Below are 72089 nucleotides of genomic sequence, written 5' to 3'. Positions count from 1 at the left end.
TAAACAAATCATCAGCTAGTAAGTGACAGTACCAGGATTTAAACCAGCTTCTCTCTTACCACAAAATCTGTGCTTATACCTTAAGCTACACTGCCATCACTAACTAGGGGTCACCAAATCTCTCTTCTGTGTAAATCAGTTAAAATTATAAAATAAGAATTTAAAAAAACCAAAGAGACATGGTGGATGACATAATTATTGATGCATTAGAGTGAAAAAGAATACAGAAAATTACAAAGGCTAATTAAAAAGTGATGGTATTTAAATACCCTATGAAATAAGCAGCAATGATAAACAGAAGCAAGTGGAAAGTAACTATAAAAATATCCAAATGCTATGAAGAAAGCATCTGCTGTCACCAATCCACCATCGAAGTATTTAAAGCTTTCTATCACGTCACCCACCATTGCCCCGTCATTTCAGTGCACGCATGTGCAACCCTGATTTATACAGTTTGAAATCTGAGTCATTGAAGGTGAAAGTAAACAGTGTGCTCTAGAGCATAAAAAGCCACGTTAAAAGCAGATGTTGGTTTCAACCCACCAATGAGCTAAAACAATACCAGATTTTTTTTTTAAACTAATGAGAAAATATTCTTTTTCCATCTTTGGATTTTAAGGGTTACAACTCCATGAATACTGAAACAGAATTAGATCTTTCATATGAAAAGGAACTATCATACTGTTCATGTTTTTATGAGTTTTTTAAAAAACTGGGGTGCAGGGCTTCCCTGGTGGTGCAGTGGTTGAGAGTCCGCCTGCCGATGCAGGGGACACGGGTTCATGCCCCGGTCCGGGAAGATCCCACATCCCGCGGAGCAGCTGGGCCCGTCAGCCATGGCTGCTGGGACTGCGCGTCCGGAGCCTGTGCTCCGCAACGGGAGAGGCCACAACAGTGGGAGGCCTGCGTACCGCTAAAAACAAACAAACAAACAAACAAAAAAACAAAACTGGGGTGCAGTGGTAATGCGGGTATGATTTTTCTTCCCTAGTTAGCTCAAGGAATAAAATATACACTTATCATTCTCCTGAGGCACTCAATTCAGTAGGAGAGAGAACAAAACAATTTCAGTAGAGTGTGATCTATGAGGTATTAAGAATAAGATGCTATAATAGAGCACTTCAGATGGATCAACCAATCATGGTAAGGGCACAGACCAAGGAGATGGTAATTAGAATAGAGATGAGGGGACTAGTTGAGAAGCTGAATTATGTTATCTATTTGCTTATATGTGTTGGGCGGGTAGGAGTAAAGTAAAGGCAGATGTCAAGGGTTTCTAGACAGGCAGCAGGGAATCCATGGAAACTACCAATGAACACAGGAAAGTAAAAGCAAGAGCCATTTACAGAAAACAAGATGAATTCCACGTTGAATATCTTCAGTCGGAAGGACTGATAAGTTATCAAATTGGAGACAGACTACATAGCCCAACTGGCTGTCCAAGTTTACAGTTTAAAAACAAGGTTTGGACAGAAATGAGGAGGATAGAAACCCTCCCCCTTTCCCAAGCCAGTGTGTAAAGTAAAAAGAAAACAAGATTAGGGACAGAACCATAGGGATCACATACTTTTAATGGCAACACAGAGAAAAGACAACTTATAATAAAAACTGAGCACTCTCCAGAGAGGCCCAGGAGAGCTAGGGAGGAAAAGGGAGCAATCAAGGAAGCTGAGACAGGAAAGGGTTTCAAAGAGGGAGAGACCAACCATTTCAAATATTTCAGAGAAGTCGGCTGAAGAAAGCTAAAGTGCATCCATTGTTTTTGGCTATTGGGAGGGCAGTAGAGCCCTCGGGAACACAGAAGCCAGAATGCAGAGCACTGAGAAGGCAGGAAAGCAAGATAGGACAAGAGACACCCTCTCAAGAAGCTTTGCTGTGAAGAGGAGAGAAATTCTCCGTAGTCTTATGCCAGTGACAATGTAATAAATAGTATTATCTGATTAAAATAGGTTAAATTTTCAAAATCAAACTCATAAATTAAGACTAAGTGAAAGTTGTAAATATATAAAGTTCAGATTTTAATCGTAGACTCCTCAAAAATCTCACCATTTCCTTTTCCCCTCAACATTAAAGTTTTCATGTTGTATTTTGATGGTAGGCAACCCTACCTAGTCTGAAGAGACCCTGGATTACACTTACATCCTTAGGTCACAGGTTAAAAACTTCAGAATTAGAAAAGATTTCAGCCATTTTACTTTCAGAGACAAGAAAACTATAAACCAGAGACATGAATGAAAAAATCGTGATTTATTTTTCTCCTCCCTGTGGCTCCCAGTGCAGCCATCAGCGCTTGGCAGAGGTCTAATTCACATCTGTTAAATGGAACTGAAGGTCAGATGGCTAATTAGGATAGAGACTTGGCTAAAATCCACATCTTTTGCCTCTCTGGATAATTCTTTTTTCAATGACAATTCAAAAGGTCGTGTTTTGCACCTATAGTAAACTTTTAAAACATCCTTAATCATTAGGGAAACGCAAATCAAAATTACAATGAAATATCACCTCACACCCATTAGGATGGCCACTATTAAAAAAATAACAGAAAATAACCAGTGTTGGTGAGGATCTAGGGGAATCGGAATCCTTTGGGCACTGTTGGTAGGAATGTAAAATGGTGCAGCCACTATAGAAACCAGTACAATGGTTCCTCAAAAAATTAAACACAGAATTACCATCTGTTCCAGAAATTCCACTTTTGAATATATATCCAAAAGAAGTGAAAGCAGGTACTCGAAGAGGTATATGTACAACCATGGGTCATAGCAGCATCATTCACAATAGCCAAAAGATGGAAGCAACCCAACTGTCCATCAACTGATGAATACAAAAGCAAATTGTGGAAAATTATTCAGCCTTAAAAAGCAAGGAAATTTTGATAGATGCTACAACATGGATGAACCTTGAGGACATTATGCTAAGTGAAATAAGCCAGTCACAAAAGAACAAATACAAAATGATTCCACATATATAAGGCAACCAGAGTAGTCAAATTCATAGAGACAGAAAGTATAATAGCATGGTGGTGGCTTCCAGAGTCTGTGGAGAGGAAAAGATGGGAAGTGGTTGTTGAATGGGTAGGAGTTTCCGTTTTGCAAGATGAAAAGAATTCTGGAGACAGATGGTGGTAATGGTTACATAAAAATGTGAATGTACTTAATGCCACTGAATAGTACACTTAGAAATGGGTAGGGTAGGGCTTCCCTGGTGGCGCAGTGGTTGAGAGTCCGCCTGCCGATGCAGGGGACATGGGTTCGTGCCCCGGTCTGGGAAGATCCCACATGCCGCGGAGCCGCTGGGCCCGTGAGCCATGGCTGCTGAGCCTGCGCGTCCAGAGCCTGTGCTCCACAACGGGAGAGGCCACAATAGTGAGAGGCCCGCGTACCGCAAAAAAAAAAAAAAAAAGAAATGGGCAGGGTGGTAAATTTTATGTTACGTTTATTTTCTGACAATTCAAAATTTTTAAATAAGTTATAAAATTGATTTTTAAGCCTAGTTGGAGCAAATATATGGATCTATAAAGTGATACCATTTAAGAGGATGTATTAGGTAAAATAATAAGACAAGTGTGTCTGTAGCAGGGTCCAAATCTCAGGTGATCATGGGTGCCACAGAAGAAAAACTGGAACACAGGCAGATGAGTTGTGGTGGAGGATGAGGCAAGCCAGAGAGCATACAGGACTCCCTGGAGCAAAGGTCCTCCTCACTGTGGCCAAGGGCTGTCCCAACACTCTGATTTTTCAGGAGATGCTCCCAGCCCAAATATCTGTGTGAAATTTTCACATTTCCATACACTGTCAATCAAACAAAAGTCACCCAAGAGCCACAATTTTCAAATCAATTTCTATAGTCGTGTTTCTTCTGTCAGTATATAAATATCCATGTATTGCTTCTAATTTGGATAGGATACTTGCTAAAACTTGACTAGGTGGACATTTTCTATGGCTTCTCACTCTATAAATACTCAGCACTGATTCACATTTAATAACACAATGAAAATAGCTTTTTTCCCCAGAAAGGATCATTTTTGTACTAAAATTGTTGGGCTATGCTGTCAATTTTGCTCTCTTAGTCCCTTTGTGCTGGATTCTATAAATAAGCATAAAAATCAAATGTATAGTTTCAGGCCACATTTCTTCATTTTATGATTGTTCTCTGAGTGATCTCACCTTGCAGAGCTCATGGCATTTAATACAGCTGAGATACAAAGACCCTCCCTGAGCTAATAAAAGGAAAAACACACAACTCTCAGTCCCCATCATGAGGTATAAATTCACTTAGATAAATTTGTTTTCAAGGTTATTCCACTGTGTTAGTTCTTTAGAGAGCCCAGTGATTTGCCTTAGCGTGTTTTTATATTTAGAGTATATTAAAGCAAATCCATACAAAAACACATGGTTCATAGCCTTCTCTATTAACTCCCTATACATTCTCACCACATGAAATTTTAAATTATCCCTTGATCACAGGTGAAGAACAGAATGCATCACACAGTTTGCACAAGGTGACAATCAGGTTAATATAAAATATAAATGTACTATAAGCCTAGGTAACTTAGCACAGAATGCATATTATTTCAGTGATGTGTTTGTAGAGATACACACACTCATGAACAGAAATATGAACCACTAATCTTCATTAATGCCGCCATTAAAAATTAGTTCTCTGACGCTATGTAGCCACCTGGAAAATGATTTATGATATAATTTTAAATGGAAAACACACAAACTGAAATTGTACCTAATCTATGTTTGCAGCTCTAGAAAATGTAAGTATGGACTAGGCTAGAAGAAAACACAAAAGAACTGTTAATGGCTAGTTTTTTCAACACAGAGAATACCTGCTTTCTTTCTGAATTTTTAGTTTGTATGCTCTTTAGTATTGACATCATGCTGTTTGCATAATAAATACACATAAAAATAAAAGCAATGTGTACAATGGTATTTTGTGGGTGTGTGTGTCCCAACATAAAGGAAAAGTTCAATCCCAAATTATCTTGGATGACAACTAGGTTTCTGATGACCAGCTCAGATCAACTGATGGCAGCTGCCTGAAGAGCTGTTATTGCAAAGGATTCTGAGGCTCAGTGGGAAACATGATGTCATCAACATGAATATCTGCCATGGGCTTCAGAAGGGGAACAAATGCTCTATGCCAGCTATTTGCCATCTCTGTCTCAGCACTAATGTCAGAAACATGGATCCTGTGGAAGGACCAAGGGTATTCTACGGCTTTCCTTAGAACAATCAACTCAAGAGGCCTTAGCAACTCAAAACATGACATAGCTAATTAGTTCTTATCTAAAGCCAATGTAGAAAAGTCCATGTATACAGTTTTCGAATTTAATATTCTAAAAATAAATTCTTAAAAATGAATGCAGTCACTTCATTGACATGGTACAGACACGTGCTAGGGAATCAGGACAAACATCTACTTAATCTTATTATTAGGTTGCTGTAATTCCTACTTATTTGCAATAAAATGTTTTCATGACATTGCCTCTGTGCAGAACAGAAGTCTCCAAAGAGAGAAGAGCCGGAATAAGCATTTATCTACGAAACCCAGGGTGTGAGTAGCATCTAAGTTTGGGGTTAATATTTTATTTAATAAATGTCTGCTTCCCTATAAGGTTGTAATTCTGATAACCAATCTCTTCTATGGTAATGGAGAAAACGGCACTGTTCTGTACTTAGAGTTAATCAACGAGAAATACAGAGTACCAGCTCAAGCCACCGTAGCAGCGTTGACTCCGCTGGGCGAGTTCCCTGACCATAAAGCGTTCTCGATTCAGACACTTGAACCTTTGCAAAGCCACATCGGCTGCTTTCATTCGTTTTCTATAAATACACAAAACAATTCAAACTTCAGAAAAGATAGAAAAAGCCTAAAAATAATCCATAGTTGAAAAGAGTCAGAATGAAAAAAGAGGAAGCTCTAATTTCCAGCAGGTGTATTGACACCAGTGGGCAGAATCTTGACCATGTGAGAATACGGCAGGCTGGTGTGTCATTTACAGAAAGCTAAAGGCATCAAGTGAAATCACACGTGTATTAGACATGATCGGAAAGTTAAAGTAAGCTCTGGGCTCACCTAACCAGCCAGGATAATTGGAAAGTAAACACAGAAGAGCTCTTGTTTGGGGTAAAGTTCAGTTGACATGGGTTGTATGCCAGGAGGAAGGCTCACCAACCCATAGTGAATACCTGGCCTGGGAGAAGCCATCATTTCCAGAATGTTCAGTTTTACCAGGTCTAATGTTCATGCCCGAATGCAGGAGATGGCTGCAGCCCCAGAGCAAGGAGAAAAATGGGTGTAGCAAATATTTAGGATGAAGGTCTAAGGAGTTTTGGTTCGAGGCTGTTATATAATCTGTTCTCCCCACAGATCAAACACTGGCTCTTTCAGATCTCAGATCAAGCATCGCTTCCTTAGCAAGCCTGACCCTAACCCTAACCCAGACCCTGACCCTCTAGTATGAAGCTGCATTTCTGCACCATAATCTCTTGTCACACCTGACATTCAGCGTGGCCTTGATGATCAAAATGATCTCATCAGTTTGTTTACTTGGTCTCCCCAATCCACCTCCCACCCCCCACAATAATTAAGTCCTCTGAGGAGATGGGGCTGTATTTGCCTAGTCCACATCTGCAACTTCAGCACAATACCTGGCCTTAGCAGCAGAAGGAAGGAAGGAAGAAAGGGAGGGAGGGAGGGACGAACGAACTCAGATAACAATTCCTCTACTACTATCATGACTGAATATTTCCCAGAACTCCAAGCCTGCCTAGAGACCAGTATATTCCATCAACCTAAAAAGTCTCCCAATGAGTAAGCTCTTTAATACATGTTTAATGATTAATTAAATAACACTGGGCAATATATTTATTGCTCTGTGATAGGATGTGTGAGCAGTTTCATGTATCGTATACAGAGCATTAAATCAGTCCTGACACAGCCTCATTAGAGACCTGGGTGTCACCATGCTGAGGGTGGAGCATGTTTTACCTGCCTGCCCTTCCCCTCTGGTTTTCCCCATTCATTTCAGAATGGAATGATCCACACCTCTTACCAACTTTATAAAATCACAGTCTGCAGGTTGACGATGAAACCCACCTAATTCATCTCTGAAATCCTCAACCAAGGACTGAAAGATCCTAGAACTGGGCATGACTGCAGAATCCTACAAACCCAGGCCCTTTCCTCTCTTCCCATCAATGTTTGGATTTCAGTCATCTAAGATACTCCTCAATCCTGAGGCTCCTGGAGACAGCCAGTGTCCCCTAGCAGGTCAGGACCAAGTAAAGACAACAGGTGAGGCTTCTAAGATGCATTCATGAGGAACTAATTTATGTGCACCTGATCACCTCTGAACTGATCCAAATGTCTGAATCAAATGAGGAAAACTGCTATAAATGAATTAAAATTCATCAGTCACATACACACACATACACACACACACACATGCATACACCAAGCACCAAGCCTTTCCTTGCCTGAGAAAGGTTTTTAAAGAGGGATAAATTAGGAGTTTGGGATTAACATTTACACACTACTATATATAAAACAAATAACCAACAAGGACCTACTCTATAACACAGAGAACTGTACTCAATATTTTGTAATAACCTATTAAGGAAAAGAATTGATACATGTATATGTATAATTGAATCACTTTTCTGTACATCTGAAACTAACACAACATTGTAAATCAACTATATTTCAATTTATGAAATAAAATTTAGTTCAAAACAGAACTGTTAAAAAAACTTTTAAAGTTTAAAGAGAGGTTTTTAAAATATAGATTATTGGCTATTTCCTACACTCATGTGAAATATGCTTTATTTGAAGAATACATTTCTAAAACTCTCAGTGGTGCATTAAAGTGACATTTGCCCAGATCACAGAACTTTTTGTCTCAAAATACCCAAAGGGATTACTCACACTCAGAATGTAGGCAGCACACATTAGTGTTTATAAAGCATTCCATTATAGCAGCATCTCTCAAATGAAAAGGTAGAGAACACTATTATCAATACTAAACCCATCTATCTCTTAAAAAGGTTACATCGATTTTTCCCCCACCACTCTGATTCCATCAATGCCAGTGTCAGATCCATGAAGTGGCTGCTATCATGTAACAGCTTAAATTCTTAATTCTCAAATGAACTTTCCTAATTTTCTATGCTCTCTCAACCCATGCACTTTGCAACTCATTTACTAGAACATCAGCTAGGAAAAGGCTTGGAGCGATCAGACATATCCAGACAAATCTTCCCACTGAGCTAAAATACTGCAAATGAGTTTTTAAATATGAAGCAATAGTGAGGTTCTATTAAGATGGGCAAAGAGGACAACTTCTAGGTCATTTCAGCTAAAATAAGCCTCCCCACCATCAATGTTATACCAACAACAGCAACAGCAGCAGCTACTGTAGCTACTCCATATATGAGGCATTAGGTGTAACAGATATCACGCACCAACCACTTTAAGTGCATCTGTCGTTTAATCCTCCTAACCCTATAAGGTAGGTACCATTAGAAGCCTCATTAACTGATGGGTAAACTATGGCACAGAAAGTTTAAGTAACTTGCCCAGCAGCACACAGTCAATATGTAGCAGAGCCAAGATTCAGGCCCAACAGCCCAACTCCACGTTCTTGATCTTTATGCAACCTCATCCCCCAGTCTCTGTCACTTCAACTCCTGCTTCACGGTATCTAGTCCTAAAACACGCAGCATTGCAAAGGGTCCTTCAGCAAAGTTCCAGGAGGCCACACGCTATGAAAGGAACAGAGATATACAGTGCAGATCTCTCCTGGCGACCTCCACAAGCTTTTGAGGGTCACTTCCTCTCCATCCTTCCAGACTCAGATCGCATTTTCCCTCGCATCAGCCTAAAACAGACCTCACCTGCCTTTAAAAAAAAAAAAAAAAAAAAAAAATCCGCTCTGTTTCCAAGAGGGTACCACTAATAATCTTTTCACAAAGATGGATCTTGACTCTCCAAGGAGATAAGCTTTTAGAAAGTAGGAGCCACTCCTATTTTCTCTATTGCCCCGTATAAACAGGAAATCATAGCTAATCGTTCCTTTTTTCTTTCTCTCTTTCTTTTTTTTGCTATCAGAAATGTAGGCATGTGAACCCAATAAAGACACTGATTAGTTGTCACCTTCCAAAGACAGCCTTCCAAGGTATTCTTTCATCCATATATATTTAGGCAACATTGTCAGGTTTCCCCCAGGAGTGGCTGGGCTTTCATCAAATTATACTGTAATCACCAAGAAAGTGCTAAATCCAGCACAATCAATAGAATGTGTACATGACCAATATCCACTTTCTGCTCTCAAGACTTACTTAAAAATGCAAAAGGGAAAAACACCTTAAAAGTGAAAGTAAAAATCTAAAATTAAAAAAAAAAGGAAGGATGATGTCTCATCTCTAAAAAGAACAGCCTCAAGGTGGGTAAAAAGGACTGAATTTGATCAATTTTATTGCTCCGTAAAATGTGTCTCCAGTTAGTTTTTGAAATACTGTCATTTAGTACCAGCTCCTACTCATGCTTCCTGTCCTACGCCTTCTTACTCTTATTCTGATTGGAAGAAAATATAGAACAAAACATCAGCAGTGCAGAGGGGCCTGATCTCTGGGGAAAAGCTCCCCTAACACTGTGGGCACTCACTTCCCCAAACCTCTGCAGGCTTACTCATTACCAAGTAGCCAGACTCCCTCTTTTCCTTGAATAACAGGAATGTATAAAGTACTTATTACATACAAGGCACTCCGCAGGGATTATTATTAATAGTCACAGCACCCCAAGGTAAGGATTTTCATCTCCATTTTACAAATAATGAACCCAAGCTTAGCTCTGAAGATGATGAAGTCATCATCTGCCCCTCAGTGTTAGGGAGGTACCAACAAACTCTGATGCTCTGGCAACACCCCGGGCTCTGCCTGCCCCCTGGGTTCTCATCCGCACGTGCCATGTGTGCTGGATTCCCAGGGCCCCAGGCGGGGCTGGGGGTAGTGTTGCCACCCACCTGTTGACCAAAAAAGGCCTATGTGCTCAGTTGTGGAACTCCTGACTCCGGCCTGTGACTCCCCAGCTGGCTGCTGCCCAGGTGACAGAATCCAGGCAGAGCTCGAACGGGGTCTGTCCCGGCAGGCCCTGGGCGAGGCCACCAACCTTTGTCCTCAGTCACTGTACATTTCTACTCCTGGACTTGAACTCCTGCTGTATTGTAATTGTTTTTAAAGAGAACAGCTGTATAGGACGATTTACTGCCCTGCCAATCAGGTGGGCCTGTTAACGTCTGTGTATCTCGAGAGTGGTGCCACCCAGCCCGTACCTCTGCCGCCTGCAAGGGGCACAGACAAACGTGCAAGCTCGGTGGTGTTGTGGGGGAGGGGCCGCCAGGCTGGCCTTGCCGTCTCCAGGGCCATATCTGAACTGTGCTTGTAAAGCTGTTAAGAACCCTTTTAATAAATAGAGAATTGTTAAAATAATCTGCAGGTTTGTCTGAATTCCATCATCTCCAGGTTTGTCTGAATTCCAAACCCTGGCTCTTCCCAGTAACTGGGTCATGGTGAGTTAAGGGAGCCACAGAGTGGGGTTCCATAGCCAGCCTACTGGGGTGGAGGTTTCTGAAGTGGTCCCACCCCACGCCTACCTCATCCGAGGTGGCCTCCAGGAAGGCTCACTGAGTAGACAGAATCTTGGAAACTTTTCTCTCCTTAATCATATCAACTACCAGGCACTGTAGTGGCACTGGAGTGTTTCCAGATCTCTAACAGAGAAGATGTTTGGCTGGTAAAATCTGATAATAAATACTGGAGACTTTTTAAAAGCTTTAAAATGTTAAAGAAATTCAAAGTATTTTTAATATTCTCATGTCCAAGGATGACTTTTTTTTTAAATGACATCTTAAATACAACAAAAAAAGGCCTATTATCTCACCATCCAATTAACCCTGGCAGTATTTTTTCAAGGTATGTCTTTAGGAAATTGTAATTGTGCAGAGAAGCTCGCAATGAAAAGTGACTCAGCCTAGACTAGACCATTTCCAAAAAGTAACCACTGGTAAGTTTCTAATGCTCATTTCCAGAACAACAACAACAACAACAGATATATATATATATATATATATATACACACACATTCATATACTAGTACATAGTAACAGTATAAATTTGTGTGTATGTAAAAGGGTTTTTGCTCTATACTATTTCATACCATGCTTTATCACATAATGTTAAAAGCAACAATAAAACCAATGTTTTATAAATTCTAAATCATTTAGCCCTGACTCATAGCCACTACCAAAAAACAACATTTCAAGGCAGGGGCTGGTTTTCCAACTGGCTAGATTTGGGATGTTATTACAAACCAAAAAAACTACCAAAATCACACTGACAAGACATCCAGAACTGGTCAGCAAAATTTGCATTAAAAAAATAGTTTAACCAAAGCACCAACTTATCTTTCATTACATATGAATGTCTGTAATGTTTCCTATTGGAATGAATGCAGATGACACTAATAAGCATTCTGTTCAAAAGCACAGGACATCACTTTGCAGGGTGCTAGGGAGTTTACCTTACACCCTCTCCGTTCCCGCTTCCACCACATCAGCTTCAGCATCTGCTGTCACATCCTACGAGGCCACAGGCTCTACGTCCACTAAAGGAGGGTTCCTAGGAGGTATGGCATAAGCAGAATGTCCAGCACAAGTAACTACAGTTTCTCCAAGACCACATCAAACAGAACATCAACCTCATCTGTATACTGTGGACCCTTAAAAGGTCTCATTTGATAAATGGGCCTAATGCTTAGAAATAAATGAGTAACAAAAAAGCACCTAGATTTGATCAATTCCACCACAGGAATTTTACTTGGATTTTGAAATGTCAACATCTGCATGTGCTTAAAAGCTTACATCAATTTAAAAACACAAAAACACTGTGCGGTAGCTCTCCTGTGAACACTCGGGAATTACTCATGGTGTTTAGATGGAAGGGACCACCTGCTTTGCTCCGCAAATCTATTACAACAATTACGTGTTTTATGCATCACTTGGGTCAGATAAAGGAGAGAGACCTTTCCTGAATATCCAGCTTCATGTGTTCACAATCTTTGGGCATGAAACTGCTCTAAAGCAATATATTTATCAAGACCATGCCAAATCCATGTCCAGAAGAGGGTCTAGCAGGATTCCAGGGCGTCGCCGAGGTGAAAGGTGGAAGGTTTCAACTATGCCTTCACCCTGGGAAGGCGCGGAGCAGCTGCTTCCAACCCCAGGCTGCAGGGAAATTCCTGGAATCTTATTTGGAACAGGTCTTGTAGATTCTCTGGTCTTGTGGTTAAACAACTTCACTGGGAAGCAAGGCAGAGTGGAATGGTTGAAATAGCACTGGCTGGAATGGAATAGTAGGAAAAAAACTAAAATTCCATCCAATTGGGTAACCTGAACAAGTTATCGGGCTTCTCTGAGTCTCACTGTTTTCTTCTATTAAAAGGGGATGACTCCTACCTAGGAGGGTCCCTGACAGGATTAGAGTAAATAAGATAATGCTCCCACCTAACAGAAGCTCAGCAATGGCAGGCAGCTAGCACACTAAACGAAGTAAATCGCAGCTGAGCCTGTATGTCCTGTAAACTAGGAAAAGCCAAAAACTCCTTCCATTAAAGGAAAAAAACACTATCAATGAAATGGCACATATTGACAATTGAACCCCAAAACTAAGCAATAAATGAGTGATTTAGGATCTTGAGCTCATGCTGACAAAGCTAGAAATGACACAAGACTGGAAGTTGGAAAGAAAGTAGTTAATAAAGCAACTGAATATTAATCTGTTATTATGACCAGGGCCACGCCTCTGTGTTTAAACTTTTGTGTGTGTGTGTGTCACACAAAGAGTTCATGACATTTAAAAACAATTCCTCATGTACCTCTTCAGCTCTGCTACGTCTTCTTGTTCAAATATTAACACAGGAAACTTCCTGAAGGCCTTCTTTCTCATTCTTGGCTAAAGCTAAGTATCTCTGTGCCAGCTCACCTGAGATTAAAGAGAGTGAAAGAAATGTCAGAGAATTTCTACCTGTTTCGACAGGCCTAAAATGCTGAAGGCAACTTTTGCCAAGGATTCCTATCAAGATCCAAAACACTAAACTATGTAGAAAGAAAGTGCATGACAAACAGAAGAGGAGATAGGGAAAATGGGGGTAAAGTGTCTGAGAAGATGATGGAGAGAGTGAATCACGGGGCCTGGTCCAGCAACAGACAAGAAACTATAGGACGAAGAGTAACAGAGACATTTTACCTGACAGATTGGACAGATTTTGTTACCAACATGTGAGGGTAAAGAAGCCTCCAGCATCTCTGGGCCCCAAGTGGTTCATGAAGGGCCATCAGGAGGTGAAAGGGCTGACCCTAAAGGCTCATGGTGACAAAGCTAGAAATGACACGAGACTGGAAGTTGGAAAGAAAGTAGTTAATAAAGCAACTGAATATTAATCTGTTTGTTCCAAACTACAAACCTAGAAAGCTAAGCTAATTTTATATATTTATATATAATCTTTCACATTAGGCAAGACTATCATAGCAATAATGTTAGCTATTGTTCAGGTAATACAATGTTCTTTTCTGACATACTACCTAAGTTCTCAGACTAACCCTCAAGATCTTTCATAATGCTAAAAATAGTCCTCCCCACAACCAAAAAGTATTACACAATCATTATTTTTGTTTGTTTCTAGTTTGGTTTGGGTTTTGCGGGGGAGGAGTGGTTGTTTTGTTTGTTTTTTGTGGGTTTTTTGGGTTTTGCTTCTTGGATCTGAACATGGTCACAGTCACCCAGATAAAAGTTGATATGGAATTTAAGAAAGAAAAAAAAAGGTCATGAAGAACCTAGGGGTAAGACAGGAATAAAGACACAGACCTACTTGAGAATGCACTTGAGGATATGGGGAGGGGGAAGGGTAAGCTGTGACAAGCCGAGAGAGAGGTATGGACATATATATACACTACCAAACGTGAAATAGATAGCTAGTGGGAAGCAGCCGCATAGCACAGGGAGATCAACTCGGTGGTTTGTGACCACCTAGAGGGGTGGGATAGGAAGGGTGGGAGGGAGCGAGATGCAAGAGGGAGGAGATATGGGAACATATGTTTATGTACAGCTGATTCATTTTGTTATAAAGCAGAAACTAACACACCATTGTAAAGCAATTATACTGCAATAAAGATGTAAAAAAAAAAAAAGTTGAATACTTTCTTTTGGGTTTTCCTGATCAGTTCACAGCTCTCATAAACATTCTCTTTCATTAGCTGACTTTTAATGGACAAAACAGGCTATTCTAAACTTTCAGTTCCTCAAAAGCATCCATCCATCAGTTTCTCAAAACAACCTCTCTGATCCTTCCAAAGCTTCCTCCCGGCTGACGTGCCCGCCCATCCTTCCCGCTCAGCACTGGCAGCCCTGCCCCTGGAGGTGCCCTTCCCTACTTAACTCCTACCACCCACTGTGCCTTTATCCTTAACTAACAGCACACTTTATTGTACTCACCTGTCAAGCTGCCTGACTTCCCCTCTAGGCTCTAAGGAGACAGAGCTCTCTGCTTTATTCACAAGGAAAACTCTAGCACACAGCAAGCATAATACACAGTTAATAGCTTTTGGATAAAAGAACAAATATTTATGTATTTCAGGTACTTTCTAAAACATGTTTTACATAAGCCGTCAGCTTAACTCTGAGCACCTAAGAAAACCTGTATCTTCTACACAAATGAATCTTGTAACATCTGTATTGGTACAAAACAGCCCTGGCCAATCTACATGGTATGTACTATCTACCTATATGTATGCATAGGTGTATGCACGCATTCATGTATGTATGTGTATATGTGTGTGTATCTGTGTGTATGTATGTATATGTACACATATGGCCAATCTACATGATATGATTCATTTGCCATAAACATGATACACATAAATGATAAATGAGTGTTTTTAATAATACAACATAACAAATTAAGAGGAAAGATGGTAAAGCATTTTAACTTGTGACAATAAGATGGGCTCAAAATCTGAAGACCAGCTTTCAGCAAGCCCCTTGTCACTCTCCTGCCTGGCCTGCTTTCCACACTGAGGGCCTCCTCCCACGGGCCAGAGTTCAGGCTGTCAAACTCGCAAAGGCCAGAGTGGAGGATTCATCTCCACCCTCCGAAGAAAGTGTAGAAGTAAACTTTTTTCATCTTTCACGTCAAAGGAATTGGAGTGTGTTGCTATCCTGCCTACTCAGGAGAAATGCCCACATTTCCTCCACGACCTGCTTCTCACTTACCACACTGCTTGGGAGACAGCATTATTCAACTGCTGATAGTATTCCCCCACTGAATTATTCAGTTCTCTGATCAGCTGCATTATTCTATCAGTCTACCCAAATCTCTGCCTTGGAGTCATCCACACATTTCAAACTCACAACATCCACGAAACTCACGATTATTCTCTAGAAAACCGTCTTCTCTAGTCCTGACTTGTGTTACTGGCACCAACCTGGGGGCCCAAGACACAAACCTCAGCCCCAGCAATCTCTCTCTCTCGCCACCCACATCCACCTGGTCACCTCTGTAACCTCCCAGATCTCTCTCAGATCCTTCCACACCTCTGCTTCCCTACTGCCTTACACTAAGCCCTATAACCTCATTCCTGAACTACGGTAACATCTTAACTCCTCTCTTGCCAACTCACTGCCAGAATCAGGGCATCTAACTGTGTTCACCTGTAAAATCGCAGAGCACGTTTCCCCTTCCTAGTCCGTAGGGATCACATCTGGCTGATCACCACTGCATTTCCTTCCAGGGCCTAACATGAATGCTTAGCGCAACCAAGCAGGCAAAAATGACCACATGAGTGAATGAACGCATGAGTGAGACAGCCAGTACTCTCAGAATTACATTCTACTGCTTGCCATAACTCAAATTAATGTTTGTCTAAATATCTGTCTCTGGAGAAGAAGTAAATGAGGTAGGAGATAGATGGGCCCCTGGGCCGGACAGCTGATGTTTGTTAAGTGGAGTAAAAACTGAAGCTTTGTTCTCACCCAGACACTCCAAGGACAAAGCCAGTGGCAGAAGCTGAGCTCTGCTGAAGTAAAGAGATGAGATGACCACTCCTGAGGTCAAGGGAAACTTCCCTGACTACACACGCGCAGGGAGGCTCCTTGGGGCTCAAAAACGGAGGAGCACCACCCCATAGTGAGTGTGGACATGCACCCACAGGCCTCTGCAGTGAAATCCATCTCAGCAAAAAGATGTGCACGTTGGGGCTTCCCTGGTGGCTCAGTGGTTAAGAATCCATCTGCCAATGCAGGGGACACGGGTTCGAGCCCTGGTCCGGGAAGATCCCACATACGGTGAAGCAACTAAGCCCGTGGGCCACAATTACTGAGCCTGCACTCTAGAGCCCACGAGTCACAACTACTGAGCCCGAGTGCCACAACTACTGAAGCCCGCACGCCTAGAGCCGGTGCTCCACAACAAGAGAAGCCACCGCAATGAGAAGCCCGCGTACCACAACGAAGAGTAGCCCCCAGTCGCCGCAACTAGAGAAAAGCCCATGCGCAGCAACGAAGACCCAACACAGCCAAAAATAAAATAAATTTATATATTACAAAATTTAAAAAAAGATGTGCACACATGTTGGGGAGGGTCCTAGAACAAGTCAGATGTGGGAAAGGAAACAAAATAATTGGCCAAAGGTAAACAAAGACCTGAAAGAACTGGCCTATATAAGGGATTTAAATCACCTCTTTACTGCTCTCCTCCTCATTAGAAAGGACGCCCATACCCTTTCTCTCTGGGTGTATATTTCTGGCTTGCTTCTAACTTAAATAAATAAACTGTTTCTCTGTGTGCTCTCCCATACATTATGCTGTGTCTCTAATAATAAACTTTGCACCTGTTTTTACAGTTTTTGCCTCCTTGAAACATTCTTGCTTTCAATGGGGGTAAGAGCCAGGGCCACTTTGCTTCTAGGTGGTCTGGTGGCTAGGATTCCTGGTTTTCATCCAGGCTACCCAGGTCCAGGTCCTGGGCAGGAAACTAAGATCTCTCTTCAGGACAGCTCACTGCTGTCTCTCCAAGATCATAAAGAATTAGTAATCTGAGGCTCACACCCAAAGGCAAACCATCATTCTACACACTGACACATGTACTCATATCTACAGCTATATATTCTTTTCATACTGCCTCGCAAGATGGAGCTATTCCATGATAAAATGTACAGCATTGTGGAGAATGATTTTTTTTCAGAAAGAAAAAAAAAAACTGAAAATGCAAAGTACAGTTCTTCTAGATACCTTCCAGGACATGATGAACAAACACACCATCATCTTCAAGTCCTCTGTGGCCTGGGGAGGGGTTGGCCTTTAGAAGAGAGGTCCCTGTGCTAATATCCTGATCAAATCCTAGTATTCTGAAACAAGGCCACCTTCCACAATCATCCCCTGGGGAAATCCATGTAAGCCCATCATCATGCTGGGAAAAGAGGTGCTCCATGTTATGTAATCATATATACATAATCATATTCATTTGCTTATGAAATTCTCAAAATTTGCACTTGGAGTGAATGACAGTAACATTCTTCCTCTCTCATCTGACAATTTGTCCCTGAAGAAAAACTTGCTAACCCCAAGTGGTCAGCAAATAGGGCCATTCCAAGCAGTTCCAGGCCTGACTTCCAGACCTCTCCCACAAGGCCAACACAAAACAACGACAGTGATGGAAACTCTCCCAGACCTTCCCAGAGAGGGAAGATGGGTGCTGGAACCACACTGCCTGTGCCTGAATCCTGGCTGAACTGCTTTCCAATCATGTGACCTGGGACAACACCTTTGTCTCTCTGTGCCTTAGTTTTCTCACATTTAAATGGAGTGATCTTCATGTCCATCTCAAAAGTGGACAGGACCTCAGGAAATAGCAACAATTAACAGAAAGGCAGATTAGAAATAGCCCAAGGGGAAAAAAAACAGATAAACAACAAGGTCCTACTGTATAGCACAGGGAGCTATACTCAATATCCTGTAATAAACCGTAATGGAAAAGAATATGAAAAAGAATATGTATATATATGTACAACTTAATCACTCTGCTATACATCAGAAACTAACACAGCATTGTAAATCAATTTAAAAAAAAAGGGGCTTCCCTGGTGGCGCAGTGGTTGAGAGTCCGCCTGCCGATGCAGGGGATGCGGGTTCGTGCCCTGGTCCGGGAAGATCCCCCATGCTGCGAAGCAGCTGGGCCCGTAAGCCATGGCCGCTGAGCCTGCGCATCTGGAGCCTGTGCTCCACAATGGGAGAGGCCACAGCAGTGAGAGGCCCGCGTACCGCAAAAAAAAAAGGAAGAGCCAAAATAAATAATTAAACAAATTATTGGAGTGATAACAGCTCTTTCTCTGGGGTTGTACTGATGATTAAAAGAGTTAATATTTCTTAATCACAATGCCTGGCACCGTCTAAGTGCTCCATAAATGTCAGTGATAGTAAGGTAAGTTATATTACAATAATAATATATTGGCCTTAGTATTAATCTTACTCCTCTCCTTTCATCTTCCCAAGGGATTCTATGCCCTACCAGTTCTCTTAAACACTACAAGCAATGGTTCTCAAACTTTACAGCATACACCAGAATCATCTGGAAGGCTTCTTAAAACACAGATTGCTGTGCCAGAGACACAGAGCTTCTGATTCAGGGGGCCTGGGATGGGGCCTGAGAACACACATCTTTAACAAGTTAATCTCAGGTGCATGGGTGCTGCTTGGTTTGGAAAGACATGTGGAAAAATACTAAGGGGCCTCCCTGCATCAGTGGAGGACAGTGTGTGGGTCCAAACCTCCAAGGCTTTCTATGGCCCTCCACATCCCTAGACTGCCCTTCCCAGACTCTTCCATCTCAGTATCTCCACCCACAATTCCAAACTCAGTTCAAGCATCCAGACCTCTGTGCTGACACCAACACTGTACCATCATCAATGAAATCAGCTCCAAGAGACCAGGAGCTCCCTGGCAATCAGAACCTGGCCTCACTCAGTGCATGGGACATAGAAAACCCTCGATAAATGGTGACATAGAATGAAAGCTGGGACAGCCAACAGTCGAAGGCATCCCTGGAGAACCAACCAAACTGGAAGGTCTTAGACACCATCAGGGGCCTTCCTCTCAGAACTGTTCACTGGACATGAAGTGCCCTGAGACCCCAGTGAGCCCAGGATCCCCTCCACCCCAATCGGCAGCTTTTCTGCTCAGTGGACCATTGGTCCTTTGCCTCCAACCACACTGTCACTCCCACTCTTTGAAGGTAACGGAGCTTCATTTTCCGGACTCTCACTGGCATAGGCCCCCACGAGTGCTACAAGCTGCTGGGAAATGCTGAGTGTTCTCAGAGAGAAGGTTGCCATCAGGAAGCATTTTTTTTTTAGGAAGCATTTTTATGTAAGCATTTCTGGTAAATGGCCCAAAAAGATCTCTGCAGAAAGAGATAGCAATCTCCAGCAAATGGCTACAATTTCTTTTTCCATTCTAAATAGGCATTCACTTTCATAGCTAATTTTGTATTATTTTTCTTAACAAGGATCCCCATATTGTTTACCCTTCAGGTCTCACAAAATCTGGATCTGCCCATTTCACACCTCATGCATACGCTGCTCCTTGGCCCTTCGGCTCTTCTGTGAATTTCTCTAAATCATCACACACCCTGCCTCTTCATTAAAGCATCTTAACCAAGTCAAGCACACTTTTATAAACACCTGCTAGGCAGGATTTCAAATGCTTTTAGAAAGAAGTTCAAGGTGTCTTGTCGATTTCTCTGTCAAATGAAGATAGAGGGAAAAACAAATGTGCCAAGCATGATCCAGGCAGAATATCTACCTGATCCTCCCAACAGAGGCAAAAAGCCTTTCTTCAACAAAAAACACTTTCTTCAACACCTGAAGATAATTTCAATATGAAACCCCTCAATTTTTGTGCGTAATTACCAACAGTTATAAGGAAGGTTTTTTTTTCCATCTTTATTTTTTATTTATTTTTTTGCTTTATAACAAATTTTATCAGTTATACATATACATATGTTCCCATATCTCCTCCCTTTTGCATCTCCCTCCCACCCTCCCTATCCCACCCCTCCAGGCGGTCACAAAGCACCAAGCTGATCTCCCTGTGCTATGCGGCTGCTAAGGAAGGTTTTAAGAAAGCAAGTGTTCTCCATGTCAGGAAATATTATTTAAAATTCTAAGTACTATTTTCATTCTCATCCTACACAGTATAATAATTTTAATTTGAAAATCACTTGTGTGGTTTACATGCACTTAAAAAAACCATCAGTTGAGCTGTTATGGATCATTTACTCAAAAGACTAAATTGGAATTTTAGGATTCCTTCCTAAATAAGCACGTTGACACACTTACACTTCTAGAGATAGATTTAAGGAAAACTATATATATCTTTTAAAATAAATATTCATGATTATAGATTTATACACACACACAGTCTTTTCTAGGTGACAAAGGTGGCCTCTATTCACCTGTAAGCTATAAAAGGAAATTAAGATGAAATACATTAAAGCATATGAATAAGACAATTAGCTGATACTTCAGCATATGAATAATATGAATATTAGTTGATACTTCAATGTGTAATACACAAGGAATACATATAAAGTTTTACTAATTTGCCTAACTTGGCTCTATTAGGTCCTTAAAAATATGTTAAGGAAGATACATAATTAATTTTATATTTTTTAAAATAGCTGTTCATCTTCTTGTCCCAGATTGGTTTCAGTTTAACAAGGAGAATGAAAACAAACACTGCTCGTTTTATTCATCATGGTTACTTTAACTCTCAGGACGTGGACTGTTTTGTGAACATAAATTTGAATTATTATTTCCATTAAATCTGCAGATTTACACTATCTGTCTCACAGTAACTTGGAATAGTGAAAAAGCATGGGTTCTGCACTCAGAAATATCCACACTCAACTCTCAGGTCCACCAGTTACTGTGAACAAATTCCTGGATTCTTCCCTGCCTCAGTTTCTCATCTGTACAGAGGAAGTAACACCTACTTTGTATATTTTATGCAAGTTTTTAAGTAAAGTGACCAGCATGGTGCTTGGCACAGAGTTTATTCTTACTAACTTTAGTTTAAGGATGGTTTTGGATAATCCTTGTCACTCTGGATGAGAGACCAGGCTAATGATAAATATTCTCCAAAGATTTTCATTTTCCCTGCATTTAAAATGCTTATTACCAGAGATCAAAGAGGTACCCTAAAGACAAAAGCACCATGTGCCACTGCTCTCTTTCTAAACACCCCCTTGTGAAAAACAATTGCCCTAAAATTCCCTTTTGTATCCACACCTGTGCTACCACACAGCACACCAGCCTGGCCCTCGTAGAGGTCCCCCCCTTAACAGGCGTGCAACAAATATCAGTTAAATTGAAATGCTGCTGACCCAAGCAAAAACTGAATGCTAATGGAAATCGCAATCCATAGACCTGTTTGTGATTCGGTGTGTCGATGAAACAGGTTTTCTAGAGTCCCCAGGTTCACCGGGAGGCTGTTTGGTAACTTTAAGTTCCCGATGCCGATGGAACTTCTAGAACAGACTCAGGTAAGCACCTAGACACGGGTGAAACCTTCACACAGCGCGCATAAGTTCATTCAGACGTTCTAATCCACTTCATGGAAACTCAACCATATTTAAAAGCCATCAACGCACCATTTGCTTAACAAATGGACAGTGCACTGGGGAACTAATTGCGGAAGCAATTGCCTCTCGAGGTCGCCACCACCATCACGTTATTATTATTATTTTTTTTAATGTGAGAAGACACTCTGGAACCCACACAATTATCAGAAGGCTTTCAACTCTCGTGGGGGGTGAGCAAATGTCCGCGCAAGGAACCGAAGCGGACTCTCCGGGTCTCCACGAAGGGAGCGCATCCAATCCCACCCAAGTGAGGGACTGACCTCTCCACAAAGAGTCCCGGAGGTGGCGGTGACAAACTCCGCTGCGACCCAAGGAGACCTAATGTAGGTCCTTTAAAATGCAAAGAAATCCTAGGGCAGGCTGCCATCCCCCGGTGCGCCCTCCAGCACGCCGGTCCTCGACATACCTTTCTGACTCTGAACCGGCAGCTCCGGAGTTAGCAGCTCCACTGAATTCCCTTCCCGGTCGCTCAGGTTCCCCAACTCCCCGGTTCTGTTGGCAGCGGACACCCCTCCACCCCCCAAAGGAGAGAGCCACCGGCGACCCGGTGCTCCGCCCGCGCTCGCGGCCAGGTGAGCCCCGCACCACCCTAACCTATCCAAGGCCGCGTCCCAGGGGATGCAGAGAGGCCGGCGCACGCCGCTCACCTGCGCGGGCCCCGCCGCCGCCGCTGCTGTTGCTGCTGGCACGGACCGGGAGCCGCCGAGACGCGGCGAGAGCGGGCGCATCTCCTAAAGCAGCCAGACTTCCTCGGCCCCGCCTCTTACCGGCCACGCCTCCAGCTGCCCGGAGAGCCTGCCCAGCCTCCAGGCGGAGGCGGCGGCCGCGGGTCACCTTGGGGGCCCCCTCCCACCCGACCCGGCGCTGACGCCCCGGCGGGAAGCTCCGGCGGCTGCTGAGAGAAGGGGCCGCCGCTGGATTCCGGGTAATGGCTGGGTGAAGAGAAAGAGGTTACCCGTAACTCCTTCGTCTGGGTTGAGTCACAGGAAAAGGAAGATGTGTCCAAAAAGTCTGGCAGTGACTAAAGGAGTTGAGTTTCTTCACGATTTAGTTCAGAATAAGAACAAAGTGTGGACAAGTGTGGCTGGCACTCAAGAGGACAAGTGCGGCTGGCAAAGTTGTAATTGCTTAATTAATCACTTGTCTTCGCTATTGCGCAGAAGCGCGCACCTTGTTCCCTTCGCTCCCTAAAGGATCAGTGGGAAGGGAACAGCCTCCGTTTTTACCACCCTGACCCTGGCAAGAGATACCAAAGGCAGGCAACCCATGAAACCTGTGCCACGTGCGCGCGATTGTGGGTGAAACTCCGTTTCTGAGCCTAAGTTCCTCATTTCTAAAGATTAGGTGACTGCCGGAGACTCAGAGAGCTGCCGGAACACTCAAAGAGTCTCTTAAAGAGAGACTAAGTGCGATGACTGGCACTAAGGCATTCAGTAAACATTTGCTTTTGTTCCTTTCCCTTGAATTGTGTGTGTGTGTGTGTGTGTGTGTGTGTGTAGTACGCGGGCCTCTCACTGCTGTGGCCTCTCCCGCCGCGGAGCACAGGCTCCGGACGCGCAGGCCCAGCGGCCATGGCCCACGGGCCCAGCCGTTCCGCGGCATGCGGGATCCTCCCGGACCGGGGCACGAACCCGCGTCCCCTGCATCGGCAGGCGACTCCCAACCACTGCGCCACCAGGGAAGCCCTCCCTTGAATTTTTTTTTCTTCTTCCTTTTTCTTCTCTTCCCGCTATAATCTTGCGCTTTATTTACTGCTGATCTCTGCCCGGTCACTTTCTTTTCTCATCTATTAATGAGCCTGCATCTACTGGGCACCGAGTCTGTGCCCTGCAAGGCGTTGGGCGCTTTAAAAGGAGATGTTCTGGTAAGATCCCTGCCTTCTGGGAGGTCAGGAACTCACAAGACACCACCCCCACGAAACAGCTTTGAAATTAGATACAAGAGAGTTAACGAAACCCGCTAATTGAGTGTTGGACCGACTGGCTGTGCTGTAGGTTATTGTGGGTCTGAGAGCTGGTGAGGAGTGTAATTGATGTCATTGGTGGTTAAAAGCACTGACTCTGGAGTCAGATCAAATCCGGGCTTGGCAGCTAATTGTGTTAAACCAGCTACTTCACTTAATGTCTCTGAATTTCAACCCTCCCCTCCCCCAAAAAACAAAAACAAAACAAAAAAAAACTGGGATTAAAATAATAAGCTGTTGCATAGATTCTGAGAAATAATTAATTTACATAAGTTAGTAGTAGAATCAGAGAAACCGGAGGTAGATGGCAAATCTGGGCTTTTTTTCCACTGTGCTCTCCCTGCTGCTACATCCCCTACCTGAGAGAGCAGAGGTAACAGGGAAAATAAAGCAGCAAAAGAAGAGGAGGAGCATTGGGTAGGAGAAATAGCAACCACACCTTTAAAGCCGACTAAGGATACAACTGAATTAAAATAGTAAATGAACCCACACAAAAAAGCTTTTTGCTTCTAGCTCCTGCCGCAGTGGAGTTCCTGTTCTGTGGTTCCTGCAGCCTAACCGCAGGTTGAAAATGACTAACAGCATTTTTCAGTCATTAAATGCTACAGAAAGTGAAACATCGAAAGATCACAGAAATCTAAGCTCATATCTCCTCTCCTCCCTCTCACGACTATACCCTATTCTGTCCATCTTCCTTTTTTTTTTTTAATTGCCCAGACATGTTACCTGCTTCTTTGTAATATGTTCCACCCAGGGAATAATATTGTTGCTTTAACCAGTTTAACTTCACTTTCTAACCACAAGCAGCACTTAGAACAGCAGCTAGACTCATATAGGTGGCTGATAAATTTTCAATACACTGTTGTTACATTTAAAAAGGGTTTGAACCAAGTCTTATGGGCACTGTCAATGACGTCATAATTGTTACTTTATAAAAAAAAAAAATCTCCTGCATTTATAATAGGTGGTCTTCACTGTCTCGCCTTTTTTTTTTTTTTTTTTTTTTTTTTTTTTTGCAGTAAGCGGGCCTCTCACTGCTGTGGCCTCTCCCGTTGCGGAGCACAGGCTCCAGACAGGCAGGCTCAGCGGCCATGGCTCACAGGCCCAGCCACTCCACGGCATGTGGGATATTCCCGGACCAGGGCACGAACCCGTTCCCTGCATCGGCAGGCGGACTCTCAACCACTGTGCCACCAGGGAAGCCTTCGCCTTCTTAATTCACATGAGCAACGAGATATTTGGCCTCTGAAGAAACAACTCTATTGTCACTATGATAATTGAGCATATGCTTGGTTGCATGGCAATCTAATAATTTCAATTTTTAAAATTTGAAATGGCAGATGTGTCTTCTAGGGGTCTGATGTGCTTTTTTGCGGTCACAGCTAATGTACCTGTCATGCCTTCAGAAGCACTGCCATAGAGGTATATTAGCAACTGTGGTGACTGTTTAAATGAGCCAGAGCAATTTAAACAGGACAAGTTACAATGTTTATAGTCACCTGAAATCTCTGCTCAGGGGATTAAAGGAGTCTTCTGTAAAAGAGAGAAAACCGTGTCTGTAAATGCAGAAGAGCAAGAACTCCAGCTCCTCTCTGCTCCTAGGAAATCAGGACAGGCCTCCTTGTGTCATCCTAGCAGAGCTGGCCAGGCAGTCAGACCAGTTAAGCTCGAATTGAAGGACTCAGGGCTAATCTTGGGAGTACCACTCCCCTGAATGTCTAAGAAAAAGGTTTCTGAGTTCTGCTAACGAAGATATTAAGGGCTTGGCACCTTGCATATCTCATCTTCATTAGTGCTTCTTATCATTTCTGGGCCAATAAAAGCTAAAGTAGAAAATCAATTGAGATATAAACATATAAATCTAGAACTATTAGGAGGTGAAACCAATGCCATGGTTAAGGCAAAATTTAGTTCATGAGCCACGTGGCAAACGTTTAGTGTGTGCTATAAGGAAGAAGCATGTGTACTTTGTTACCTGGCATTGAGAAAACGGCATTTCTTTTATTGTTAGTGCAAATAGGCTTTGTCATTATATTTACTTGGTTAGGGATTATTTTTCCCATCTTTTAATTGTCATGGCAGATTATACAAAGCATATTCCCTTTTTATAGTGGCAGTTGTGGAGAGACCAAATTTAGTGACTCACACCAGACCCCAGCTCTGCCACTTAACTACATGTGTGTTTTCCTGCAGGTGACTGGTAGGGTTTCAGTTTCCTGAACAAAGGAGTGGCCCCCACAGAAAAGGAGTGTTACTTTCTAATTACTCAGAAAGAAGACTTATGATAAAACCTTTCTTTGGAAACCAAGTATTTAATTATCTTACTCATAATAATCCTATGTAGCAAATTATTTAAAATACCTAGGCATATATTTAATACAAGCTGATTAGCTAGAAATATACACAGGTACTAAGTTGCTAAAAGTTACACTTTTGTGGATATTATGCTTTCTACGAGCGAGAATTTCTATGACCGGGATGAACATATGCTAATAGTTGCTTTTAAAAAGTTAAAATTATTAGAGACATGGAGGGTAAATCTTAAGAGCTTTAATACCCCGTTCATCTGATGGGTTAAGCAGACCCAAATTTACTGCTTTCAGGTGAAGCTTGACCTGGCTCAAGGGTTCTCGCTTATCACCAGCACATCTGGTGATGTGAATTCCATCCATCTAGCTAAGTGCTTAGACCTTCTTCCAAAGTAAACCAGATCAGGAGTGCATTTCACACTGTACATCACTGCTGTGGCTCCCTGTGGAATCACTTTTCTAGAATGTGCTCTACTGTGTTTCCACTGGTGATAGTGAAGAGCATCTTAGGATCAGCCCTGAGAAGTGGGTTGTTGAATTTACACTGAAAATGTTAGTCAGGGTCATTGTTTTTAAAATTACAGTGATCAAGCTAGAACTTGTCCATCATCTCAGGAATGCAAATCTAGACGTTCCCACAGCAGTCAGTCTGTTTGCATCCTCTGGGTTCCATAAGTAACTCAAGTGAATTTGTTTTCCTCTCTAATTTAACTGTGACAATGCTCAGGGTGACCTATCTCTGTCAAATGTTCAGAAATGCTTTTTCATATGTTGTATAATAGAGTTATATTTTTCTAACTTACTGTCCTAAGTCTGAGATGAAATGAAAGGAATTTTCAAGGCCAGGGTATTAAGATAATAATTGATTTTTCCATTCAATAAGATGTACATCCATCGACACATTTGTCTGCATAACATCCACTGAGCAGTGACAACCAGGGCCACACACTAGGATGCTTACAGGGGCCAGGCTGGTGAGATCAATGTGTGACTGTGGCCACATTCAAGAAAATAGAGACTGTCAAAACCTGCAGAGCACATGCCCACTTAAAGGCATTCAAATTCTATTCTTGTTAACTTCTCTGCTGGCCAAAGCATGCAGGTGGCCAGATGCCAGGTAGCCATTTGTGTCCCCTGATCAACAATATGTCCGACCTCTAAAATAAACACTATGGATATAAGATAAATAAAATATGATAGCTTCTGCCCTCCAGGGATTCACATTTTTCTGTGGGAAAAGATATGTAAACAAATAAGCAGGACAGATTTTCAGAGGGAAAAGGGCAGCAGCACCTGCAGGGCCCAGGGAGTAAAGTACAGCATCAGGTGCAGGAGACCAGGTAGAAAATATATAAGAGAATTAGCAGGAGCGGTGACTCCACACAGCCCCAAGGGCTGAGAAAGGAGATCCTGATGGGTGAAGCCTAGCTCACAGTACTGGGATGAACCCATACTCAACAGGCAAGAGAAGATCAATTCAGGGAATGAAGCCAGACCTGCTCAGCAATATTTCCATAATTGTTCACTCAAGTAATCAGAAAATTTAAATATAGATACATAGAGAGAAATAATAACAACACTTTTGGCTGAAGACATTAACAAGTTTTGGACTTGAAGCCTCCCGTCTGTCTTTGTGACCTCCTGGGACATATAATTTGAATTAAGTTTTAATTCAGCCTCCAATTACTGGCTGTTATGATGACCTACAAAGAAAATACAGAATCACTAATGAATGGATTGAAGAGTAGTTAGGAAACACATGGGGCTTTATTAAGTGCATAATAACAATATTTTCAAGCTGGCTTGGTATACAATTACCTGCTTTACTGATGTTTTAGGTACATCTATAGAATGACTGTTGTTGCCACTTCCTGAAAAAATCTGGGCCTAAAGTAGAGAATAAAACAGTAAGAAATTTGATCTCAAAACTAATTTCTTAGTTTCCAGTATACAGGTGTTAACTCTTTTTTATTATTGGGAAATACCTAACTATACTAAAAAATTATACATTCTATAAAGGACTTATTCTTTTGAAAAATAGCTTTGCTTAGTTTGAACTTACTATTCGGTTGGTTTTAAAATGAAGAACGGGAAGGATAAAACCCTATCTGGTTCAACACAAAATATATTTTAGATCATTTAAAAGGAAGAGAGTTTGGGGCTTCCCTGGTGGCGCAGTGGTTGGGAGTCCGCCTGCCGATGCAGGGGCCACGGGTTCGTGCCCTGGTCCGGGAAGATCTCACGGAGCGGCTGGGCCCGTGAGCCATGGCCGCTGAGCCTGCGCGTCCAGAGCCTGTGCTCCGCAACGGGAGAGGCCACAAAAGTGAGAGGCCCGCGTACCGCAAAAAAAAAAAAAAAAAAAAAAACAAGTGATCAATGAACAGTGTGGGGAAGCAGCTGGAATTTAAATTGGCAAGGAAAAACTACTATAAACCATGGACAAGAAAACCAGAAAATGTGAGGATAAATAAGATAGACAATAAGTCAAATGGGCCCGATATGATCGAAGTTCATAATATGTGTAGCTGTAATGTAAGTCAGAAAAAAAATAGATTTTTCTTATTCATGATCACACCTCTCTCTAGGTGTAGCTGTCACTGCAGCTTTTTGAAATACAGCAATACTCTGCTTCATGAAGAGATTAATAGGCTACCATTGTGCCTTATCTGACTATTCTTCTCTGAGAATAAGAAAACTCATTATTAACTCATCCCTATCCATTCAACACAGGTAGGTACATATGCTCAATGTTGCTAAGAAGAGTGTAATGGTAAAAATAGTTCTTTGGGGCTTCCCTGGTGGCTCAGTGGTTGGGAGTCCGCCTGCCGATGAAGGGGACGTGGGTTCCTGCCCCGGTCCGGGAGGATCCCACATGCCGCGGAGCGGCTGGGCCCGTGAGCCACGGCCGCTAGGCCTACACATCCAGAGCCTGTGCTCCGCAACAGGAGAGGCCACAACAGTGAGAGGCCCGCGTACCACAAAAAAAGAGTTCTTTGCAAGAATTAATGTTTTGGGGGGCTTCCCTGGTGGTGCAGTGGTTGCGAGTCTGCCTGCCAATGCAGGGGACACGGGTTCAAGCCATGGTCTGGGAAGATCCCACATGCCACGGAGCAACTGGACCTGTGAGCCACAACTACTGAGCCTGCACATCTGGAGCCTGTGCTCTGCAACAAGAGAGGCCGCAACAGTGAGAGGCCTGCTCACCGTGATGAAGAGTGGACCCCACTCGCCGCAACTGGAGAAAGCCCTCGCACAGAAACAAAGACCCAACACAGCCAAAGATAATAAATAAATAAAATGTGACACCTTTATTAAAAAAAAAAAGAATTAATGTTTTTTGTTAACATGCAGTATCTTTATAACATGAGCCCAAGATGGAAGTTACAATTATCTGTGTACAAAAAGCATCTTTTTGTTCCATCGATGTCTTTTTCTCATTTTCTTACACAACATTCTGCTCATGGTTTCCTATACAGACCCCTTGATTCCCCATCTCTCCTATTACCTGACTGATTCTTTCCCTCTGAGCCTCTAGACTCCTTGTGGCCAAATTCTATCCCCCTCAAAGCTCACATAAAATATTATCTCCTCTGGGATATGGGTTCGTGCCCTGGTCCGGGAGGATCCCATATGCCGCGGAGCGGCTGGGCCCCTGAGCCATGGCCGCTGAGCCTGCGCATCCGGAGCCTGTGCTCCGCAACGGGAGAGGCCACAGCAGTGAGAGGCCCGCATACCGCAAGAAAAAAAAATATTATCTCCTCTGTAAAGAATCCCCTCATTTCTCAACCCAAAGCAATCCCTCTCTCCCTAGAACTCGCATAGCAATATCTTTATCAATCTTATAATGCTTCAGTTAGGAACAATTGCCTCAGGGCTTCCCTGGTGGCGCAGTGGTTAAGAATCTGCCTGCTCATGCAGGGGACACGGGTTCGAGACGTGGTCCGGGAAGATCCCACATGCCGCGGAGCAACTAAGCCCGTGCACCACAACTACTGAAGCCCACACACCTAGAGCCCGTGTTCCGCAACAAGAGAAGCCACTACAATGAGAAGCCCACACACCGCAACGAGTAGCCCCTGCTCACCACAACTAGAGAAAGCCCGCGCACAGCAACGAAGACCCAATAGCCAATAATAAATAAATAAATAAAATTTATATTTAAAAAAAAAGAAAAACAACAATTGCCTCTATCTTTATAAAATAGTTATTTTGGGTACCTGTCTTATCTTTCAAACATTCATTTGTTTCACAGATATTTCTGGAATATCTACTTTGTGTGAGGATAATCTATAGAATATAAGTTTTTATTTCCAATTCCTATATATACCCAATGTATTAGTTATCTATCGATGTGTAACAAATTACCCCAAAACTCAGTGGCTGAAAGCAAAAGACATTTATTGTTGCAGAGTTTCTATAGGACAGGAATCCTGATGTGGCTTAGATAGGGGTTTCTGATTCAGGATCTCTCATGAGGCTACAGTCAAGCTATCTGCCAGGGATGCAGTCCCCTCAAGGCTGAAATGGGGCTGGAGAATTTCCTTCAAAACTCACTCACATGGTTGCAGGCAGACCATAATCCCTCGCCATATGAGCTACACCCTGGTAGCTGTGTGTCCCCATCATGGCAACTGGTAATCAAAGAGAGAAAGAGACAGACCAAGATGGAAACCATCATCGTTTTATAACCTAGTCTTGGAAATAACATCTCATCACTTCTGCCATGCTCTCTACATTAGATACAAAAGTTCATCACATATGCAAGGGGAGGAGATTACACAAGGGCATGAACACCAGGAAGCCAAGTTTATAAATTCGGAGGCTGCCTATCACGCCTAATTAGCACAACAAATATACAGTAAGCATCTGATGAATAATCTGTCTAGGGTTTGTTGTGATTCTTCAATTTGAAAGTTATAGTCGTTATCAAATTTGGATATGATGAAAATTTTTCAGTCATTATTTCTTAAAACATTTTTATGACCCTATTTTTTTTTTTTGGAACACCCATTCCATTCATGTGAGGCCACTTAGTATACTCCCACAGCTCACAAATGACGTTCATTTCTTTCTTCTTTAGGCTTCTATTCTCTGTATGTTTCATTTTGGATAGTTTCCATTTCTATATGGTCAGGCTAATTAATTTTTTTTCCTGCAATTATCTTATCTGCTGTAAATTCTATCCAATGTATTTTTATCACAGACATTTTAGTTTTCATCTTGAGAATTTGTATTTTCGTCTTTTGTATGCCTTTTTTTTCTTATTCTCATGCTTTCTGCTACTTTGTTGAATGTAGAGTGTATATTAATAATACTGTTTTATCCTACTTATCTACTAATCCTTATCTTCTGTTTCATTTCTGGTTTTTCTCCTATTGATTAATTTTCCTATCTGTTGTGGGGTTTTCCCCCTGGCTTCTCTGCATGCCTAATAAATCTTGATTCAATGTCATGCAGTATGAATTTTATGTTGTTGAGTGCTGCATTTTTAAAATATTATTCCTTTGAATATCTGGGGACTTTTTTCTGAAATGAAGATGAGTTACTTAGAAATACGTTTATTCCCTTGAGGGTTTTTTTTCAAGCTTTGTTGGATGGATCCAGAACAGTCTCTAGTCTAGAGTTATTCTCTTTGAGGATTCTAGCCCATGTGTTAGGACAACTTTCCTTACTGTCTTAGGGGAACTTGACTATTCCCGGCCCTGTATTAGCTGCAAGGGTTGTTCCACTTACACCTTCTGGTGGTTCTTTCCTGTTCTTGGCAGTTTCCTTATGCACATGAGCTAATCAGTGTTCAGCCAAATGCTTGAAGGGAATCATGTGTAGATCCCTGTGTCTCTCCTGTCTCTCTCTTTTTCTCTTTCCCTATAGATCTTTCCTCTGTAAATTCCCCCTGTAAATGATGGCCACCTTGGCCTTCCTAATCTCTCCTTAAATCAGAGAAGATCCAGGGCTCTGCTTGATCTCCCATCCCTGGGCTGTGACCTGGAAACTCTCCAGACAGTAAGTGGGGACAATAATAGGGCTTACCTCATTTATATCCTTTTCCTCAGGGATCATGGTACTGTGCTTTTTGTTGTCTAATGCCTGAAAAACATTGTTTCATATATTTTGGTTGTTCTTTTTTTTTCCAGGTATAGGAGAGCAAATCTAGTTTCCTTTATTCCATCGTGGCCAGAAGCTGAAGTCCAGTCCTATAGAAACTTGATTTGATCTCAAACATATAACCTCTCAGTGACCTGTATGATATTTATTCTATACAAGAGAAGAAACTTGACTAAACATTTTTATGGAAATTTTTATTCAAGGCAAATTGAGGATTATAACCTGAGAACAGCCTCCAAGAAAGCTCTGAGAATAATTCCAGAAACTGGACTAAAATTTTAAAAATCTGACACTAGGAGTCAGAATATCTGAGTTGATAACTCTTCATCAAATTATAGTGTCATTTTTTTGATCAGTCAAATGCTTGAAGAAATTGGACCAAAGTTCTTAGTACTTTCACCCCAAAGTTTACTGTGTTACTATTATTATTTTCAATTTGGTTACAATGAATATCTTATTGATTGCTCTGATAAGCAGGTCCAGCCCTCTTGTAAATGTCTGATTAACAATCTATGTAGGGTTTGTTGAGCTTCTTAAACCTGAGAGTCCATCAGCACCTAGTCAGAGAGCAGATAGCCATGACATCAGTGTTGATTCACTGAGCTAATCCAATTTCAGCCAAAAGGAAGGAAGCAACATCTTAGCCTATACAGTCTCATTATGGGAAATAGTCTCTCTTTAAATGTAAGCCTTTATGAGTCTAGTGCTCAAATCTTATCAATCTTTGCCTCAGTTACTAAATAGTATCTTTACTTTTAACTAGGGTTCTTTTTTTTCTTTTATTTCAGACTTCACTCAAGGTTTGCCACTCTGAATATTGGCCAATCTTTTCAATGTCAATCGGGCAAATTTCCAGGTCCCAGTGACATCTAGCAAAACTTCTAGGTCAGGACCCTGCTTCTTATTCTCTTTGAAATATACCAAGAACATGCTGATTTTTTCTCAAGACACTTGGACAAGATCTCATTGCATTCTAGCTTAATGTAACCTAAAGTAATTTGACCACCAAGTGTGAAGTCACTGAGTGACTTTGTCTTTCAAGGTAACTGGCAGATAATCAAAGATGTGACTCATGATCCAAAGCACTCATGCATCTTTCATTTGTAATCCAAACAAAGGTAGAAATATATCATCAAAAGTTTTCTATAGAAGTGAGAGGTTCTCTATTACTGTACTCAAATGAGTAACTCCAGTACATTCAAGCTGTCTTTGGCTAACAGTGTTCCTTTCCTTCCCAAATCCAGTGCAGTGGCTCCTGTTACACAATTGGACTTCACCACTTCTAAAGCCACTTGCAACTTAATATCAGTCATGCACATTTTCATTTCAAATTAGCTCTTTGTCCTGATTTATCCGTATATTTCCATGGAATTATTGCTCAAGTTGATCATTCCTTTTTCTGTTTACCTAATGTTTCCTATAATCTGAATGACAAAATTTCAAATTTGAGTCTCTAGAACCTTGTAATCTATCTTAGTTGTTTTTTTGACCCATTGTGGTCATAAAAAATAGACTTATGCAATATACATAAGCAATAGAGAACAAAAGCAATAATAAGCAAATATCAAATAGAAAATACTGGTATAAAATATAAGCTCAAGTTCAGCTACTTATCAGCTAGTGACTTTGAGCAAATTAATTTCCCTTATGTGTGTTGGAATTACTATCTACATCAGACTAGTGTAAAGGTAATAAATATTTTGAATATATCAGAGCCAAAGCAGATTCTCAATAAATTGAATATTCAGATATTATCATGATGATAATGATGATGATGATAAAACTCATTCGGTGTAATTCTTTTTTCCCTCAAATTCATTGTTCTTTTAACATTTTATTATGAAAAATTTCAAACATACAACATACCTGTAAGACTTACCATGAAAACCTGTGTATCTACCACCTAGGTTCCACGACACATTTTGTTACACATCTATACAACTGTATCCCTCTGACCAATCTGTTTAATTTTGGACACATTTCAAAATAAACTGCAGACATCCTTACACATTCCCCCCCATGTATACTTTCAACTAGAGTTCTTTTTACTTTGACTAGAATTTTTTCTTTTGATATAAATCTTATATACATTCAAGTGTATAATTATTAAGAGTACATTTCCTGAGTTTTGATTAATAAGTACATCTCTGCAACCAAGATATAGGACATCTCCTTCACCCTCCAAAATTATTTCATGTCCCTCCCCAGCCAGTACTTCCCTCTCCACACACACACATGCATACACAAACACATATGCTTACACATACACACACACACAAACACGCACAGACAGGCTGCCTTGGCTCTATCATTTTGTTCATCACCAATTAGTTTTGCCTATTGTCTAGATACAGCAGTCCCCAACCTTGTTGGCACCAGGGACTGGTTTCGTGGAAGACAAGTTTTCCACCGACGGGGGTGAGGGGGGATGGTTCATGTGGTAACGCGAGCAATGGGGAGCGGCAGATGAAGCTTTGCTGGCTCACCTGCCGCTCACCTCCTGCTGTGCGGCCCGGTTCCTAACAGTCTGCGGACCAGTACCAGTCAGCGGCCCGGGGGTTGGGGACCCCCGGTCTAGAACATCAAATAAATGGGATGATACATTTGTACTCTTTTGTGTAAAGGTCTTTTTTCACTCATAGTTTATGAGATTTCATCCACTCTGCCATGTGTATCAGTAGTTAGTCCTTTTGTTGCTGAGTAATATTCTATTGCACGAATATGTCACACATGTTTATCCATTCTATCAGTGGATATCTGACTGTCTCCAGATTGAGGCTTTTCTGAGAAAACTTTCCATGAACTTGTTTGAATAAGCCTTTCTGTGGACATATATGTTTCTTTATTAGGTTCTTGGTTCATAGGGATTAGATGTTGTTCCTTTCTGTTTTATTCCCCAAATACCTACCATAATGCTGAACAGAGAAGCGTGCACACACATACACACACACACACACACACTTAATTGCAGGACTAAAAGAAGAAAAGAAAAGGTGACTGGTTCTTTTCCTCTTCTATCCAAGGAAGGTCTTTTGTGAGCTAACAAGTATATAAATGTCAGATTTTTAATTTCTATAATTTTGTGAAAACTTACAGTCTTAATCCTATAATGAATGGGTAAGAATACCCCCCTGTTTTATTGAACATGGTGATCCAGTATCATTGCTTAGTTAATAAATTTTATAAAAAGAACAGTTGACCTAATTGACAAGGAGCCAAGAAGTCAACTAGCTGAAGCCATTAAAGTCAGAGACCTTGTGCAAAATTTTAGGGAATGCTGGTCTCAGGTGCACTGCTAATGACATCCAGGTCCTCCTAAACTCAAAGTTGCATCATGCTTTTTTATATTTTTCTTTAAAGTGCTCTGATGGGCTGTTTGAAGCAGAAAGAAGCCCTGATGCCATCCAGCTGGGACATGGAGTTGGTGCAGGATTTCAGAAAGAGTTCTGAGTCTAGAGGGTGGGAGTCTAAGTTCTAAAAGCAAGTCTGACATGTTTTTAACAGGCCACTTTGGGAAAGCCCCTCAGCAACTCCCAGCAGCTTCAGATTTCCAGTAGTAAATGAGGGCAGGGGGCTGAATGATCATGATGGTGATTAATGAAGGCAATTTTAGAATATTATCACAAATGAAATAACTATACCCCATCCTGTCTTCTCTTTTGAATTTCCTTGGGATTTTTTATTACAACTTTATCTCAGTTCTCCAGTAATTGTAATGTAAGAGTTACTTTTATTGAGTGATACTGTGTGCTAGACCCAAGTTTCCATGCAAATTGCTCTCCCGGTCCCATGATCATGTAGGCAATACATGCAGGAGTTTGAACCTAGTCCAGTCTGAACCTAAAATCTTTGGTCTTAAGCATTATCTTTGGGTAATGCTTCACATAGGTCTTTGGGGACAGCATGAGCTCCTCGACTGTTTGGATAGTTAGCAGGTATGCATTGAGGATTACTATTGCTAATGGTAAACTACCTCCGCTACAGCCTTCTCAGCATCCTTTAAATGGCAATGATTGCTTCTGGCTCTGTAGCCGCAAAGTAGCTACATTTCCTCCTAAGCAAAGACTGGCTGGGTTCTGGCTCTTAATGGATAAGGCCACAGCTGACTCCCTCAGGAAAATACTGCTGACCTTACATTGGAACTTTCCTCCTTCTTTACAGCTCTGTGAAGACCTTCAGTAGGCAGCCCAATGTCTTTGTTGAATTTCATCTCAGTTTGCAAGATTTCTTCTTTGCATTTTTGTTTTTTGGTTTTTTTTTTCAGTACGCGGGCCTCTCACTGTTGTGGCCTCTCCCGTTGCGGAGCACAGGCTCTGGACACGCAGGCTCTGGACGCGCAGGCTCAGCGGCCATGGCTCACGGGCCCAGCCGCTCCACGGCATGTGGGATCTTCCCAGACCGGGGCACGAACCCGTGTCCCCTGCATCGGCAGGCGGACTCTCAACCATTGCGCCACCAGGGAAGCCCCCCTTCTTTGCATTTTTGAAAGGCAGTGTCAATTCTATTTGATGAACCTTTACTACACATCTTAAATCAGGATAGGCATTGGGAATGCAAAGATGAGTAAAATAATATACACATCCTTATTAAAGGATAATTTTCCCCAAATGGTAAAATTGTGACTCCTATACAGATGTCAAGTGAACATGTGTTCAGAGATTTTATTTAAACACTTATTAATGAGAGGAACCTGCTAAAATGTTACAACCAGTTCAAAGAGGAAAACAAAACAAAAAAATTTATATGGGTGTTGGTTTGCAAACTGGACCCCATACACGGAGGGCAGGGAGCAATGGAAGAATGAGGCAGGCTACACCAGATCGCTAGCAGTTTTAATAAGCAAGAGAAGTTACACCGGAGGCTTGTCTTGGGAGGCTACAGAACCAGTATAGTATCTCCTTACCTGCCTGCCAGAATTTTAAAAGTTTAAATATAGAGACCTTAATGGGACTCAGATGGTCTCAGCAACACCTTCTTCTCTCAAGGCTACATCCTTGAAAATGTTTCCCACTGTGGGAAAGGTGGACAGAGCGTACATTACAAAAACAGGCAAGGTATGAGGAGCCTCTCTTTGCCCAGGTCCAGCTCGAGGATCAACTTGCGGTCACATCCACTCAATGACCTCCTCCAACAATGGAGTAAAATAATCTTGAAATGAATTTGCCAATGGATGCAAAACCACCTTTTCCAAAGGTGGAGAGGAGAGTGGTCCCTCCGCAAGACAGAATTAATTTGCATAACTATACAGAAGGATTATTTTGCATTGCTATGAATTATCTAAAAATAATCAAGTTATAAAGTAGTTCAAGGGCAATGAGAGGCTACAATCAGATCATCTGGAAGGATTTGCTCTAGGCAATGCATAATTTTCCATGGAAACACACCTTTTTCTCTGCACCTTAATGAAGAAAAGATAGTAACATTTATTGAGTACCTGTGAAATGCTCCCAGGAACCTTGGAAGATTAGTTAGCAGTACCTAATTTGATTAAAGCACAGCTTAGAGAAATGTTGAGAGCCCCTGCTAGTAAGTTGGAAAGCTGAGATTTATTTATACTATATCTGATGATTCTGAAGACTACTTTTCAATGTATAGACTACTGCCTCACAAGGAAATCAAGGTGTAAAGGACGGGACAGTTGCATAAACAGTAATTATATGCTGTGTGTTACATTGGATATGTGTTTGCAAGGAGGGGGGGGGCACCAAAAAAAAAATCCAGTGTTATCTTTTCCCTTGTGTAGCTCTTTATGTCCCATAGATTTGGGAACTTACATTTTTCTAAAGACTTTGTTTTTTTTTTAATTCAAATTACTTGTTAGTTTTGCCTGACTTTCCAACTTTGTTTTTTGGAAGACAACAATGAAATTTAGGGCAAAAAAGGCCAAGAGTTAAGAACATCATATGCTTAGATAAGTTTACCTATTTCATTTATTTACCCATCATCCTTGTCAGCTATAAATTTTCTTTTTAGATACTGTTTCAACAAGGTACAAACATCCTTTTTCAGAATAATTTTTGAGCTTTTCTAATAACCTTTCTGTTTTAGGGTAATTTTAGATTAACAGAAAAGTTGCAAAGATAGTACAGAGTTCCTGAACGCCCTTCATCCTGGTTCCCTCATTGGTAATGTCATAAAGCACCATGATACATTTGTCACAGTTAGAGAACTGACATTGGTATTTACTCTCAGCTAAACTCCAGAGTTTAAATTTCATCAGTTTTTCCATTAATGGGCTGTTTCTGTTCCAGGATCTAGTCCAGGGTACCACACTACATTTAGCTGTCACCTCTCCCAGTCTCCTCTGATCTGTGACAGTTTCCTGGTTTTGACCTTGACAGCCTTGAGGAGTACTGGCCAGGTGTACTTAGAATATCCTCCAATCTGGGTTGGTCTTTTTTTTTTTTCTTTTGATTAGACTGGGGTCTAGCTGTTTCTGTTTTTTGTTTTTGTTGTTGTTTGTTCGTTTTTGGTACAAGTATCACCTAGCTGAAGTACCTTTATTGTCACATCTTATCAGGAGGTGTACAGTGTAGGGTGCATGATATCCAAATGACATCACTGGTGTTGTTAACCTTTATCATACTGTAATTTCTCAGAACTTTTAAGAATAATTTTGGATCTTGTTTGAGTACTTCATCACTAGTATGAAGAGCGTGAAGTTTAGGAGGTGGGTGTGGTTCTCTGCTCTGCACTCTGGCAGTTTCCACTGTACATGAGTCAATGACCTGGCATGCTCTACTGTCAATATCCTTCTCCAAACGGTAAAGGACAAGAAAAATCACCAGCCCTATTAAGTGGTGCTGGGTTTATCCTTACACAGCCCAGGAGGAACACAGGCTTCCAGTAATCTGCAAAGAAGCTCTGCCAAGTCATCCCTCCCCCCTCCTATGGCAAGCCCTGTGAAGTGTGAGGGCATTTGTTAGGCAAAGGCACAGCCCCATCACAATGACATAAAAGGCCTAGGTAAGTTTCAAAATTAAGGAGACCCACCTGTGTCTCAGAGACTCAGCCTCCCCCAGTCCTTCTGGACTCATCCTGTGGTTTTTGATAGGTTTTATAGAAGTTTCTGTTGCCCTCTTTTCAAGAATAAAAGGATCACATCTCAGACAGACCCTCCTCCATGAATTCATATGGCAAAGGTATTTTCTAAAATACACGTACAATGGACTAAAAATAATCTCTTTCCTTTTAAGGCTTATCTTTTTTTCCTATATGGCTATACATAGGCAGTTTTCTTTATAGAGATGCCAGATTTTAAGGAAATAAATCTCTGCATGCATGGGTCTTTTCATATAAAACAGAGCTCTTTTAGTTTTAGGTGAGTTTGAGAGGGAATAAGGAACAAAGAGAAGTAAACATATATTTTTATTTGCTTATTTTATGGGTGGGTTAAAATAGGCTATGCCTACTTCCACTTAGGACAAATACTAAAGGAGAGTGAATGCCCCATATTAAAGGAATATACTTGAATAAATAAAGTTTGGCGTTAGCCTGCTATCTCCTACTTCCACTTCTCACAGGCTGAAGCTCAGGGGAGGGAGGGGAACAAGGATTTGGAAATGACAAGGATTTGTTGCCAGGGATTACAACTTAACTATGGAACACAAATCCCAGTGGTATCTATAGATGGGCTTTTGTTGTGTTTGCTGTTTTAGTTGGAGAGTAGGAAGACTTGTACAGATAGAACCATTTAACTAAATCTTAAAAAAAAAACACGTTTAGTGAGTCTACTAACTGGTTGAATTCCATTTCAGTTAGAGAGACTAACTTAGAAGGAATTGTCAAAGCACTCTTTCTCAGGACATTGTAAACTTTAAAATTAATTTTGTTCAACTGTATTAAATGTGTCATTATTAGAAATGGATACTACACTAGTATTTGTTGTAACTCTTACTTGAAAAAATTGAGGTATGGTTGACCTGTAATACATACTATTAAGTATACCTATTAAGGTGTACAATTTAATAAGTTTTGATTTATTTATACATCCATAAAACCATCACCACAATCAAGGCAGTGAACATATCAATCACCGGCAAAAGTTTCCATGTGCCCCTTTGCAATCCCTTCCTTGCTTTCTATAACTATAGATTAATTTGCATTTCTTAGAGTTTATGTAAATGGAGTCATACAGAATTTTTATCTGGCTTCTTTCACTCAGTATTATTACTGCAAGATTCATCCAGGTTGAAGTGTATACCAATGGCTAATTTATTATTGCTGAGTTGTTTCCATGGTATGGATACACTGTACTTTGTTTATCCAATTATTTGGTGATGGACATTTGAGTTCTTTCCAACTTACAGCAATTACAAATAAAGCTGCTATGAATATTTGTGTACAAATATTTGAAAGAACATAGGCTTTCTTTTCTCTTGAGCAAATAACTAGGAGTAGAATGAATGGCTCGTATGGTACCTGTATGTTTAATTTTTAAAGTAATTGCCAATTATTTTCCAAAGTGGATGTACCATTTTACATTCCCAATGGCAGTATATGAGCACTCCAATTTCTCCAACTACTTTCCAGCACTTAGTATGGTTTTAAATTTTAGCCATTCCAGTAGGTATGCAGTGGCTTTAATTTGCATAGTCTTAATGATTTGTGATGTTTAGCATGTTTGCATGTACTAATTGGCCATTCATATATCTACCATGATAAAGTGTTTGAGAAATTTTTTGCTCGCTTACAAAATTGTGTTGTTTGTCATTGTTGGGTTTTGAGAATTGTTTATGTACATGTATTCTGGATTCAAGAGCTTTATCAGATCTAGGCTTTACAAATATCCTCCCAGTCTGTGGCTTGTATTTTTATTCATCCAACAGAGCAGACATTTCAAAATTTTGATGAAGTCAATTAAAAAATCATTTACTTATAATCATGCTTTGATGTTGTATCTGAAAAAAAAGTATTTGCCTAATCCTAGGTCACAAAGACTTTCTCCTATGTTTTCTTCTCAAAGTTTCATAGTTTTAGGTTTTACATTTAGATCCATGATTAATTTTGTCTCAGTTTTTTAGTATGTGTTATGGACCAAAGTTATTTTTTTGTTTTTAATTTCACATACGTATATCCAATTTTTTCAGACTTTCCTTTCTCCACTGAATTGCTTTTGCAGCTTTGTCAAAAACCAATGCTGATCAACTATACTCCAATAAAAATTAAAAATTAAATAAAATAAATTCAAATAGGAAAAAATTAGTGGTGCATATATGTGTCCATATATCTATTTCTGGACTCTATTCTGTTCCATTTATCTATTGATCAATTTGTTTATCTTAATCTCTTTGTTTATCTTGACACTAATACTGCAGTCTTGATTTCTGGAGCTTATAATGAGTTTTTAAAGTCCGGTGGTGTTAGTACTGCAAATTAGTTTTTCTTTTCCAAAGCTGTTTTAGATGTCTAGGTTCTTTGCATTTGCATATGAGTTTTAGAAGCAGCTTGTCCTTTTTCATAAAGAAGTTTGTGGAAATTTTGATTGGAGTTGTGTTAATCTATAGATCAATTGGGAGAGAGCAATAGCTTAAAAGTATTGAATCTTCCAACACATAAATAAGAAAATATATCTCCATTTTTTTTAGGCCTCCTTTAATTTCTCTCAACAAGGTTTTGTGGCTTTCATGATACAGATATTATACATCTTTGGTTAGATTTATAACTAAATAGTTCATTTTTAAATAATTGTAGATGCTATTGTTTTATAAATTTCAATTTCTGATTGTTGTCAGTATATATACATTTATATATATACATATATATATATACACATATACAGTCAATTAAATTTTCCACATAGATGATCATACCATCCAGGAATAAAAAGTTTGTTTTTCTGTTTTCCTTTCAAATTGGCTAGATTTTATTTCTCTTCTGGTTTTGCTGCACTGGAAAGAGCCCCCTGTTCACTGTTGAATATAAGTGGTGAGAGCAGTCATCTTTGCTTTTTTCCAGTCTTAGGGGAACAGCATTTAGTATTTCACCATTACGTGTGCTGTTAACCATAGAGTATCAGGTTGAAGATGTTCACTTTTGTTCCTGGTTTGCTGAAGTTTTCTTAAGCCAAGAATGGATTTTGAGTTTTGTCAGATGCTTTTTCTGCAGTTGTTGAGATTGTTCTGTTTTTTCTTTTTAAATTGGTTAACATGGCTCTTGGTCATGGTAGATTATCCTTTTCATATATTGTTAGATTCAATTTGCTAAACCTTGTTTAGAATTTTTGCATCACTGAGCATGAAGGATATTAATCGATTACCTTCCTTTTTTGTAATGCCTTTGTCTGGTTCTACTATCAGGGTAATGCTGACTTCATAGAATGAGTTGGGAAGCATTAGTTTTCTTTTGCTGCATACAAAATAAGTGCATGCTTCCTGGCTTAAAACAATACAATTTATTAGCTCAGCATCCCATTGTGGGCTGGCTGCATACTCTGCTCAGCATATCATGAAGCTGGAAGCAAGATATTGGCTGAACTGGGATCTTATCCAGAGGCTTGGGGGGAAACCTCCACTTCCAAGCTCATTCTTGTTCATAGGATTCAGTTCCTTGCAGTTGTAGGACTGATGTCTCTGCTTCCTTGCTAGCTGTCAGACCACACTCATCTCCTAGAGTCTCCTCATATTCCTTGCCATACGCCCCCCTTTGTCTTCAAGCCAGCAACAGTGCATCAGATCCAATTTCTGTTTCAAGTCTTTCTCATTTCCTCCTCTGTGACTTGCCTGAGAAAAAGCTCTACTTCTAAAGACCTGCCCAGATAATCTCCCCGCTTTAAAGTCAACTAATCTGGGATGTTAATTGCATTCTGTCACAGTAATACCTGGATTATTTTTTGGTCGAATGACTGAGAGAAGGTGTGTGTACGCCAGGGGCTGGAAATTTATAGGGCCACCTTGAAATTCTGCCTACTACAGACAGTTTGTGTTTATTTGTGCATTATTTCTTCCTTAAATATTTGCTAGAATGCACCAGTGAAGCCACTTGGGCTTGGAGTTTCCTTTGAAGAAAGGTTTTTAACTAAAATTTCAATTTTTCAAATAGTCAAATGATATATTTCTTCTTGCATGAGGTTTATTGGTTTGTGTCTTTCAAGAAATTTGTCTAGTTAATCTATATTGTTGGATTTATTGGGGTAGTTATTTATAAATTTTCCTTGATATGCACTAATGTCTGTAGAATCAGTTGAGATAAAATCTGACCCATTTGTCTCTTCTCTCTTTTTTTCACATCAATTCTGACTGGTTTATCAATATTATATGCTCTTGATCTTCTCAAATAATTTCAGTTTCATTTATTTTCTCTATTTTCTATTTTACTGAGTTCTATTTTTATCTTTATTATTTTTTTCCTACTTACTTTGAGTTTAATGTGGTCCCCCTTTTTTCCTAGATTCTTAAAGAAAAAACATAGGTCATTGACTTAAGAAAGTTGTTCTGTTTAACAGAATTGTTTAGTACTATAAATATCACCCTAATGTTATTTTATGGTATTCAACAAATTCTACTATGCTATGTTTTCATTTTCTTTTTGCATTTAAAATGTTTCCTAATTATCATTTTAATTGCTTCTTTGACACATGGATTACTTAGATGTGTGTAACTTAGTTTCCATATTTTAGGGGTTTTCAAGAGATCTTTCTGTGTTTGAATTCTAATTTAATTCTTAATTTATCAGAGAACATGCTTTGCATGATTTGAATCTTTTTTAATTCATTGAAACTTGTTTTCTGGCCCAAATTATATCTTTATAAATGTTCCATGTGTGGTTGAAAAGAATGTGTATTCTGATGTTTTGAAGTGGATTGTTCTACATGTGTAAAATAAGTCAAGTTTGTCGATAATTTTGTTCGACATTTTTACATGCTTGTTGATTTTATGCCTGCTTATTCTATCAATTATTGAGGAAGGCGTATAAAAATATCTGACTATATTTTTTAATTTGTCACTTTCTCTGCAATTTCAGTAGATTTTACCTCGTGAATTTTATTTTATTTATGTATTTATTTTTTGGTTGCACCGCGCGGTTTTCAGGATCTTAGTTCCCTGAACTCGGGCCCTCAGCAGTGAAAGGGCAGAGTCCTAACCACTGGAATGCCAGGGAATTCTCTTAATTTTAAAGCTTAGTAAGATACATAAACATTTCATATTTTTTGTCCTCTTGATTGACATTTTTATCATTACAAAGTTACCTTATTTATTGCTACTAATATTCTTTGAAATTTACTTTGTGGGATATTAATATACCCACTCCACTTGTTTTTAGTGCATTCATAGTTTATCTTTTCCATGATTTTATTTCTAAACTATTTGCATCCTTTATAAAGTTCACTTCTCTTAGACAGCATATAGGTGGATCTTGCTTTTTTATCCAATCTAACAGTTTGCTTTTTAATTGGAATGTTTGGGCTATTTACATGTACTGTGATTATAGATATAATTAGACTTAAATCTATTATCTTGCTATTGGTTTTCTATTTGTCCCATCTGTTCATTGTTCCCTTTCTCTCTTTTTCTACCTTCTTTGGGATTAATTGAATATATTGTGATTCCATTTTGTCTCCTTTTGGGTCATTAGCTGTACTATTTGTTTTGTTATTTCAGTCATCGCTTTAGGGTTTGTCTTGAACCTATCACAGTCTACCTTCAAGTGATGTCACACCACTTTATATGTAGTATAAAACCTATAATAACACACTTCCATTTCTAGCCTCCTGCTTTTTGTGTTATTTTTATACATTTTACTTAATAATGAAACTGAACAAAGGTAAAGGTAAGAAGGAAGAAGGGAGGGAGCAAGGGAAGGAGGGAGGAAGGAAGAAGGGAGGGAGGAAGGAGAGAGGGAGGGAGGGAAGGAAAAAGGAAAAAAGGAAGAATGGGGTGGGGAGAGAGAAAAAAAATAGAACTGTAATCACTTATCTATAATTACAAAACCCAAGAAGCTCTTCAAACCAGAAGATTTTCACAATGCCTTTTATAGCAATATCTGACCTAATCTGAGTTGATTTGGTGGCAAAGCCTGACCTGAAGTGACATGAGGCTAATTATGGCCTTTATCACTGTTAGTGTAATTATTCATACATTTTGCCACAGAAAGTTGTGTGGAAAGAGTTAACATGGCAGGCCTGAGACTGCTTTCTTTAGAAAGGCCTGAATGCAAGGTTCCCCCTTTCCTGGGAACTTGGATTCAGGGGGTTGCTTCCATTCCATCACATATGAGGGACTCACTGTGCTAAACCATTCACAGAAACCATGTGGTGTATGCCAAACACCTGTCTTTTTCTTCCAGGAGTCTTGAATTTTGGTATGTACTAGGCAGAGGGTGTTGATGTGTCGAGTCCCCAGTAAAAACTCTGCTCACTGAATCTCTAATGAGCTTCTGTGGCAGACAACATTTCACATGTGTTGTCACAATGTGTAGCTGGAGAAATTAAGCACATCCTGTGTGTCTCTTCTGAGAGAAGACTCTTGGAGGCTTATGCCTGGTTTCCTCTGGACTTTGCCTCTTGAGCCTTTTATCATTGCTGATTGTGCTTTGTGTCCTTTTGTTGTAATAAATCATAGCCATGAGCACAACTATATGCTGAGTTCTGTGAATCTTACTAGCACATCGCCAGTCCTAGAGGTGTTCTTGGGAACACCTGACATGAAAGTGAATCTGATTGATTATGGGGTGCTTCTCTAGAATTTGCTGGGATTGTTATGTAGCATATACTATATTGTGTGTATAATTTATCTAAAGTCCCCAAATTCCAAATTCTGAATTCCAAAGTGTATGTGACCTGTGATTTTGGATAAAAAGATTATATAACCATGTCCACAAACACATATACAACAAAATATAAATAGTTTGCATATATAGTTGAGATAATCTACTGGTCCTTTCCAGGTAGGATAAACCATGATACCTTAAGCCGGGATGATGATGATAAAAGTGCTAGTGATGTAATAATAATAATAATAATAATAATAATAACAACAACAACAACAACAGCTAATATTTTTTAAGCTTTCATGCTCAAAGTCAGTGTTTACAACCTCCACAATAACTCAGCAAAGTACATATTATTATGATTCCTTGTTTTTTCTGTTGCAAATAAACTAAGGCTCAAAGAGGTTATAAAATGTGACCAACATCAAAAATTCACAAGGTTTGGAGACTGGATTTCAACCCAGGTTCGTCTGGCTGGGTGTCTGAGCCCTAATCACAATGCCACAGGAAGCGACAAGGCACTCTGCAAAGTTCATTTCTTTATTTCCTTTCATTAGCTCTGTCTCCATCGCTCACAGACTCCCTTCTGGGATTTCCACTAGCCTGTGCCTCGAGCTTACTGACAGCATTACACACAGATTATTTGCTTTCCTCGGTGCTGCTCATTGGCAGCAGAAAATGTGCTTTTGTGTTCCCTCGCTGGGCTTTGTTCCTTCACTAGGTAATCACTACCATATGTCACATACCCTTTCACACGAGTGACCTTATATTGTATTAAATAATTTCCTGAGCGCAGATAAAGGCAAACTTGATCAAGCCCACTTAGAGGGAAAGAAATCAAGTCACATAACAGAGGAGAAAAGTAAGGGAGTTAGAATGGAATCTAGAAATCAGGTCTTAAACAAGGCTAGGACTTGGCTGGCCAGAGGGATGGGTTTAAAATTGAGCTGACTTCTGCATGTTGTGTACTTAATGCCCTGGGCTCATAGCTCTTTGGGAAGGTCATCTGTAGCTGGTGTGAAAAACATAACCAGGGACTTATGGTGAAAGGCTCAGAGAAGAGGGGACACTGAACTAAGAATCAAGAGATCTAGGTCCCGTCAGTGAAATTCTACTTCCTTTTGGTGTGACATGGGGCATGTCACGTAGCTTTACCACTGACAACAAAATAGGGTTCTTCCAATTTACCTCTCAAGTCTCCTCCCACTCAAAAACTCTCTGATCATCCAAAATAAACTTTCTGGGTCAAAATAGGTCTCATAAGAGGCACCTGAAGAAAGAAAGGCTATTTTGTCAGTTGGATATTCTTCTTAAAGGACTATTATTGAAGTCAGTATCTGAGGCAGGATTCCTAAGGGCCTCTCTATCCCCATGCTCTGAGGCTTGTGTTTTCTTCAAATGTCCTCCAGTCTTTATGAGGTTTCAGACGGTCTGAGAGAACAGTGCCAGAGTCTTAATGTTCTAGGAGACAGCAAGTTTGGTCTTGATTGCATCACTTATAAAAGAACAGACAGGAAAAAAATCTGATTTCATTTTCTTGGGGGAATAAATTATTTTGTCCTTAGTAAGGACATTTTGATAAATATTTCAATATTTAAAACCACATAAGGCTTTTTGTTTAATGGCTGCACCGGGGATTATCGCCAAAGACACAGGAAGCAATAAATTACAGCTAAGAAAGCACTAGACTTGGAGAAAATGAGAGAGTTTGGATGTTCACAACATGGCTTATGAACTATGTGACATGAGGTGGTGACTTACCACCCTGAGTGACCCCATGCTCAGGTGAAGTCAGGGTGGAAGGGCCAGCTCTGCCTGTCTTGCCGAGTTGTTGAGATGGATGAAGTGGGGTGCTCCATGGGACCTACGTGTGGGTGCAGCACACAGAGTGGGTCCCAAGAGGTTCGATTCTAATGTCTAAGTGGTACTTGGAAAGACCTTGAGGACAAGAATTATCACTGTGTTCATTTTTCTGCCTACAAGGTTACCTGTTTCAGTTTGGACACTGTGATGGTTAGTTCAATGCATCAACTTGACCGGCCATGGGATGCCCAGGTATCTGATTACACACTATTTCTGGGTATGTCTGTGAGGGTGTTTCCAGAAAAGATAAGCATTTGAATTGGTGAACTGAGTAAAGCAGATCACCCTCCCCAACATAGGAGAGCATCATTCAATCCACTGAGATTCCAAATGGAACAAAAAGACAGAGGAAGTTTGAATTCATTCATTGCCTGACTGTTGAGCTGGGATGTTGATCTTCTCTTGCCCTCAGAGCTCCTGCTTCTAAGGCCTTCAGGCCCAAACTGGAATCTATACTATCAGATCTCAGGCCTTCAAATTATTCCACTGGCTTTCTTAGATCTCCAGCTTGTAGATTTAAGCCTCCATAATCACATAAGCCAATTCCTTATAATAACTCATATATATATCTATGTACATAAATTATATCTATCTATCTATTCCTCTATGGGTTCTATTTCTCTGGAGAACCCTGACTAATACAGACACTAAGCAGGAAGAGAAAGTCCAGAATAATTGATAATCAGCCAAGTAATGATTCAAGGAATTATTAATAATGCTGATGCTAATAACAGCAACAGCAAGTTAAATGCATTGAATGCTTACAACATGCATCCTGGCTCTTAGTCCTCTGGATACATTAATTTTTTAAACTTATTACAGTAACATAGGAGGTAGGTTACTACCTCTGCTAGTATCTGCATTGAACAGAGGAAGATATTGATGTCCAAAGGGGTTGAACTCACAGCGGTAAGTGATAGAGCTACATTTCCAACTGAGGTCTGATTTTAGAGTTCATTTTGACAAACAAAGCAAGGAGCTAGCCTCATAGCAAGAACAGGTATGGGAAGGAATCATCCTCAGAAATAAGTAGGTAAAAACTTGATATTTAAAACTTTGAGAATTGAGTTTATAGTCCTACAAATTATCCTGATGTGAGGAAGCTAAATTCCAGGGCAAAGAGAATTTAGACAAAAAAGAGAATTGTATGGAGAATAAAATAGCAAGCCTTCTCCTGGTCTTTCTGGTTAAGAATTATTACCTTCTTGTTAAGGAGGAAATGAATATCTGTATCGGAACTTCACCATGGGGGGGACCTTCAAGATGGCAGAGGAGTAAGATGTGGAGATCACCTTCCTCCCCACAGGTACATCAAAAATACATCTACATGTGGAACAACTCCTACAGAGCACCCACTGACACTGGCAGAAGACCTCAGATTTCCCAAAAGGTGGGGAACAGACACTCTCAGGCGACCTACATGCAGAGGCAGGATGAGATCCAAAGCTGAACACCAGGAGCTGTGTGAACAAAGAAGAGAAAGGGACATTTCTCCCAGCAGCCTCAGGAGCAGCACAATCAACACAATCAACTCCACAATCAGCTTGATGTACCCTGCATCTGTGGAATAACTGAATGGACAATGAATCATCCCAAAATTGAGGTGGTGGACTTTGGGAGCAACTGTGTACTTGGGGTTTGTTTCTTCATCTAATTTGTTTCTGGTTTTATGTTTATCTTAGTTTAGTATTTAGAACTTATAATCAGTGGTAGATTTTTTATTGATTTGGTTGCTCTCTTTCTTTTCATATATGTGTATATATATATATATTTCCTTTTTCCCGTTTTGTGAGTGTGTGTGTGTGTATGCTTCTTTGTGTGATTTTGTCTGTATAGCTTTGCTTTTACCATTTATCTTGGGTTCTGTCTAACTAGTTTTTTTTTTTTTCATTATAGTTTTTAGCACTTGTTATCACTGGTGGATTTGTTTATTTGTTTGGTTGCTCTCTTCTTTCTTTCTTTTTTTTATTACTTCTTTATTTTTTAAATTTTAATAATATATATATTTTCTTTTAATAACGTTATTTTATTTAATTTATTTTATTCTTTCTTTATTTTTCTCTCCTTTTTCTTCTGAGCCTTGTGGCTGATAGGGTCTTGGTGCTCTGGCCAGCTGTCAGGCCTGAGCTTCTAACGTGGGAGAGCTGAGTTCAGGACATTGGTCCACCAGAGACCAAATGGTGAAATATCAAATGGCAAAAGGTATCCCAGAAATCTCCATCTCAACATTAAGATCCAGCTCCACTCAATGACCAGCAAGCTACGGTGCTGGATACCCCATGCCAAGCAACTAGCAAGACAGGAACACAATCCCACCCATTGGCAGAGAGGCTGCCTAAAATCATAATAAGCCCACAGACACCCCAAAACACACCACGGGACGCAGTCCTGTGCACCAGAAAGACAAGATCCAGCCTCATCCACCAGAACACAGGCACCAGTCCCCTCCACCAGGAAGCCTACACAACCCACTGAACCAACCTTAGCCACTGGGGGAAGACACCCAAAATAATGTGAACTACGAACCTGCAGCCTGGGAAAAGGAGACCTCAAATGCAGCAAGTTAAGCAAAATGAGAAGACAGAGAAATACAGAGCAGATGAAGGAGCAAAGTAAAAACCCACCAGACCAAACAAATGAAGAGGAAATAGGCAGTCTACCTGAAAAAGAATTCAGAGTAATGATAGTAAGATGATCCAAAATCTTGGAAATAGAATGGAGAAAATACAAGAAACATTTAACAAGGACCTAAAAGAACTAACGAGCAAGCAAACAATGATGAACCACAAAATAAATGAAATTAAAAATTCTCTACAAGGAAACAATAGCAGAATAACTAAGGCAGAAGAACGGATAAGTGATCTGGAAGATAAAAGAGTGGAAATAACTACCACAGAGCAGAATAAAGAAAAAAGAAGGAAAAGAATTGAGGACAGTCTCAGAGACCTCTGGGACAACATTAAACGCACCAACATTCAAATTATAGGGGTCCCAGGAGAAGAAGAGAAAAAGAAAGGGACTGAGAAAATATTTGAAGAGATTATATTTTAAAATTTAGCTAATATGGGAAAGGAAATAGTTAATCAAGTCCAGGAAGTGCAGAGTCCCATTCAGTATAAATCCAAGGAGAAACACACCAAGACACACATTAATCAAACTATCAAAAATTAAATACAAAGAAAAAATATTAAAAGCAGCATGGATATAGCAACAAAAAACATACAATGGAATCCCCATAAGTTTAACAGCTCATCTTTCAGCAGAAACTCTGCAAGCCAGAAGGGAGTGGCAGGACATATTTTAAGTGATGAAATGGAAAAACTTACAAACAAGATTACTCTACCCACCAAGGATCTCATTGAGATTAGACAGAGAAATTAAAACCTTCACAGACAAGCAAAAGCTAAGAGAATTCAGCACCACCAAACCAACTTTACAACATATGCTAAAGGAACTTCTCTAGGCAGGAAACAAAAGAGAAGGAAAAGATCTACAATAACAAACCCCAAACAATTAAGAAGATGATAATAGGAGCATACATATTGATAATTACCTTAAATGTAAATGGATTAAATGCTCCAAACAAAAGACATAGGCTGGCTGAATGGATACAAAAACAAGACCAATATATATGCTGTCTAAAGAGACCCACTTCAGACCTAGGGACATATACAGACTGAAAATGAGGGATGGAAAAATTTATTCCATGCAAATGGAAATCAAAAGAAAGCTGGAATAACAATTCTCATAACAGACAAAATAGACTTTACAAAAAGGACTATTACAAGAGACAAAGAAGGACACTACATAATGATCAAGGGATCAATCCAAGAAGAAGATATAACAAGGGTAAATATTTATGCACCCAACATAGGAGCACCTCAATACATGAGGCAAATGCTAACAGCCATAAAAGGGGAAATCAACAGTAACACAATAATAGTAAGGGATTTTAACACCCCACTTTCACCAATGGACAGATCATGCAAATGAAAATAAATAATGAAACACAAACTTTAAATGATTCATTAAACAAGATGGACTTAATTGTTATTTACAGGACATTCCATCCAAAAACAACAGAATACACTTTCTTTTCAAGTGTGCATGGAACATTCTCCAGGACAGATCATATATTGGGTCACAAATCAAGCCTTGGTAAATTTAAGAATTTGAAACTGTATGAAGTATCTTTTCTGATCACAACTCTATGAGACTAGATATCCATTACAGGAAAAAATATGTAAAAAATACAAAAACATGGAGGCTAAAGAGTACACTACTAAATAACCAAGAGATCACTGAAGAAATCAAAGAGGAGATCAAAAAATACCTAGAAACAAATGACAATGAAAACACGATGACCCAAAATCTATGGACTGCAGCAAAGCAGCTCTAAGAGGGAAGTTTATAGCAATACAATCCTACCTCAAGAAACAAGAAACGTCTCAAATAAACAACCTAACCTTACACCTAAAGCAATTAGAGAGGGAAGGACAAAAATAACAAAGATAACAGAACGAAAGAAATCATAAAGATCAGATCAGAAATAAATGAAAAAGAAATGAAGGAAATGATAGCAAAGATCAATAAAACTAAAAGATGTTTTTTGGAGAAGGTAAACAAAAATGATAAACCATTAGCCAGACTCACCAAGAAAAAACAGGGAGAAGACTCAAATCAATAGAATTAGAAATGAAGAAGGAGAAGTAACAACTGACACTGCAGAAATATAAAGGATCATGAGAGATTACTATAAGCAACTATACGCCAATAAAGTGGACAACCTAGAAGAACACATTCTTAGAAAAGCACAACCTTCTGAGACTGACCAGGAGAAATAGAAAATATAAACAGACCAATCACAAGCACTGAAATTGAGACTGTGATTAAAAATCTTCCAAAAAACAAAAGCCCAGGACCAGATGGCTTCACAGTAGAATTCTATCAAATATTTGGAGAAGAGCTAACACCTATCCTTCTCAAACTCTTCCACAATGTAGCAGAAGGGGCTTCTCTGGTGGCGCAGTGGTTGAGGGTCTGCCTGTCGATGCAGGGGACGCGGGTTCATGTCCCGGTCCGGGAGGATCCCACATGCCGCGGAGTGGTTGGACCTGTGAGCCATGGCCGCTGAGCCTGCACGTCCAGAGCCTGTGCTCCGCAACGGGAGAGGCCACAGCTGTGAGAGGCCCGCGTACTGCAAAAAAAAAATATATATATATATAGCAGAGGGAGGAACACAGCCAAACTCATTCTATGAGGCCACCACCATCACCCTGATACCAAAACCAACAAAGATGTCATGAAAAAGGAAAATTACAGGCTAATATCACTGATGAACATAGATGCAAAATCCTCAGCAAAATACTAGCAAACAGAATCCAACAGCACATTAAAAGGATCATACACCATGATCAAGTGGGGTTTATCCCAGGAATGCAAGGATTCTTCAATATATGCAAATCAATCAATGTGATAAACCATATTAAGAAATTGAAGGAGAAAAACCATATGATCATCTCAATTGATGCAGAAAAAGCTTTCAACCAAATTCAATACCCATTTATGATAAAAACCTTCCAGAAAGTAGGCATGCAGGAAACTTACCTCAACATAATAAAGGCCATATATGACAAACCCACAGCCAACATTGTTCTCAGTGGGGAAAAACTGAAACATTTCCACTAAGATCAGGAAAAAGACAAGGTTGCCCACTCTCATCACTATTATTCAACATAGTTTTGGAAGTTTTAGCCACAGCAATCAGTGAGGAAAAACAAATAAAAGGAATCCAAATCAGAAAAGAAGAGGTAAAACTGTCACTGTTTGCAGATGACATGATACTATACATAGAGAAACCTAAAGATGCTACCAGAAAACTGCTAGAGCTAATCAATGAATTTGGTAAAGTAGCAGGATAGAAAATTAATGGACAGAAATCTCTTGCATTCCTATATACTAATGATGAAAAATCTGAAAGAGAATTTAAGGAAACACTCCCATTTACCATTGCAACAAAAAGAATAAAATACCTAGGAATAAACTTACCTAAGGAGACAAAAGACCTGTATGCAGAAAATTATAAGACACTGATGAAAGAAATTAAGATGATATAAACAGATGGAGAGATATACCATATTCTTGAACTGGAAGAATCAACATTATGAAAATAACTATACTGCCCAAAGCAATCTACAGATTCGATGCAATCCCTATCAAACTACCATTGGCATTTTTCACAGAACTAGAACAAAAAATTTCACAATTTGTATGGAAACACAAAAGACCCCGAATAGCCAAAGCAGTCTTGAGGGAAAAAACGGAGCTGGAGGAATCAGACTCCCTGAGGTCAGACTATGCTACAAAGTAGAGTCATCAAGACAGTATGGTACTGGCACAAAACCAGAAATATAGATCAATGGAACAGAATAGAAATCCCAGAGATAAACCCACGCACATATGGTCACCTTATCTTTGATAAAGGATGCAGGAATATACAATGGAGAAAAGACAGCCTCTTCAGTAAGTGGTGCTGGGAAAACTGGACAACTACATGTACAAGAATGAAGTTAGAATACTTCCTAACACCATACACAAAAATAAACTCAAAATGGATTAGAGACCTAAATGTAAGGCCAGACACTATAAAACTCTTAGAGGAAAACATAGGCAGAACACTGTATGATGTAAATCACAGCAAGATCCTTTCTGACCCACCTCCTACAGGAATGGAAATAAAAACAAAAATAAACAAAAGAGACCTAATGAAACTTAAAAGCTTTTGCACAGCAAAGGAAACCATAAATAAGACAAAAAGACAACCCTCAGAATGGCAGAAAATATTTGCAAACGAAGTAAATGACAAAGGATTAATCTCCAAAATATACAAGCAGCTCATGCAGCTCAATATCAAAAAAACAAACAACCCAATCCAAAAATGGGCAGAAGACCTAAATAGACATTTCTCTGAAGAAGATATACAGCTTGCCAACAAACACATGAAAGGATGCTCAACATCACTAATCATTATAGAAATGCAAATCAAAAGTACAATGAGGTATCACCTCGCACCAGTCAGAATGGCCATCACCAAAAAGTCTACAAACAATAAATGCTGGAGAGGATGTGGAGAAAAGGGAACCCTCTTGCATTGTTGGTGGGAATGTAAATTGATAAGCCACTATGGAGAACAGTATGGAGGTTCCTTAAACTAAAAATAGAACTACTATATGACCCAGCAATCCCACTACTGGGCATATACCCTGAGAAAACCATAATTCAAAAAGAGTCATGTACCACAATATTCACTGCAGCTCTATTTACAATAGCCAGGTCATGGAAGCAACCTAAATGTCCACTGACAGATGAATGGATAAAGAAGACGTGGCACATATATACAACGGAATATTACTCAGCCATAAAAAGAAATGAAACTGAGTTATTTGTAGTGAGGTGGTTGGACCTAGAGTCTGTCATACAAAGTGAAGTAAGTCAGAGAGAGAAAAACAAATACCGTATGCTAACACATATATATGGGATCTAAAAGGAAAAAGGGTTCTGAAGAACCTAGGGGCAGGACAGTAATAAAGCCGCAGATGTAGAGAATGGACTTGAGGACATGGGGAGGGGGAAGGGTAAGGTGGGACAAAGTGAGAGAGTGGCATAGATATATGTACACTACCAAATGTAAAATAGATAGCTAGTGGGAAGTAGCTGCATAGCACAGGGAGATTAGCTCGGTGCTTTGTGTCCAGCTAGAGGGGTGGGATAGGGAGTTTGGGAAGGTGATGCAAGAGGGAGGAGATATAGGGATATATGTGTATGTATAGATGATTCACTTTATTATACAGCAGAAACTAACACACGACTGTAAAGCAATTATACTCCAATAAAGATGTTAAAAAAAAAAAAACTTCATCCTATGCAGGCACATTTTATTGTGCTTTGCAGATAGTGCATTTTTGGCAAATTAAAGTTTTGTAGCCACCGTGGGTCAAGCAAGTCTATTGGTGCCATTTTTTGGACAGCTTGTGCTCACTTCCTGTCCTTGTCTCACATTTTGGTAATTCTCACAATATTTCAAACGCTTCAGTATTTTTTTTATATGTTATGATGATCTGTGATCAGTGACCTTTGATGTTACTATTGCAAAAAGATCACAACTAGCTGAAGTCTCAGTTGATAGTTAGCATTTTTTAGCAATAAAATTAAGGTATATATGCTTTTTTTAGACATAATGTTATTGCACGCTCAGTAGACCACTTTTACATGCACTGGGAAACAAAAAAAATTATGACTCATTTTATTGCAATATTCATTTTATTGCAATGGTTTGGAATGGAACCCGCAGTATCTCTGAGGTGTGCCTGTAAAGCCACTTTATGCTAGTCAATCTATAGTGAAGTATGTATGGTACCTAGTTCAGATGTGGTTTCGGTCATCCCTAATGAATCCTTTAGCTATCTTTGCACACAGCTCCTCTTCAAGATCTCCTCCAGGTTATGTGTAGAGCCGGAGTTGGCATACTTTTTCTGTAAAGGGCAAAATAGTAAATGTGTTCAGGTTTGTAGGCCATGCAGTCTCTCTCACAACCACTCAACTCTTCCAGTGCAATGTGAAATCAACCACAGACAATATGTAAATGAATGGCTATGGCTTTGTTCCAATAAAACTCTATCTACAAAAGATAAGCAGCAGGTTGTTTGCCAACCCTTGGTATATGATGGGCATTCGTATTAGGTAAGGTGACCAACTCAACCCATTTTGCTCAGGACTGTTTCAGGTTTAGCACTGAAATTCCTATGAAACCCCTCATTCTGAGACAAAGCAGGAAGGTTGGTTAACATGGACTATTAGGTGGGTTCTATTTGTAATTTACAATTAAGTCGAGATGTAGAATATACCAAATGTGATAAGAATCACTCTTTTTTCCCTTAAAAATGTTTTGGCTAAGCTTATATGTGTCAGCATAAATTTATAAATTACAAGTGCATTCTGTAACCCCCCACATATTACGTACATACGAAGACAGGCACTAGATCACAATTTTCCTTTCTTACTTCCACTTCTGTACAGGGATTTCCCACTTTCTCTCATAGTTAGTCCCATCTTCAGACAAAGCTACAATCTGAGTGTTGGCAAGGTGTCTGGACATCTCAGGAGATAAAAGTGAAGTTATAATAGAATTGTCATTCTTGAACTAATTATAATATTATTGTTCCATGTTAGAGCAAGCCCCAGAGAGTCTGCTGAACTTTGGGGGATAAACAAGAGAGCATCTTCAGTGATTGAGGGAATACAGAGAAAAAGCAACCACAGAGCATTAATGGACTCTCTCCAGCTATGCTAGTGGGTGTATCTATTTCTTCTTTAATAGAGACGTCCAGGAGTTTTAGTTGTACTTAGTGAGAGGAACAGGGAAAAATACACCTAGTCTCTCTTCCCAAAGTGGAAATACCCCTTTCCATGGTTTTTATAATTGAAAAATAACTCCTGGTCTAGAGAATAGAAGCCTAATTTGAATCAAAATGTCATGACTCACTGCCTAATTCCCAGACTGGGTTTCCCTTGAGGACAAGTTTTGGAAAAAAAAAAAGTAAAAAGTACACATATTGGATCTTTTAGCCAACTTTCCTGAAGCTATTTATCAGGGTTATTTTTCCCTTAGGAGAGTGAGATACTCAGACTTTTTGAGGATCACTGGACACTAGCTATATGTTACACCAATTCTTGGGAACTCTGTAGACCATGGTTTTCCACTGGTCAGAATATCGTCTTACAGGGGTCAATGGAGGTTTGATCCACAAATGCCTCTCATAGTTCTAGTCGGTCACAGACCCTTTTTGTCATCAATTATCTGGTTCATGAGCATAGAGTTACTACATATATCCTCTATCCTGGATAAACATGCTTTCTATATTTAATATAAGGGCTATTAAGGTAGGAAGAGCCAAGTTGAGGCCCCTGAAGCTCTCTCTAGCTACAAAAATAATAACAAAAATGTATTACAATTTCTGTGGAGAAATTCCTACTATAAAAATTCTTGAAAGGTACAGGGATAGTGATTTCTGTTTTATTTTTACTTAACTCTCAAATTTGGCCAGAGTCAGTTGGTCTTGGACTAGTCTTAGAGAATGAAAATTATCCTAAGCTTAACAGGTGGTGACATCAATTGCATCTACTATTTGGATGTAATCTTTTTCCAGGAGCAAATCAATAAAAGTCCTTCTGTTGAGCCACTGGAATACAGTTTATTTTACCTAGCTAGATACCTTGCATTGTGTCATCACCATCTTAGCTCAGAATTATTTCAACTGTTTGGCACTTGCCACAATTTAATATACAGAGACATGACTATCTTACCTTCTCATAAGATATCACACAGGTCAAATATATTGGTGACATGAGCTCCTAGAATCCGAAGAGAAGCAGGTTCTTTGGCCTTAATAAAACTCATGTATGTCATGGAGTGGGAGATCAATTCTGTGAAAATATAACAGCCTTCTTCTTCATGGTCAGAGATAGGTTGGAATTTTTTTTTTTCCAAAGTAAAGGACACATTATTTCAACTTGAACTGTGTACTATTAAGAACATATACTTTATTTGGATGGATATTTAAAGCTAATAATTGAATAATCAGAAAGATTTCTGTAGTGGATTGAAACCCCATGTCCTAAACCCCAGGACCTGTGAATGTGACCTTATTTGGGAAAAGGGTCTTTGCAGATGTAATTAAGTCAAGGACCTTGAGATGAGATCATCCTGGATTTAGGGCATGCCCTAAATCCAAGGACAGTGTCCTTATGAGAAAAGGGAAAGATATAAGCAGACACAGAGAGGAAAGTAGCATGAAGACAGAAGCAGATATTGGAGTGATAGATCTACAAACCAAGGAATGCCCAGGATGGCTGCGACCACCAGAAGCTAGAGAAAAGCATGGAATGGATTCTCCCTCAGAGCCTCCGGGAGGAACCAACCCTGCTGACACTTTGATTTTTGACTCTGGCCTCCAGAACTGGGAGGGAATAAATTCCTATTGTCAAGCAACCAATGCTGTGGTAACTTGTTACAACAGCTGTAGGAAACTAATACAATGTCCCAATCTGAATTGGGCCCAGAACAAAAGAAGTTTCCCTAGACATTCCAGATTGCAGTTTAAGCAGATCCAGTGGATGATACTTAAAATTTTGGAAGGAGATCAACGTATTATATGAGACTATGACAATCTCCAGTAGGAGAATCTCAGACCACTGGGGTTTTAGTAGAGTTATTCTTCAGCAAGAAGTTATTCTCCTTTACAGAAAGAGCTTTTGTTTTGCTGTTGAGCCTTGATAAAAACTTATCTGGTTATACAAAGCCAGCTGACCATAGGCCCTGAGTTACTCATTATGATCTGTGTGTCTATTCCATTTAGCAAAACATCGTTATGTAGAATTACACAAAGGTTAGGTCTCAGCAGGCGCTGAAGGCACAGTTAAGTTGTATCAGGATATGACTCACATCTCTCATATACCTACTTCTGCCATACCATATTAAGCCAAATTCTCAATTGGTCAATGTTTAGGCCAAAAGAGTAAGTGACTTCTTCAATTTGCAGAAGCTAAACACTCCCATCCAAAGCTGTGTCATAGAGATGAAAACAAATCCTGATTCAACATAGCCTAAAGTGACAGGAGAAAGCACACATTCTCCTGAGACACAGAGAAAGGAGCCCATGATTTTGTTCTTGCTTGTAAACTGGATTACAATGAGGGTGCCAGCACAATGCTGAAAAAAATTCAACCAAGAGCACAGAAAAATATAGAACATCAGAGAGTATAAGAATGTCATGAGAGAAAAAGATCAAAGGGAGGAAGGAAAGGATAAAGAAGGCTTGAGAAGAATGTGAGAGGGCCCAATGGGAGAAAAAATAAAAATGACATTCTATGTACTTCAACATAATAGAGACCATATATGACAAGCCCACAGCTAACATCATACTCAGTGATGAAAAACTGAAATCTTTTCCTCTAAGATAGGAACAAGACAGGGATGCCCCCTTTCACCACCTTTATTTAATATAGTATTGAACACAGTATTAGAAGTCCTAGCCAGAGAAATTAGGCAAGAAAAAGAAATAAGAGGCATCCAAATCAGAAAGGCAGAAGTAAAACTGTCATTATTTGCAGATGACATCACATACAGAAAACTCTAAAGACTCTACCAAAAGACTATTAGAACTAATAAACAAATTCAGTAAATGTGGAGGATACAAAATCAATATGCAAAAATCTGTTGCATTTCTATATACTAACAGTAAACTATCAGAAAGAGAAATTAAGAAAATGATCCCATTTATAATTGCAGCTCAGTTATCTCATTCCAGGTGGCTTTCTTGGGGGAACGCCTGATAATTTTTCTGAAGGAATTCCTGGAGTAGAAGGGGGCATGGTAGAAATGATAGGAGTGTCTAGGTTTAATAAAAATCTTAGTGATGTTGAAGTTCTTAAAGCTATGCCAGCTCCAGAAGTTAGGAAGACCTTCCAGGATATGGCCCAGAACCTTACAGAGAAATTGAAATAACAAAATAATCCAATGATTACTATAATGTATAATATTGGTATTCCCACCAGATCTCCTTGGTTCCTTTGATTCTACTGTTTGGAGCCAGGGCTTTAAGGAGATTTTGCTCTCAATAACCAGCACCTGTAGCTCTTTTTGCAACAGACTGTCCTTGGTAGGTTCTGGGAATTTCCTTGCCTCTAAGCCAATGACTGATGAATTTGGGAGTTGGAAAGCTCTATGCCCCTTGCCTTGGGTCAAGCCAGTGCTGAGGTGCAAATTGCACCCCAGAGATCTCCTTTGGGATAAACTGAACTGATTCTCTGTAACACTTTGCCTGAAACTGTGTCCTTATTTGGCTTCCTCCCCTTCCTTTTCCTGCTTTCATCACTTTTCCACAAGTTTTCCCTTGGGATTACTTTATTCATAAATCTCCTGTACTATGCTGACATAGAGTCATATTTTGGGGTGGTTGACCTAAGACACATCAATATGTTCAGTAAATGGCCAATTAAATTTGGAAGTCAAGCCTAATGCCCTTAATCAAATAAAGCTTTTGCTGAAAGAAAAACAACCCAGATCACTTAAATTAAGTTCAGAATAATACATACAGCAAATATTTGGCCTTCTAATCAAGTAAGTTGGGAGACTTTGAAGATGATCCTTACAGCCTGCCCCAAAGCTGCAGGAACATTTTAAAACTGATTTGCCATTGGGCTTTTCAAGTATGCTTTCTTACTAAGAATTATAAAATTTATACAATCATGATATGTGAAAAATATTTAAAACACCAATGAATGCAGATGGTAATTCACAAATTTTTTTATTTACTAATGATTTTGTTGGTTTCTTTAAATCGGTTGCTGTATGAGTTTTCTAGGGCTGTCATAACAAAGTACCACCGAGTGGGTGGATTAAACAATAGAAATTTATTTTTTCATAGTTCTGGAGGCTGGAAGTCCAAGGCCAAGCTATCAACAGGTTTGACTTTTTCTAAAGCTCCTCTCCTTGGCTTGCAGGTAGCTGTCTTCTCACTGTGCCAGCAAGTCCTTGGTGCTTCTTTGTGTGTTCAAATTTCCTCTTCTTTAAGGACATCAGTCATATTGTATTAGGCCCACCCTAACTGCTTCATTTTAGCTTACTCACTCTTTAAAAGGCCATACCTCCAAATACATTCGCATTCTGAGTTATTGGGGGTTAGGACTTCAACTTAAGAATGAGAGGCACAATTTAGTCCATAACCATTGCCTATGGCATAAGAATTCGAGGGTGAAATATTTCTTGTTCTACTTTGAATAGAAAATGGTTTAATCAGAGAGAGGCAAATATTATTCATTATTTACATAGGTAAAGCCAAAGTTTGGCTTAAGGCTATGGAGTTATTTTGATTTGTTATTAAACATTATTTTGTTAAAAATATTTATTTTGATAATAAACAGTTGGGGCCACTTGTGTAGGATTTGAGTGGGGATTTAAATTACCTAGTGGGAATACAGCCATCTTTTTATTATCTTATGTTACATAAGCCTCCATGAAGAAATCAGGAATAGGCTGGCTGATAAAATAAAATCTTACAATGTGGTAAAGGGCATCACTTTATAGTTATACAGTAGGGTTGATTTACTATCAAGTAATATCATCTCTGTTTCTATCCAAAATATAACTGAAGCATTTTTAAACAAAGAACAAGAAAGTTAGTGAGAGACAGTTGAAAGACTGTTGTAACTCTACACATGCAGGACCACCAGGCACTAAAATACTCATGTATGACATTTTGGGTCGCCCCAGTGATGAAGCACCCCGCAGTTACCTAAGTGCAGCAGAAAGCAAAGAAGACATGGAGTAGTGGGCTGTGGTGTGGTAAGCCATCAATATTACCTACAGTCCAGACCTGTTGCAAAGAAAGTGACTAGAGTCATTACCCAGAATTTCCTTCCTCATTGTTCCACGTAAATGTTTTAACTAACTTCCTTATTTTTCGTCTGTTTCCACCAACATTGCATATGCATTTGTAATGTCAACTGAAAAAAAACACACAACCTAGAAGTTGAGAATTATGTTCTATTTGGTGGACAAAAGTGAGGACTTAAGTCTGTGTCAGTCTGAAGAGGTAAGGGAGGAGCCAGGATATACAGGACTTTTTGCAACAAAAACCAAGTAGTCAGAACAGCAAAAGATTACTGTTAATTAAAGAAAACCAGACATTTCAAGTTAATGAATTTAGCGCTTTTCTGTGCATGGGAAGATACAATAGTCTGGGCTCATTGAAATCATTCCTTTGATATGCACCTCAGCTATCTGGGGCCAGTATCCCGTGTTTTTCCCATCCTGAGTCTCTTCAGGGTGCACCATTAAGGAGTGGCTACAGTGGCTGATGGCTTGATGGCAGGCATCCTGTTTCTATCCTGAGTTCCTTCAGGGTGCACCGTCAGGCCACTGTAATGTGATGGCTTGATGACTGCAACATTTTTGTTTACTGATATGGCAGGCAACATTTTTTCACTCACAGTATTTTGTGGTTTTTCAACATATCAGAATAAAATTGCTACAAAACCAAAAAACAAAAATAGGAATAGATGTTAGCCACAGGTCTTGGGAGCTTGATTAAGAAGGAGAGATTTTACTGGCATGGTTTGGGGAGTAGAATCTTTTTCCTTGTAATAGGGTGAGTTGTTTTTAAGTTAGGCAGAAGCCTTTTGCCTCTGTGAATTTTGTTTTGCTTTTGTTTTTGAAGTGCAGGTCTGGGAATTGGTAAGGTGGGATGTGGTGGATATGTTTCTCTTGTTTTGGCTACTCATGATTGTAAGAACCTTACATTTTGAGGGAATTTCACACTGGGTGTCCTGGTAGGACACCAAGTATGCCTCAGCTCTGCCTGCCAAAGCAGAAGGGTCAAGTACATTTGAAAGTCATGGCAGTGAGGGAGTGGGCAGGTGATCGAGGTTTAGCAAATAAGATACATGCCACCAGGCTTTTGAATCTTGGCAGAACAGTTGCAGGTTTCAGAGTTTTGAGTTGACAGTACCTGTGGAAGGATGACACTTGTACTGTCAGTTTGCGTGTACAAGTGGCAGCCGTGCCAGTAGCAGTGGTCTCACCTAAGTTCATCCTATGGTTTGAACTTGCATGTATTTTTTTTTTTTTTTTTTTTTTTTTTGCGGTACGCGGGCCTCTCACTGTTGTGGCCTCTCCCGTTGCGGAGCACAGGCTCTGGACGCGCAGGCTCAGCGGCCATGGCTCACGGGCCCAGCCGCTCCGTGGCATGTGGGATCTTCCCGGACCGGGGCACGAACCTGTGTGCCCTGCATTGGCAGGCGGACTCTCAACCACTGCACCACCAGGGAAGCGCCTGCATGTATTTTTTGAACTCAGTCTTCCTTGGTTTAGCCCTTTTCTGAGCCTGGTTATCTGGTCTTCCTATGAATTTTGATAGTTGCCCCAAATCCTTCCAAATACATTGCTGTTTGCATGAGTTAGCTAAATTCTTCTGCTATGGTTTCTAGCAATATATTTCACTAATAAACTCTCTTTTAACATTCATTCTCTCATCTTTCCCTCCTATTATACCAAGTAGGAATAATTGGCTAATTCTCCCATCCACGCCTAGAAATCTTTCTTTTCTACCTTTTCTGGAATTTTCTCACTTTGAGTGTCCTCCTTCCCATACACGTTAGCAAGTGTTGATGCTAACTAACACCTCCTGTTGGCGCTTTCCTCTGCCCTCTGGTATAGGGCAGTCTCCTGGCCCACCCTCTGTGTCTTTGGCCTCATTCCTCTGTCTTCATCACTTCCTCATCCTTCCTGTTTACACACATCTCAGGGCTTCTTCTTCCTTATTCACAAACTCCCTTATTTATTAACTTGTATCTCATCTAAAGCACCTGTTCCAGATGTGATGTCTTTGGCTAACTGCAGCCCTGCTCCAAGGCTCAGCCCAAGACTGGCTGTTCCTCTGTCTCAAAACTCCATCCAAAACCATTCTGTCTCATCAAGATGTCTCTTTATCTCTGGACCCAACCTCTCTCTTGTGTATTTCAACATAGCTACCATCCTTTCTACAAATATTGATTGTATCCTTGTTACCCTAATCCATTTGTACTGAAGTCTCAGAAGCACCTTTGGTACATTCCTAATGCCCACCAAGCTTCACCTTCAACATTTCTCATCTCTATTCCTTCCTTTTCATCTCTCTATCACTTCCTTCTTTCAGACCATCTTCATTTGACATTAGGATAATTTCTAAAATAATTATCTTTCTTTTAATGACCTTTGCTCTAGATTTTCTTGCCCACAGACAATAAAGATTAATGATCAAAAATACAATGAACACAATATGAATATTTAATAATTAGGTACTCATTTACCTCAAGATAAACATGATCCTTTTTAAAATTATCACCATGTTGTTCCAGCATGAATTACTTTGTGAGAAGCTGATCACTAAGCATCAAGTGTGAATTGATTCTCTCTCTGATACTATTGGGCATAGTAGAGGGATTTTTTGGAAGTCAAAATTTTGTTCTATGGAGGACTTTGTCTTATTCAGAGTCAATGGCTAAGACATGCCCCCATAGCTATGCAGCTGGATTTTAGAATTGGAAAGGACCTTAAAGATTATTTAGGTCAATTGCCTCAATAAGTAAGAAAACTGAAACATAAAAAAGGTAAAGTCATTTGTCAAAAGCAGAGCTAGGGGAGGAGGCAGGGAGGGACGCGAGCGGCGCGCCGCGGAGGGCTGGGCGCTCGGAGGCCGCGGAGCCCCGCGCGGAGCCCAGAGTTTGCGCGCGGCCCCCGGGCGGCGGCGCGCGGGGGCCGTGACAGCCCTGCGCGCCGCCCTCGCCCCGCGGGACCGGCACCGCCCCGGCCGCGCCGAGGGTCGCGGGCGGCCAGGCGGAGGCGGCCGGGAGCGGCGCTGCGGCAGCTTTGGAGTTGGGCACCATGCTGAGCCCGAGGAGGGGGCTGCGGGGGGCGACGGCCCCGTGACCGGCCGCCGCTTCTCACCTGGGTCCTCTCGGTCCAGCCAGGCGGCCACCAGACACCCAGAGCCCCAGAAAACCCCCGACAGGTGCCGCGGCCCAGTCCACGGGATTTGAAGATGGCAGGAAGGAACCGATGGCTTTAGCGGGCGGCCCAGATTCCTTTCTGCACCATCCATACTACCAGGACCAGGTGGAGAAGACATCTCCTCGCCGTCCTGGAAATCTGGCAGGACCCGGCTTCCCAGCGCCGCCCGACCGGCTGGCGAATCACCAAGGCGCCTGCAGCAGGAGGACCAGCAGTTGAGGACGTCGTCTCCGCCGGCCATCCCCAACCCCTACCCCGAGCGCTGCGGCCCCGGGAGGCCCCCCTGCGCTCACGCCGGGCTCCTTACCTCCTGGCCCGGCTGCTGCGAAGCAGGATGTTAAAAGTCTTTAGCGAAGACGGGACGAGCAAAGTAGTGGAGATTCTGGCGGACACGACAGCCAGGGACCTGTTCCAGTTGCTGGTTTACAGAAGTCACTATGTGGACGACAACAGCTGGACTCTGGTGGAGCATCACCCGCACCTGGGATTAGAAAGGTGCTTGGAAGACCATGAGCTTGTGGTCCAGGTAGAGAGCACCATGGCAAGTGAAAGTAAATTTTTATTCAGGAAGAATTACGCAAAATACGAGTTTTTAAAAAATCCCACGAATTTCTTCCCAAAACAGATGGTTACCTGGTGCCAGCAGTCAAACGGCAGTCAGACCCAGATTTTGCAGAATTTTTTAAACTCCAGTAGTTGTCCTGAGATTCAAGGGTTTTTGCACGTGAAGGAGCTGGGAAGGAAGTCGTGGAAGAAGCTGTACGTGTGTTTGCAGCGATCCGGCCTCTATTGCTCCACAAAGAGAGCTTCAAAGGAGCCCAGACACTTGCAGCTGCTGGCTGACCTGGAGGACAGCCGCATCTTCTCCCTGATGGCCAGCAGGAAGCAGTACGGTGCCCCCACGGACTATGGCTTCGGCATAAAGCCAGAGTCAGGAACGAGGCCAAGGATCTGCGGTGGCTCTGTGCCGAGGACGAGCAGAGCCGGACGTGCTGGATGACGGCCTTCAGACTCCTCAAGTATGGAATGCTCCTTTACCAGAACTACAGAATCCCTCAGCAGAGGAAGGCCGTGCTGTCCCCCTTCTCAACTCCAGTGCGCAGTGTCTCTGAGAACTCCCTTGTGGCCATGGATTTTTCTGGGCAAACGGGAAGAGTGATCGAGAATCCGGCTGAGGCTCAGAGTGCAGCTCTGGAAGAAGGCCACGCCTGGAGGAAGCGAAGCACGCGGATCAATATCCTCGAGAGCCAAAGCCCCCTCCACCCTTCCACCCTAAGTACAGTGATTCACAGGACGCAGCACTGGTTTCACGGCAGGATCTCCAGGGAGGAGTCACACCAGATCATTAAGCAGCAGGGGCTCGTGGATGGGGTTTTTCTCCTCCGTGACAGCCAGAGTAATCCAAAGGCATTTGTCCTCACATTGTGTCATCATCAGAAAATTAAAAATTTCCAGATCTTACCTTGTGAGGATGATGGGCAGACCTTCTTCAGCCTTGACGACGGGAACACCAAATTCTCTGACCTGATCCAGCTTGTTGACTTTTACCAGCTGAACAAAGGGGTCCTGCCTTGCAGACTGAAGAGCCACTGCATCCGCGTAGCCTTGTGACCTCAGGTCTACCCTGGCTGCAGGCTGGAGGTCACTGACACTGGAGTGAAGAGGTCTGTGCATCGTTCAGAACACACGTCAGTCTGCACCTTGGGGCTCGGAGCAAGATGGGTGCGTTCGGCGTTGACGTCCACGATCGACTCGTTTGTTGGACTTGACGATGATTTGCTGCTGCAGATCCAGCAGGGCTGTGCCCCTCTCGCTGGCCTCATTGGGGAGGTCGGAAGACAGCAGACTTGAGAATAAACTGGAATGATGGTCTTGGCTGGGCCATAGAGGAACACAAGCTGGAGAGAAGTGATTGGAAATGAACTCTCACCCTGGAATAATCTTGACAATTAAAACTGATATGTTTAAAAAAAAAAGCAGAGCTAAAATTTAACTCCCCGCCACTTGCCTCCCATTCCTTTATTTATTTTTATTGTTTAAATTGTGGTTTAAAAACACGTAACATAAAACTATTTTCTTGTCTGTTTCTCTTTTTTCTATTTTTTGATTCTATTTGTTTATTTTTAATTGAATGAAAGATTCTTTAAGTTCTATAGTGCTTCACGATTTTCAAAAGACTCACACATGATTTCATATAGTCCCATAATAATCCTTCTTTTTTCCCCCTAACCCTATATTGCCCCTTCCCCCTTCCCTCTCCCCACTGGTAACCACTAGTTTGTTCTCTATGTCTGTGAGTCTGCTTTTTTTGTTTTATTCACTAGTTGGTTGTATTTTTTAGATTCCACAGATAAGTGATATCATACAGTATTTGTCTTTCTCTACCTGACTTATTTCACTTAGTATAATGACCTCCAAGTCCACCCATGTTGCACAAAATGGCAAAATTTCATTCTTTTTATGGCTGAGTAGTATTCCATTGTATATGTATATACATATATATGTGATATGTACATACAGATATATGTGATACATATATGTGATATATATATATGTATATATATCACATCTTCTTTATCCATTCATCAGTTGATGGACACTTAGGTTGCTTCCTTACCTTGGCAATTATAAATAATGCTGCTATAAACATTGTGGTGTATGTATCTTCCCGAATTAGTGGTTTTGTTTCTTTCAGATATATACCCAGGAGTGGAATTCCTGGGTCATATGGTAGCTCTATTTTTAGTTTTTTGAGAAACCTCCATACTGTTTTCCACAGTGACTGTACCAATTTACATTCTCACCAACAGTGTACGAGGGTTCTCTTTTCTCCACATCCTACCAACATTTGTTATTTGTGTGTTTTTTTAAGATAGCCATTCTGACTGGTGTGAGGTAATATCTCATTGTGGTTTTGATTTGCATTTCCCTGATGAGTAGCAATATTGAACATCTTTTCACATGCCTGTTGTCCATCTGCATTTCCTTTTTGGAAAAACGTCCATTCAGTTCTTCTGCCCATTTTTTGTCGGGTTGTTTGGGGTTTTTTTGATGTTGAGTTGTATGAGCCGTTTATATATGTTGGATATTAACCCCTTAACCATCAAATCATTTGAAAAGATTTTCTCCCATTCAGTAAGTTGTTTCCTTTTCTGTGCAAAAGCTTTTAAGTTTAATTTGGTCCCATTTGTTTAGTTTTGCTTTTATTTCCTTTACTTTAGGAGATGGATCCAAAGAGATATTGCCGTGATTTATGTCAAAGAGTGTTCTGCCTATGTTTACCTCTAGTTTTATAGTACCTAGTCTTACATTTAATCCATTTTTAGCTTATTTTTGTATATGGTGTTAAAGAATGTTCTAGTTTCATTATTTTATATGTAATTGTCCAGTTTTCCTGGCGCCACTTATTGAAAAGATTGTCTTTTCTCCATTGTATGTTCTTGCTTCCTTTGTCATAGATTGATTGAGCATAAATATGTGGGTTTATTTCTGGGCTCTCTATTCTGTTCCATTGATCTATGTGTCTTTTTTTTGCCAATACCATATTGTTTTGATTACTGTAGCTTTGTAGTATAGACTGAAGTCAGGGAGCGAGTGATTCTTCCAGCTTTATTCTTCTTTCTCAAGGTTGTTTTGGCTATTTGGGGTCTTTTGGGTTTCTATACAAATGTTAAAATTATTTGTTCTAGTTCTTTGAAAAGTGTCATTGGTATTTTGATAAGGATTCTATTAATTTGTAGATTGCCTTGGGTAGTATAGTCATTTTGATAATTGATTTTTCCAATCCAAGAATATGATATATCTTTCCATGTTTGTGTAGTCTTCAATTTCTTTCATCAGTGTCTTATAGTTTTCCAAGTACAGGTCTTTTACCTCCTTAGGTAGGTTTATTCCTAGGCATTTTATTCTTTTTGATGCAATGGTAAATGGGATTGTTTCCTTAATTTCTCTTTCTGCTAGTGTTGTTAATTTCTATGTATTAATTTTGTATCCTGTAACTTTACTGTTGTATTAATTGTATTAATACAACAATTGTATTAATACAACTTTACTGTTGTATTAATACTGTGTATTAATTTTGTATCCTGCAACTTTACTGAATTCATTGCTGAGCTTTAGTAGTTTTCTGGTGGCATCTTTAGGATTCTCTATGTATAGTATTATGTCATCTGCAAACAGTGACTGTTTTACGTCTTCCTTTCCAGTTTGGGTTTATTTTATTTGTTTTTCTTCTCTGATTGCTATGGCTAGGACTTCCAAAACTGTTGAATAAAAGTGGTGAGAGTGGACATCCCTGTCTTGTTCCTGATCTTAGAGAAAATGCTTTCAGCTTTTCACCATTGATTATGATGTTATCTGTGGGTTTGTCATGTATGGCCTTTATTACATTGAGGTATGTTCCCTCTGTGCCCACTTTCTGGAGAGTTTTTATCATAAATGAATATTGAACTTTATCAAAACCTTTTTCCACATCTGTTGAGATGCTCATATGGTTTTTACTCTTCAAGTTGTTGATGTGGTGTATTGAATTGGTTTATTTGTGGATATTGAAAAATCCTTGCATCCCTGGAATAAATTCTACTTGATCATGGTGTATGATCTTTTTAATGTATTGTTGCATTCAATTTGCTAGTATTTAGTTGAGGATTTTTGCATCTATTTTCCTCAGTGATATTGGCCTGTAATTTCTTTCTTTTTGGTATCTTTGTCTGGTTTTGTTATCCAGTGATGCTTATCTCATAGAATGAGTTCAGAAATGTTCCTTCCTCTGCAATTTTTTGGACTATTTTCAGAAGGATAGGTGTTAACTCTTCTCTAAATGTTTGGTAGAACTCACCTGTGAAGCCATCTGGTCCTGGACTTTTGTTTTTTGGCAGTTTTTTAAATTACTGATTCAATTTCAATACTGATTATTGGTCTGTTCACATTTTGTGTTTCTTCCCAGTTCAGTTTTGGGAGATTATACTTTTCTAAGAATTTACCTGTTTCTTCTAGGTTGTCCATTTTATTGGCATATAGTTGTTCATAGTAGTCTCTTATCCTCCTTTGTATTTCTGTGGTATTGGTGGGGACTTCTTTTTAATTTTGATTTTATTGATTTGGGCCCTCTCCCTTTTTTTTTCTTGATGCATCTGCTAGAAGTTTATCAATTTTCTTTATCTTTTCAAGGAACCAGCTTTTAGTTTTATTGATATTTTCTATTGTTTTTCAGGTCTCTATTTCATTTATTTCTGCTCTGATCTTCATGATTTCTTTCCTTGTACTACCGTTGGGTTTTGTTTGTTCTTCTTTTTCTAGTTTCTTTAGGTATAAGATTAGGTTGTTTAAGTTGAAAAGCAGCCAGGAGAATAATACTTCCCTGGTTGTTTTAAGAATTGAAAAAACATGTAAACTATCTTCTCAAGCTATTTTACTATAAAGTGATGTTGATCACAAGACCAAATTAAGTTAGAAAAAATCAACTAAAATGAGTTTGTCGTTTGTCTGTGAGCATGGCTGTATGGAAGAGATAGAGGCCAGAATCAAATCAGAAAAAAAGAGAGGGAAGGATTCATTTACTCAGCTGTACAGATTTATTTCAAGTAAACTTCTAGGACAGTGCTTTTCAAACTTTAGTATGCATCACCTGAAGGGATTGTTAAAACACAGATATTTATCACCCTCCTCACCACCTTTCTGATTCTATAGTTTGGTGTTGGTGCCAGGATTTTTCATTTCAAAGAAGATGAGAGTAATGTTGAGACTGATGATCATAGTACCACAATTTGGGAACCACTGCCATGACAGTGATTCTCAATGTTCATTGTACCTTGGGATCACCTGGGGAGCCTTAAAAGATACTGATGCCTGGGCCCCACCCTCAGAGCTTCTGATTTCATGATCTGAATATCAGGAGTTTTAAAAGTTTCCCAGGTGATTTTAATGTGCAAAAGTTAAAAATAACTTCCCCAGGGAATATCAGCTCTGGTATATTTTAGAAAAGAGGCATTCAATTATTCATACAATAAATATCAATTGAATATTCGCTATAACCCCAGCCCTATGCTAGGTGCTTGAGATACAGACATAAATAAGGCAGGGAGAAATACTGCCACCATGATACCTAATGAAACGACCAGCTATCAATGAACATATGCACAGAGAGTTGCTAAGGACTGTATGTGGGGGGCAATGAGGTTTAAGTGAGAAAAGGCTTAAGGACCAGAACTTAGTTTTGAAGAATGAGGATGTTCTACGGGCAGAGAATAGGGGGTAAGGACATTTCAAGGAGATTCCTGGTTTGAGAATGGACACTGTGTTCACAGGTGTACTCAGGTAGCCAGAGCCTGGCATAAGTGGTAGGTAAGGAAGTAGGGGAAGTGGTCTAGAATCAGGTTTACATGCTCAGACTTCATTCTATGGGCCTTGGAGAGGTATCTGAAGATTCTAGGAAGAAAGTTATACAAATAGATTTGATCACCAGCTACATCAAGAGGTTGGAAGACCTACCTGAGAAATACATTCCAGATAGAAGAATCTCTATTTTGAGATTATATCTAGAATATTCTCCAGATAGACATAATCAAGACACCAGAACATCCTAGAATAATAGAATGATCAAGGCACCGCTTCCTTCTCTTTAGCTAACTCCCAAACTTCTGATTTGACTTTTGAAGGAAAAGAAGGATGCTTTTGTTTCCATTCCAAGTCTACCTGTTTTGGACTTTGAAAATATGGGCAGAAAAAGAGTTAATGGGGAGAAAGAAGACACCAGAAAACAGGAAAAGAGAGGGAAATG

At 40.3% G+C, this 72089-nt stretch overlaps 1 protein-coding gene across 1 annotated transcript; it reads left to right on the top strand.

Annotated features, from left to right (window-relative positions):
• Positions 1–36039: 36039 nt before the first annotated feature.
• On the top strand, positions 36040–66967 carry LOC132488139 (growth factor receptor-bound protein 10-like). Its single transcript, XM_060096094.1, is given in 6 exon segments — positions 36040–36314; positions 64935–65312; positions 65457–65580; positions 65582–65650; positions 65652–66237; positions 66240–66967. Coding segments are annotated over 6 exon segments (2115 nt in total). The 3' UTR covers positions 66923–66967.
• Positions 66968–72089: the final 5122 nt, after the last annotated feature.

The sequence above is a fragment of the Mesoplodon densirostris genome, chromosome 4, assembly GCF_025265405.1.
Source record: "Mesoplodon densirostris isolate mMesDen1 chromosome 4, mMesDen1 primary haplotype, whole genome shotgun sequence".
NCBI classification, from domain to species: domain Eukaryota; kingdom Metazoa; phylum Chordata; class Mammalia; order Artiodactyla; family Ziphiidae; genus Mesoplodon; species Mesoplodon densirostris.
Note: the sequence above shows the minus strand (reverse complement) of the source record. Positions and strands in the feature narration are given on the sequence as shown.